The 72,089-nt window shown below is 22.5% G+C and overlaps 1 protein-coding gene and 1 pseudogene across 2 annotated transcripts; both read right to left on the bottom strand.

Annotated features, from left to right (window-relative positions):
• Positions 1–25,828: 25,828 nt before the first annotated feature.
• Positions 25,829–37,143, bottom strand: LOC111284112 (1,4-alpha-glucan-branching enzyme 2-2, chloroplastic/amyloplastic-like; annotated as a pseudogene). The gene is made up of 16 exons (XR_016346349.1): positions 36,959–37,143; positions 36,446–36,562; positions 35,876–35,958; positions 34,846–34,967; positions 34,553–34,672; positions 33,699–33,817; positions 33,472–33,582; positions 33,070–33,198; positions 31,606–31,686; positions 30,950–31,066; positions 30,346–30,428; positions 29,303–29,424; positions 29,010–29,129; positions 28,152–28,270; positions 27,925–28,035; positions 25,829–26,119 (listed from the first exon to the last, which is right to left on the bottom strand). The product of XR_016346349.1 is annotated as a 1,4-alpha-glucan-branching enzyme 2-2, chloroplastic/amyloplastic-like (transcript).
• LOC149516131 (1,4-alpha-glucan-branching enzyme 2, chloroplastic/amyloplastic-like) lies at positions 27,910–33,495 on the bottom strand. The gene is made up of 9 exons (XM_089768719.1): positions 33,472–33,495; positions 33,088–33,198; positions 32,938–33,000; positions 31,606–31,686; positions 30,950–31,018; positions 29,303–29,424; positions 29,010–29,129; positions 28,141–28,270; positions 27,910–28,035 (listed from the first exon to the last, which is right to left on the bottom strand). Exons 1-9 carry the CDS (start codon positions 33,493–33,495, stop codon positions 27,910–27,912), a joined length of 846 nt encoding a protein of 281 aa, XP_089624845.1.
• Positions 37,144–72,089: the final 34,946 nt, after the last annotated feature.

Genomic DNA, 72,089 nt, shown 5'->3' with positions numbered 1-72,089 from the left:
TCGGAAACAAGTTTTGATATTTTAGGCTCCAAAATCTTTTACAGCTTGCACTTAACACCGTGGAAAATTAAAACTAACACAAGTTTTATCATCTTTCATTGCTTGAGCAAGTTTAAAGGATTGGATTAAGGATATTCAAATTCATTTCCATTCAAAAACTTGCGAAAATACGGTTTCATATTTTAAAGCTTGACTCCAGCTGAAGCCATTTTCAAAAAAGGAAAACAGAAAATTTTCAAAGCTTTGAGTGCTCCCCCCCTAAGTTTAAGTTTTTGCTTAAATATAAAAACAATTTAGGACACAATTAATCACATCAAGCACTGATAATAGTTTCACAACTAATGTAAAAATATGAAGATCATTGACACCATCACAATATCAATAGCATTCACAAGTAACAATCCCACATTTATTCTCCTGAAAATGTATCTAAAGCAAATAAGCACTAAGCACTAAACAGAATGGTTTTTTTTCATGCCCAAATTTGTTCAGAAGCAAATTTTGATATTTTAAGCTCCAAAATGCTTTACAGCTTGTACTTAACACCATGGAAAATTAAAACCAACGCAAGTTATATTGTGTTTCTTTGCTTGAGCAAGTTTAAGGCATTGGATTCAGGATATTCAAATTCATTTTTATTCAAAAACTTGCGAAAACAGGGTTTCATATTTTAAAGCTTGACTACAACCAAAGTCATTTTCAAGAGCAAAACAGCAAAATTTCAAAGCTTTGAGTGCTCTCTAATAAGTTTTGGCATAAAATGTAAAAACAAGTTAGCACACAATTAATCACATCAAGCACCGATAACAGTTTCACAAATAATGTCCAAATATCAAGATCATTCACGCAATCCCAATATCAAGAGCATTCCCCTGTAACAATCCCACATGAATTCTCCTAACAATGTATCTAAAGAAAATAAGCATGAAACACAATTAAAAATTAAAACGGCACAAATGGTTTCCATATCACGGTTTGAAATTGTGCAAAATGGATTTTTTTCATGCCTGAAGATGTTCGGAAATAAACTTTGGTATTTTAAGCTCCAAAATCCTTTACAGCTTGCACTCAACACCGTTGAAAATTAAAACCAATTTTGTGCTGCAACCCTAAGTTTGTGCATAAATATAAAAACAAGTGAGCACACAATTAATCACATCAAGCACCAATAACAGTTTCACAAATAATGTCCAAATATCAAAATCGTTAACACAATCCCAATATCAAGAGCCTTTGCATGTAACAATCACACATGAATTCTCCTGAAAATGTATCTACAGAAAATAAGCATGAAACACAACGAAATATTAGAACGGCACAAATGGTTTCCTTATCACAGTTTGAAATTGTGCAGAATGGATTTTTTTCATGCCCAAAGCTGTTCGAAAGGAAATTTTAATATTTTAAGCTACAAAATCCTTTGCAGCTTGCCCTCAACACCATGAAAAATTAAAACCAACGCAAGTTATATCGTGTTTCTTTGCTTGAGCAAGTTTAAAGCATTGGATTCAGGATATTAAATTCATTTCCACACAAAAAATTGCGAAAATAGGGCTTCATATTTTAAAGCTTGACTCCACCAAAGGTCATTTTCAACAGCAAAACAACAAAATTTCAAACCTTTGAATGCTCCCCCCCTAAGTTTGTTCATAAATATAAAAATAAGTTAGCACACAATTAATCACATCAAGCACCAACAACAGTTTCAAAAATAACGTCCAAATATCAAGACCATTCACGTAATCCTTATATCAAGAGCATTCACATGTAACAATCCCACATGAATTCTCTTGAAATTGTATCTAAAGCAAATAAGCACAAAACACAAAAAAAAAAAAAAAAAATTAAAACTGCGCGAATGGTTTCCTTGTCACAGTTTGAAATTGTGCAAAATGGTTTGGAAACAAATTTTGATATTTTAAGCTCCAAAATCCTTTACAGCTTGCACTCAACACGATGGAAAATTAAAACCAACGCAAGTTATATCATGTTTCTTTGCTATTGCAAATTTAAAGCAATGGAATCTGGATGTTGAAATTCATTTCCATTCGAAAACTTATGAAAAGAGGGTTTCATATTTTAAAGCTTGACTCCAACAATGTCATTTTCGAAAGCAAAACAACAAAATTTCAAAGCTTTGAGCGCTCACCCCCAAACTTTGTGCATAGATATAAAACAAGTTAGCACACAATTAATCACATCAACCACTGATAACAGTTTCGCAAATAATGTCCAATTTCAAACCATTCATGCAGTTTTAATTTTTTGTTGTATTTCGTGCTTATTTGCTTTAGAGACATTTTAAGGAAAGTGCGATTGTTACATGTGAATCTCTTGATATTGGGATTCCGTGAACGATCTTGATAATTAGACCTTATTTGTAAAACTGTTATCCATGCTTGATGTGATTAATTGTGTGCTAACTTGTTTTTATATTTATGCACAAAATTAGGGGGGGGGGGAGCGCTCAAAGCTTTGAAATTTTACGGTTTTGCTTTTGAAAATAACTTTTGTTGGAGTTAAGCTTTAAAATATGAAACCCTATTTTGGCAAGTTTTTGAATGGAAATGAATTTGAATATCCTGAATCCAATGCCTTAAACTTGCTAAAGCGAAGAAACACGATATAACTTGCGTTGGTTTTAATTTTCCATGTTGTTGAGTGCAAGCTATAAAGGCTTTTAGAGCTTAAAATATCAAAATTTGTTTCCGAACAGCTTTGGGCTTGAAAAGAACCATTCTTCACAATTTCAAACCGTGGTATTGAAACCATTCACGCAGTTTTAGTTTTGTTGTGTTTTGTGTTTATTTCCTTTGCATACATTTTCAGGAGAATTCATGTGGGATTGTTACATGCGAATGCTCTTGATATTTCGATTACATGAATGATCTTGATATTTGGACATTATTTGTGAAACTGTTATCCATGCTTGATGTGATAAATTGTGTGCTAACTTGCTTTTTTATTTATGCACAAAATTAGGGGGGGAACACTCAAAGCTTTCAAATTTTGAGGTTTTGCTTTTGAAAATAACTTTTGTTGTAGTCAAGCTTTAAAATATGAAACCCTATTTTCAAAAGTTTTTGAATGGAAATGAATTTTAATATCCTGAATCAATGCTTTAAACTTGCTGAAGCAAAGAAACACGATATAACTTACGTTGGTTTTAATTTTCCACGGTGTTAAGTGCAAGCTATAAAGGCTTTTGGAGCTTAAAGTATCAAAATTTGTTTCCAAATAGCTTTCGGCTTGAAAAAAGCCATTCTGCACAATTTTCAAACTGTGATATGGAAACCATTCGAGCAGTTTTAGTTTTTCTTGTGTTTCGTGTTTATTTGCTTTGCAGACATTTTCAGGAGAATTACGTGAATGATCTTGATATTTGGACATTATTTGTGAAACTGTTATCCGTGCTTGATGTGATTAATTGTGTGCTAACTTGTTTTTATATTTATGCACAAATTTGGTGGGGAGAACTCAAAGCTTTGAAATTCTGCGGTTTTGCTTTTGAAAATAACTTTTGTTGTGGTCAAGCTTTAAGATATAAAACCCTATTTTCGAAAGTTTTTGAATGGAAATGAATTTGAATATCCTCAATCCAATGCTTTAAACTTGCTGAAGCGAAGAAACATGATATAACTTGCATTGGTTTTAATTTTTCACGGTGTTAAGTGCAAGCTGTAAAGGATTTTATGCTTAAATTATTATAATTTGTTTTCGAACACCTTTGGGCGTGAAAAAAATCCATTCTGCACAATTTCAAACTGTGACAAGGAAACCATTCGCACCGTTTTAATTTTTCATTGTGTTTCATGCTTATTTGCTTTAGATACATTTTTAGGAGAATTCATGTGAGATTGGGATTCTGTGAATGATCTTGATATTTGGATATTATTTGTGATTATTCATGCTTGATGTGATTAATTCTGTGCGAACTTGTTTTTATATTCTGCACAAACTTGTTTTGAAATTTTGCTGTTTTGATTTTGAAATAGACTTTTGCCGGAGTAAAGCTTTAAAATATGAAACCCCATTTTCGCAAGTTTTTGAATGGAAATGAATTTAAAAATCCTAAATCCATTGCTTTAAACTTGCTCAAGCAAAGAAACATGATATAACTTTTGTTGTGCCGAAGTTGTAAAGGATTTTGGTGCTCCAAATATCAAAATTTGTTTTCGAGCTGCTTTGGCCATGAAAATAACCATTCTACAAAATTTCAAACTTTGATATGGAAACCATTCCCGCAGTTTTAATTTTTTGTTTTGTTTCTTGCATATTTGCTTTTGAAGCATTTTCAGGAGATTTCATGTGGGATTGTTACATTTGAATGCTCTTGATATTGGGATTATGTGATTGATCTTGATATTTGGACATTATTTGTGAAAACTGTTATGGGTGTTTGATGTGATTAATTTTGTGCTAACTTGTTTTTATAATTTATGCACAAACTAAAGTGGGAAGCCGTCAAAGCTTTGAAAATTTTCTGTTTTGGTTTTGAAAATGACTTTGGCTGGAGTCAAGCTTTAAAATATGAAACCCTATTTTCGCAAGTTTTTGAATGGAAAAGAATTTAAATATCCTGAATCCAACGCTTTAAACTTGCTCAAGCAAATAAACATGATATAACTTGGGTTGGTTCTAATTTTCCTTGGTGTTGAGTGCAAGCCGTAAAGGATTTTGTAGCCTAAAATATCAAAATTTGTTTACGAACAGCTTTGGGTGTGAAAAAAGCATTCTGCACATTTTTCAAACTGTGATATGGAAACCATTCGTGCAGTTTTACTTTTTCAATGTGTTTCGTGTTTACTTGCTTTGCATACATTTTCAAGAGAATTCATGTGGGATTGTTACATGTGAATGCTCTTGATATTGGGATTGCGTGAATGATCTTGATATTTTGGCACTATTTGTTAAACTGTTATCACTGCTTCATTTGATTAATTGTGTGCTAACTTGTTATAATTCTGCACAAACATAGGTTGGGAGGACTCAAAGCCTTAAAATTTTTCTGTTTTGCTTATGAAATTGACTTTTGCTTGAGTCAAGCTTTCAAATATGAAACCCTGTTTTTGCAAGTTTTTGAATGGAAATGAATTTGACTATCCTGAATCCAATGCTTTAAACTTCCTCAAGCAAAGAAACACAATATAAATTGCATTGGTTTTAATTTTCCACGGTGTTGAGTGCAAGCTGTAAAAGATTTTGTAGCTTAAAATATCAAAATTTGTTCCCGAAGAGCTTTGGACGTGAAAAAAAAACCATTTTCAAATGTGATATCGAAACCATTCGTGCAGTTTTACCTTTTCATTGTGTTTCGTGTTAATTTGCTTTGCATACATTTTCAGGAGAACTCATGTGGGATTGTTACATGTGAATGCTCTTGATATTTGGATTGCATGAATGATCTTGATATTTGAACATTATTTGTAAAACCGGTATCCGTGCTTGATGTTATTAATTTTGTGCCAACTTGCTTTTTATAATTCAGCACAAACTTAGGGGGGAGCACTCAAGCTTTCAAATATGAAACCCTATTTTTGCAAGTTTTTGAATGAAAATGAATTTAAATATCCTAAATCCATTGCTTTAAACTTGCTCAAGGAAAGAAACAAGATATAAGTTGCGTTGGTTTTAATTTTCCACGGTGTTAAGTGCAAGTTGTACAGGATTTCGTAGCATAAAATATCAAAATTTGTTTCCCAACAGCTTTGGGCATGAAAAAAAAATAATTCTACACAATTTCAAACTGTGATATGGAAACCATTCGTGCAGTTTTAATTTTTTGTTGTGTTTCGTGCTTATTTGCTTTAGATACATTTTCAGGAGAAGTCATGTGGGATTGTTACATGTGAATGATCTTGATATTTGGACATTATTTGTCAAACTGTTATCGGTGCTTGATGTGATTAATTGTGTGCTAACTTGTTTTTATATTTATGCACAAACTTAGGGGGGGGGGGGGAGCAGTCAAAGCCTTGAAATTTTATGGTTTTGCTTTTGAAAACGAGTTTTGGTGGAGTTAAGCTTTAAAATATGAAACCCTGTTTTCACAAGATTTTTGAATGGAAATGAATTTCAATATCCAAAATCCAATTCTTTAAACTTGCTAAAGCAGAGAAACACTATATAACTTGCGTTGGTTTTAACTTTCCACGGTGTTGAGTGCAAGATGTAAAGGATTTTGGAGCTTAAAATATCAAAATTTGTTTCTGAACAGATTTGGGAACGAAAAAAACCATTCTGCACAATTTCAAACTGTGATATTGAAACCATTTGTGCAGTTTTAATTTTTCATTGTGTTTCGTGCTTCATATGAGATTGTTACATGCGAAAGCTCTTGATATTGGGATTGCGTTAATGATCTTGATTTTTGGACATTATTTTGTGAAACTGTTATCTGTGTTTGATGTGATTAATTGTTTGCTAACTTATTTTTATATTTATGCACAAACTTAGAGGGGGAGCACTCAGAGCTTTGAAATTTTGCTATTTTGCTTTTGAAAATGAGTTTTGCTAGAGTTAAGCTTTAAAATATGAAACGCTGTTTTTGCAAGTTTTCGAATGGAAATCAATTACAATATCCTAAATCCAATGCTTTGAACTTGCTCAAGCAAAAAAGCATGATATAACTTGCATTGGATTTAATTCTCCATGGTGTTGAGTGTAAGCTGTAAAGGATTTTGGAGCCTCAAATATCAAAATTTGTTTCCAAACAGCTTTGGGCATAAAAAAAAAAACCATTCTGCACAATTTCAAACTATGATATGGGAACCATTCATGCAGTTTTAATTTTCGTTGTGTTTCGTTCTTATTTGCTTTAGATACATTTTCAGAAGAATTCGTGTGTGATTGTTGCATGTGAATGCTTTTGATAATGGGATTGTATGAATGATCTTGATATTTGGACATTATTTGTGAAACTGTTATCCGTGCTTGAAGTAATTAATTGTGTGCTAACTTATTTTTATAATTCTACACAAACTTAGGGGGGGAGCACTCAAAGTTTTTGAAAGTTCGCTGTTTTGCTTTTGAAAATGACTTTTGCTAGAGTCAGGGTTTATAATATGAAACCCTATTTTCACAAGTTTTTGAATGGAAATGAAATTTATAATCCTGAATCCAATCCTTTAAACTTGCTCAGGCAAAGAAACATGATATAACTTGTGCTGCTTTTAATTTTTCACCGTGTTGAGTGCAAGTTGTAAAAGACTTAGGGGGGGAGCAGTCAAAGCATTGAAATTTTGCAGTTTTGCTTTTGAAAATGACTTTTGCTGGAGTTTAGCTTTAAAATATGAAACCTGTTTTCACAAGGTTTTGAATGGAAATGAATTTCAATATCCTGAATCCAATGCCTTAAACTTGCTCAAGGAAAGAAACATGATATAACTTGCATTGGTTTTAATTTTCCACAGCGTTGAGTGCATGCTGTAAAGGATTTTGTAGCTTAAATTACCAAAAATTCTTTCCGAACAGCTTAGGGCGTGAAAAAAACCATTCGCACAATTTTAATTTTTTTTGTTGTGTTTCATGTTTATTTGCTTTAGATACATTTTCAGGAGAATTCGTGTGGGATTGTTACATGTGAATGCTCTTGATATTGGGATTGCATCAATGATCTTGATATTTGGACATTATTTGTGAAAATGTTATCTGTGTTTGATGTGATTAATTGTGTGCTAACTTGTTTTTATATTTACGCACAAAATTAGGGGGGGGGGGGGGGGAGCACTCAAAGCTTTGAAATTTTGCTGTTTTGCTTTTGAAAATGAGTTTTGCTGGAGTCAAGCTTTTAAAATATCAAACCTGTTTCGCAAGCTTTTTAAATGGAAATGAATTCGAATATCTTGGATCCAATGCTTTAAACTTACTCAAGCAAAGAAGCACAATATAACTTGCATTGGTTTTAATTTTCCCCATTGTTGAGTGCAAGCTATAAAGGATTTTGGATCTTAAAATATCAAAATTTGTTTTCGAACAGCTTTGGGCATGAAAAAAAAAATCATTCTGCCTAATTTCGAGCTGTGATATGGAAACCATTCGTATAGTTGTAATTTTTTGTTGTGTTTCATGCTTAGTTACTTTAGATACATTTTCAGGAGAATTCATGTGGGATTGTTACATCTGAATGCTCTTGACATTGCGATTGCGTGAATGATCTTAATATTTAGACATTATTTATCAAACTGTTATCAGTACTTGATGTGATTAATTGTGTGCTACCTTATTTTTATCTTTATGCACAAACTTAGGAGGGGAGCACTCAAAGCTTTGAAATTTTGCGGTTTTGCTTTTGAAAATGAGTTTTGGTGGAGTCAAGCTTTAAAATATGAAACCCTATTTTCACAAGTTTTTTAAATGGAAATGGATTTGAATATCCTAAATCCAATGCTTTAAACTTGCTTAAGCAAGGAAACATGATATAACTTGCGTTGGCTTCAATTTTCCACGATGTTGAATGCACACTATAAAGGATTTTGGAGCTTAAAGTATCAAAAAAATTTTCTGAACAGCTTTGGGCATGAAAAGAAACCATTCTGCACAATTTCAAACTGTGATATGGAAACCATTTGCTCAATTTTAACTTTTCATTGTGTTTTGTGCTTATTTGGTTTAGATACATTTTCGGGAATGATCTTGATATTTGGACATTATTTGTGAAACTATTATCGGTGCTTGATGTGATTAATTATGTGCTAACTTTTTTTGTTTATTTATGTGCAAACTTAGGAGGGCAGCACTCAAAGCTTTCAAAATTTTCAGTTTTGCTTTTGAAAATGAGTTTTGGTGGAGTTAAGTTTTAAAATACGAAACCCTGTTTTCGTAAGTTTTTGAATCGAAATGAATTTCAATATCCTGAATCCAATGCTTTAAACTTGCTAAAGCAAATAAACATGATATAACTTGCATTGGTTTTAATTTTTCGCGGTGATGAGTGCAAGCTATAAAGGATTTTGGAGCTTAAAATATCAAAATTTATTTCTTAATAGATTTGGGCAAGAAAAAAACCTATTCTGCATAATTTCAAACTGTGATATGGAAACCATTCTCGCAGTTTTCATTTTTCATTGTGTTTTGTGCTTGTTTGCTTTAGATACGTTTTCAGGAGAATTCATGTGGGATTGTTATATGTAATGCTCTTGATATTGAGATTACGTAAATGATCTTGAAATTTGGACATTATTTGTGAAGCTGTTATTAGTGCTTGATTTGATTAATTGTGTGATAGCTTGTTTTTATATTTATGCACAAAATTAGTTGGGGAGCACTCAAAGCATTGAAAATTTGCGGTTTTGCTTTCGAAAATGAGTTATGAAACCCTGTTTTTGAAACTTTATTCAAATGGTATTGAATTTGAATATCCTAAATCCAAAGCTTTAGAGTTGCTCAAGCAAGGAAACATAATATAACTTGCGTTCGTTTCAATTTTCCACGGTGTTGAATGCACGCTGTAAAGGATTTTGGAGCTTAAAACATAAAAATTTGTTTCTGAACAGCTTTGGGCATGAAAAAAAAAACCATTCTGCACAATTTTAAACTGTGATATCGAAACCATTCACTCAGTTTTAATTTTTCATTGTGTTTCGTGCTTATTTTTTTTAGATATATTTTCGGGAGAATTCATGTGGGATTGTTACATGTGAATGCTCTTGGTATTGCGTGAATGATCTTGATATTTGGATATTATTTGTGAAACTGTTATCCGTGCTTGATTTAATTAATTGTGTGCTAACTTGATATTATAATTCTGCACAAACTTAGGGGGGGAGCACTCAAAGCCTTGAAATTTTGCTGTTTTGCATTTGAAAATGACTTTTTCTGCAGTCAAGCTTTCAAATATGAAACCCTGCTTTTCCAAGTTTTTGAATGGAAATGAATTTGAATATCCTGAATCCAATGCTTTAAACTTGCTCAAGCAATGAAACACGATCTAACTTGCGTTGCTTTTAATTTTCCATGGTGTTAAGTGCAATTTGTAAAAGATTTTGGACCTTCAAATTTCAAAATTTGTTTTCGAACAATTTTGGGCATGAAAAAAAAAACCATTCAGCACAATTTCAAACTGTGATATGGAAATTATTTGTGCAGTTTTAATTTTTTGTTGTGTTTCTGCTTATTTTCTTTAGTTACATTTTCAGGAGAATTCATGTGGGATTGTTACATGTGAATGCTCTTGATATTTGGACATTATTTGTGAAACTGTTATCCGTGCTTGATGTGATTAATTGTGTGCTATCTTGTTTTTATATTTTTGCACAAACTTGGGGGGGAGCACTCAAAGCTTTGAAATTTTGGGTTTTGCTTTCGAAAATGAGTTTTGGTGTAGTAAAAAGCCTTAAAACATGAAACCCCGCTTTCACAAGTTTTTGAATGGAAATGAATTTGAATATCCTAAATCCAATGCTTTAAACCTGCTGAAGGAAAGAAACAGGATCCAACTTGCGATGTTTTCAATTTTCCGCGGTGTTGAGTGCAAGCAGTAATGGAATTTGGAGCTTAAAATATCAAAATTTGTTTCTGAACAGCTTTGGACATGAAAAAAAAAAACTATTCTCCACTATTTGAAACTGTGATATGGAAACCATTCGCTCAGTTTTAATTTTTTGTTGTGTTTCGTGCTTATTTGCTTTAGATACATTTTCAGGAGAATTTATGTAGGATTGTTACATGTGAATGCTCTTGATATTGGGATTGCATGAATGATCTTGATATTTGAAAATTATTTGTGAAACTGTTATGCGTGCTTGATTTGATTAATTGTGTGCTAACTTCTTATTATAATTCTGCAAAAACTTAGGGGGGGAGCACTCAAAGCTTTGAAATTTTGTTGTTTTTCTTTTAAAATAAATTTAGCTGGAGTCAACCTTTCAACTATGAAACCCTGTTTTTGCAAGTTTTTGCATGGAAATGAATTTGAATATCCTTAATCCAATGCTTTAAACTTGTTCAATGAAAGAAAAATGATAAAACTTGCATTGGTTTTAATTTTCCACGGCGTTAAATGCAAACTGTAAAGGATTTCGGAGCCTAAAATATAAAAATTTGTTTTCGAACAGCTTTTGCATGAAAAAAAAAAACCATTCTGCACAATTACAAACTGTGATATGGAAACCGTTTGTGCAGTTTTAATTTTTTGATTTGTTTCGTGCTTATTTGCTTTAGATACATTTTCAAGAGAATTCATGTGGGATTGTTACATGTGAATGCTCTTGATTGGGATTGCGTGAATTATCTTGATATGACATTATTTGCGAAACTGTTATTAGTGCTTGATGTGATTAATTGTGTGCTAACTTGTTTTTATATTTATGCACAAACTTAGGGGGGGAGCACTCAAAGCTTTGAAATTTTTCTGTTTTAATTTTGAAAATGACTTTGGTTGGAGTCAAGCTTTAAAATATGAAACCCTATTTTTGCAAGATTTTGAATCGAAATGAATTTGAATATCCTGAATCCACAGCTTTAAACTTGCTAAAGCAATGAAAGACGATATAAGTTGTGTTGGTTTTAATTTTCCACTGTGTTGAGTGCAAGCTGTAAAGGATTTTGGAGCTTAAAATATCAAAATTTGTTTCTGAACAGATTTGGGCAAGAAAAAAAAAACCATTCTGCACAATTTCAAACTGTGATATGGAAACCATTTGTGCAGTTTTAATTTTTCGTTGTGTTTCATGCTTCTTTGCTTTAGATACATTTTCAGGAGAATTCATATGGGATTGTTACATTTTCATGCTTCATATTGGGATTGCGTAAACGATCATGATATTTGGACATTGTTTGTGAAACTGTGCTTGATGTGATTAATTGTGTGCTAACTTGTTTTTATATTTATGCAGAAATTTGGAGGTGGAGCACTCAAGCTTTGAAAGTTTGCTATTTTGCTTTTGAAAATGAGTTTTGCTGGAGTTAAGCTTTAAAATATCCTAAATCCTAAATCCAATGCTTTGAACTTGCTCAAGCAAAAAAGCATGATAGAACTTGCATTGGTTTTAATTCTCCACGGTGTTGAGTGTAAGCTGTGAAGGATTTTGGAGCTTCAAATATCAAAATTTGTTTCCAAACAGCTTTGGGCATTGAGAAAAAAAACCATTCTGCACAATTTCAAACTATGATATGGGAACCATCCACGCATTTAATTTTTCGTTGTGTTTCATGCTTATTTGCTTTAGATACATTTTCAGGAGAATTCATGTGTGATTGTTACATGTGAATGCTTTTGATATTTAGATTGCACGAATGATCTTGATATTTAAACATTATTTGTCAAACCGTTATCCGTGCTTGATGTGATTAATTGTGTGCTAACTTATTTTCATAATTCTACACAAACTTGCGTTGGTTTTAATTTTCCATAGTGTGAGTGCAAGTTGTAAAGGATTTTGGAGATATCAAAATTTGTTTCCAAACAGCTTTGCACATGAAAGAAACCATTTTGCACAATTTGAAACTGTGATATGGAAACCATTCGTGCAGTTTTGATTTTTCATTGTGTTTCGTACTTATTTGCTTTAGATACATTTTCAGGAGAATTCATGTGGGATTGTTACATGTGAATGCTCTTGATATTGGGATTGCGTGAATGATCTTGATATTTGGACATTATTTGTGAAACTGTTATCGGCGCTTGATGTGATTAATTGTGTTTTACCTTGTTTTTATATTTATGCACAAACTTAGTGGGGGAGCACTCAAAGCTTTGAACTTTTGCGGTTTTGCTTTTGAAATTGAGTTTTGGTGGAGTGAAACTTTAAATATGAAACCCTGTTTTCACAAGTTTTTGAATGAAAATGAATTTGAAAATCGTAAATCCAATGCTTTATACTTGCTCAAGCAAAGAAAAATGATATAGCTTGCATTGGTTTCAATTTGCCACTGTGTTGAGTACACGCTGTAAAGGATTTTAGGGCTTAAAATATCAAAATTTGTTTCCGAATAGCTTTGGGCGTGAAAAAAAAAAAAAAAAAGCATTCTGCACAATTTCAAACTATGATATGGAAACCATTCGCCCAGTTTTTATTTTTCATTGTGTTTCATTCTTTTTTGGTTTAGATACAATTTCAGGAGAATTCATGTGGGATTGTTACATGTGAATGCTCTTAATATTGGGATTGCGTGAATGATCTTGATATTTGGACATTATTTGTGAAACTGTTATCCGTGCTTGATTTATTTAATTGTGTGCTAACTTGTTACTATAATTCTGCACAAACTTAGGGGGGCAACACCCAAAGCTTTGAGATTTTGCTGTTTTGCTTTTGAAAATGACTTTCGTTGGAGTCAAGCTTGCAAATATGAAACCCTGTTTTTGCAAGGCTTTGAATGGAAATGAATTTGAATATCCTTAATCCAATGCTTTAAATTTGCTCAAGCAAAGAAATATGGTAAAACTTGCATCGGTTTTAATTTTCCATGGTGTTCAGTGCAAGCCGTAAAAGATTTCGAAGCCTAAAATATGAAAAATTGTTTTTAAACAGCTTTTGGCGTGATATGGAAACCATTTATGCAGTTTTAATTTTTTGATCTGTTTCGTGCTTATTTGCTTTAGATACATTTTCAGGAGAATTCATGTGGGATTGTTACATGTGAATGCTCTTGATATTGGGATTGCATGAATGATCTTGATATGACATTATTTGTGAAACTGTTATCGGTGCTTGATGTGATTAATTGTGTGTTAACTGGTTTTTATATTTACGCCCAAACTTAGGAAAGAGCACTCAAAGCTTTGAAATTTTGCTGTTTTGCTTTTGAAAATGACTTTGGTTGTAGTCAAGCTTTAAAATATGAAACCATGTTTTCACAAGTTTTTGAATAAAAATGAATTTGAATATCCTGAATCCAATGCCTTAAACTTGCTCAAGCAAAGAAACACGATATAACTTGTGTTGGTTTTAATTTTCCATGGTGTTAAGTGCAAGCTGTAAAGCATTTTCGAGCTTAAAATATCAAAATTTGCTTCTGAACAGATTTGGGCATGAAAAAAAAAACCATTATCAGTGCTTGACGTGATTAATTGTGATCTTGTTTTTATATTTATGCACAAACTTAGGGGAGGAGCACTCAAAGCTTTGAAATTTTAAAATATGAAACCCTATTTTCGCAAGTTTTTGAATGGAAATGAATTTGAATATCATGAATCCAATGCTTTAAACTTGCTCAAGCAAAGAAACATGATATAACTTACATTGGTTTTAATTTTCCACGATGTTGAGTACAAGCTGTAATGAATTTTTGAGTTTAAAATATCAAAATTTGTTTTCGAACAGCCTTGGGCATGAAAAAAAACCATTCTACACAATTTCAAACTGTGATATGGAAACCATTCATGCAGTTTTAATTTTTCATTGTGTTTCGTGTTTATTTGCTTTAGATACATTTTCAGAAGAATTCATTTGGGATTGTTACATGTGAATGCTCTTGATATTGGGATTGCGTGAATGATCTTCATATTTGGACATTATTTGTGAAACTATTGTCGGTGCTTTATGTGATTAATTGCGTACCAACTTGTTTTTATATTTATGCACAAAGTTAGGGGGGGAGCACTCAAAGCTTTGAAATTTTGTGCTTTTGCTTTTGAAAATGACTTTTGCTAGAGTTAAGTTTTAAAATATGAAACCGTGTTTTCGCAAGTTTTTGAATGGAACTGAATTTGAATATCCCGTATCCAATGCTTTAAACTTGCTCAAGCAAAGAGACACGATATGACTTGCATTGGTTTTAATTTTCCACGATGGAGCTTAAAATATAAAGATTTGTTTCCGAACAGCTTTGTGCATGAAAAAAAACCATTCAGCACAATGTCAAACTGTAATATGGAAACCATTTGTCCAGTTTTAATTTTTCGTTGTGTTTCGTGCTTATTTACTCCAGATATATTTTCACCAGAATTCATGTGGGATTGTTACATGTGAATGCTCTTCATATTGGGACTGCATGATGATCTTGATATTTGGACATTATTTGTGAAACTGGTATCGGAGCCTGATGTGATTAATTGTGTGCTAACTTATTTTATATTTATGGACAAACTTAGGGGGGGGGGGAACACTCAAATCTTTGAAATTTTGCTGTTTTGCTTTGAAAATGACTTTGGCTGCAATTAAGCTTTCAAATATTAAACCCTTTTTTCGCAAGTTTTTGAATGAAATTAATTTGAATATCCTGAATCCAATGCTTTAAACTTTCTCAAGCAAAGAAACAAGATATAACTTCCATTGGTTTTTATTTTTCACAGTTTTCAGTGCAAGTTGTAAAAGAATTTGGAGCGTTAAATATCAAAATTTGTTTCCAAACAGCTTTTTGCATGAAAAAAACCATTCCGCACAATTTCAAATAGTGATATGGAAACTATTCGCGCAGTTTTAATTTTTTGTTGTGTTTCGTACTTATTTGCTTTAGATATATTTTCAGGAAAATTCATGTCGGATTGTTACATGTGAATGCTCTTGATATTGTGATTGCGTAAATGATCTTGATATTTGGACACTATTTGTGAAACTGTTATCGGTGTTTGATGTGATTAATTGTGTTTTGCTTTGAAAATGACTTTTGGCTGGAGCCAAACCCTAAGATATGAAACCCTGTTTTCACAAGTTTTTGAATGGAAATGAATTTGAATATCCTGAATCCAATCCTTTAAACTTGCTCAGGCAAAGAAATAAGCTAGAACTTGAGTTGTTTTAATTTTTCACAATGTTGACTGCAAGTTGTAAAAGTTTTTGGAGCTTAAAATATCAAAATTTGCTTCCGAACAGCTTTGTGCATGAAAAAAAACATTCTGCACAATTTCAACACTGTGATATGGAAACCATTTGCACAGTTGTAATTTTTCGTTGTGTTTCATTCTTATTTGCTTTTGATACATTTTCAGGAGAATCCATGTGTGCTAACTTGTTTTTATATTTATGCACAAACTTAGGAGGGAGATAAAAAAAAAAGCTTTGAAATTTTGCTGTTTGGCTTTGAAAATGACTTTGGCTGGAGTGAAGCTTTAAAATATGACACCCTGTTTTCGCAAGTTTTTGATTTGAAATGAATTTGAATATCCTGAGTTCAATGCTTTAAAGTTGCTTAAGCAACGAAACATGATTTAACCTGAATTTGTTTTAATTTTTCACTGTGTTGAGTCCAAGTTGTAAAATATTTTAGAGTTTAAAATATCAAAATTTGTTTCCAAACAGCTTTGCGCATGAAAAAAACCATTCTGCACAATTTCAAACAATGATATGGAAACCTTTCGCTTAGTTTTAATATTTTGTTGTGTTTCCTGCACAATTTCAAACTATTATTGGTGCTTGATGTGATTAATTGTGTGCTAACTTGTTTTTATATTTATGCACAAACTTAGGCGGGCAGCACTCAAAGCTTTGAGATTTTGCTGTTTTGCTTTTGAAAATGACTTTTGCTAGAGTCAAACTTTAAAATATTGAACCCTGTTTTCGCAACTTTTTGAATGGAAATGAATTTGAATATCCTGAATCCAATGCTTTAAACTTTCTCAAGCAAAGAAACATGATATAACTTGATTTGGTTTTAAGTTTTCACAGTATTGAGTACAAGTTTTAAAGGATTGTGGAGCTTAAAATATCAAAATTTGTTTCCGAACAGCTTTATGCATGAAAAAAATCATTATGAATAATTTCAGACTGTGATATGGAAACCATTCGTGCAATTTTAATTTTTCATTGTGTTTCTTGCTTATTTCCTTTAGATAAATTTTTAGGAGTATTCATGTGGGATTGTTACCTATGAATGCTCTTCATATTGGGAGTGCGTGAATGATCTTGATATTTTGACATTATTTGTGAAACTGTTATCGGTGCTTGATTTAATTAGTTGTGCGTTAACTTTTTTTTTATATTACGCACAAACTTGGGGGGGAGCACTCAAAGCTTTTAAATTTTGCTGTTTTTCTTTGAAAATGACTTTGGCTGGAGTCAAGCTTTAAAATATGAAACCCTATTTTTGCAAGTTTTTTGAAAGGAAATGAATTTGAATATCCTAAGTTCAATGCTTTTAAACTTGCTTAAGCAAAGAAACATGATTTTTAACTTGCATTTGTTTTAGTTTTTCACAATGTTGAGTGCAAGTTGCAAAGGATTTTGGAGTTTAAAATATGAAAATTTGTTTCCAAACAGCTTTGCACAAGAAAAAAAAAAAACCATCATGCACAATTTCAAACTCTGATATGGAAACCATTCGCGTAGTTTTAATATTTCGTTGTGTTTCAAACTTTGATGTGATTAATTGTGTGCTAAGTTGTTTTTATATTTATGCACAAACTTAGGGGGGCAGCACTCAAAGCTTTGAAATTTTGCTGTTTTGCTTTGAAAATGACTTTTGCTGGAGCAAGGCTTTAAAATATGAAACCCTGTTTTCGCAAGTTTTTGAGTGGAAATGAGTTTTAATATCCTGAATCCAATGCTTTAAACTTGCTCAAGCACAGAAACATGATATAACTTGCGTTGGTTTTAATTTTTCACTGTGTTGAGTGCAAGTTGTAAAGGATTTTGGAGTTTAAAATATCAAAATTTGTTTCCGAACAGCTTTGTGCGTGAAAAAAACCATTACGCATTATTTCAGACTGTGGTAGAAAACCATTCACACCATTTTAATTTTTCGTTGTGTTTCTTATTTATTTGCTATAGATACATTTTCAGGAGAATTCATGTGAGATTGTTACATATGAATGCTCTTCATATTAGAGTACGTGAATGATCTTGATATTTGGACATTATTTGTGAAACTGTTATCGGTCTTTGATCTGATTAGTTGTGTGTTAACTTTTTTTTATATTTAGGCACAAACTTGGGGGGCAGCACTCAAAGCTTTGAAATTTTTCTGTTTTGCTTTGAAAATGACTTTGGCTTGAGTCAAGCTTTAAAATATGAAACCCTATTTTTGCAAGTTTTTGAAAGGAAATGAATTTGAATATCCTGAGTTCCATGCCTTAAACTTGCTTAAGCAAAAAAAGATGATTTTAACTTGTGTTTGTTTTAATTTTTCACAGTGTTGAGTGCAAGTTGTAAAGGATTTTGGACTTTAAAATATCAAAATTTGTTTCCAAACAGCTTTGTGCATGAAAAAAACCATTATGCACAATTGCAAACTGTGATATAGAAACCATTCGCCTAGTTTTAATATTTCATTATGTTTCATGCTTATTTGCTTTAAATACATTTTTAGGAGAATTCATGTGGGATTGTTACATGCGAATGCTCTTTATATTAGGATTACGTGAATGATATTGATATTATGTGATTAATTGTGTGCTAACTTGTTTTTATATTTATGCACAACTTAGGGGGGCGGCACTCAAAGCTTTGAAATTTTTCTGTTTTGCTTTGAAAATGACTTTTTCTGGAGAAACGCTTTAAAATATGAAACCCTGTTTTCGCAAGTTTTTTTTATTGGAAATGAATTTAAATATCCTGAATGCAATGCTTTAAACTTGCTCAAGCAAAGAAACATGATATAACTTGGCGTTTGTTTTAATTTGTCACAGTGTTGAGTGCAAGTTGTAAAGGATTTTGGAGTCTAAAATATCAAAATTTGTTTCCAAACAGCTTTGTTCGTGAAAAAAACCATTATGCATAATTTCAGACTGTGATATGGAAACCATTTGCACAGTTTTAATTTTTTGTTGTGTTTCTTGCTTAATTGCTTTAGATACATTTTCAAGAGACTTCATGTGGGATTGTTACATATGAATGCTCTTCATATTGGGATTGCATTAATGATCTTGATATTTGGACATTATTTGTGAAACTGTTATCAGTGCTTGATTTGATTAGTTGCGTGTTAATTTGTTTTTATATTTATGCACAAACTTGGGGGGAGCACTGTTTTGATTTGAAATTTTGCTGTTTTGCTTTGAAAATGACTTTGGCAGGAGTCAAGCTTTAAAATATGATACCCTGTTTTTGCAAGTTTTTAAAATTTGAATATCCTGAGTTCAATGCTTTAAACTTGCTTAAGCAAAGAAATATGATTTTAACTTGCGTTTGTTTTAATTTTTCACAGTGTTAAGTGTGAGTTGTAAAGGATTTTGGAGTTTAAAATACCAAAATTTGTTTCCAAACAGCTTTGCACATGAAAAAAAACCATTATGCACAATTTCAAACTGTGATATGGAAACTATTCGCGTAGTTTTAATATTTCTTTGTGTTTCGTGTTTATTTGCTTTAGATACATTTTCAAGAGAATTCATGTGGGATTGTTACGTGTGAATGTTCTTGATATTAGGATTGTGTGAATGATCTTGATATTTGGGCATTATTTGTGAAACTGTTATCGCTACTTGATGTGATTAATTGTGTGCTAACTTGTTTTTATATTTATGCACAAACTTAGGGGGGCAGCACTTAAAGCTTTGAAATTTTGCTGTTTTGCTTTGAAAAATGACTTCTGCTGGAGCAAGGCTGTAAAATATGAAACCCTATTTTCGCAAGTTTTTGAATGGAAATGAGTTTGAATATCCTGAATCCAATGCTTTAAACTTGCTCAAGCAAAGAAACATGATATAACTTGTATTGGTTTTAATTTTTCACAGTGTTGAGTGCAAGTTGTAAATCATTTTGGAGTTTAAAACATCAAATTTTGTTTTTGAACAGCTTTGCGCATGAAGAAAACCATTCTACACAATTTCAAACTGTGATATGGAAACCATTCGCACAGTTTTGATTTTTCGTTGTGTTTTGTGCTTATTTGCTTTAGATACATTCTCAGGAGAATTCATGTGTGATTGTTACATGTGAATGCTTTTGATATTGGGATTGCATGAATGATCTTGATAATTGGACATTATTTGTGAAACTGTTATCACTGCTTGATGTAACTAATTGTGTGCTAACTTGTTTTCATATTTATGCACAAACTTGGGGGGAGCACTCAAAGCTTTGAAATTTTGCTGTTTTGCTTTCAAAATGACTTTTTCTAGAGCCAAGCTTTAAGATATGAAACCCTGTTTTTCGCAAGTTTTTTAATGGAAATGAATTTGAATATCCTTAATCCAATTCTTTAAACTTGCTCACACAAATAAACATGATGTAACTTGCATTGGTTTTAATTTTTCAGTGTTGAGTGCAAGTTGTAAAGGATTTTGGAGTTTAAAATATCAAAATTTGTTTCCAAACAGCTTTGCGCATGAAAAAAACCATTCTGCACAATTTCAAACTATGATATGGAAACCATTCGCATAGTTTTAATATTTTGTTGTGTTTCTGCTTATTCACTTTAGATACATTTTCAGGAGAATTCATGTGGGAATGTTACATGTGAATGCTCTTGATATTAGGATTGCGTGAACGATCTTGATATTTGGGCATTATTTGCAAAACTATTATCGGTGCTTGATGTGATTTGTATGCTAACTTCTTTTTATATTTATGTACAAACTCAGGCGGGCAGGACTCAAAGCTTTGAAATTTTGCTGTTTTGATTTGAAAATGACTTTTGTTGGAGCAAAGCTTTAAAATATGAAACCCTATTTTCACAAGTTTTTGAATGGAAATGAATTTGAATATCCTGAATCCAATGCTTGAAACTTGCTCAAGCAAACAAACATGATATAACTTGCGTTGGTTTTAATTTTTCATAGTGTTGAATGCAAGTTGTAAGGATTTTGGAGTTTAAAATATCAAAATTTGTTTCTGAACAGCTTTGTGCATGAAAAAAACCATTATGCATAATTTCAGACTGTGATATGGAAACCATTCGCACAGTTTTAATTTTTCGTTGTGTTTCTTGCTTAATTGCTTTAGATACATTTTCAGGAGAATTCATGTGGGATTGTTACATATGAATGCTCTTCATATTGGGATTGCGTGAATCATCTTAATATTTGGACGTTATTTGTGAAACTGTTATCGATGCTTGATGTGATTAATTGTCCTAACTTGTTTTTATATTTATGCAAAAACTTGGGGGGGAGTACTCAAAGCTTTGAAATTTTGCTGTTTTGCTTTGAAAATTACTTTTGCTGGAGAGAAGCTTTAAAATATGAAACCCTGTTTTTGCAAGTTTTTGAATGGAAATTGTTTTGAATATCCTGAGTTCAATGCTTTAAACTTGATTAAGCAAAGAAACATGATATAACATGCATTTTTTTTAATTTATCATAGTGTTGAGTGCAAGCTGTAAAGGATTTTGGAGCTTAAAATATCAAAACTTATTTCCAAATAGCTTTGCGTACAAAAAAACCATTCTACACAATTTCAAACTGTGATATGGAAACCATTCACGTAGTTTTAATATTTTGTTCTTTTTCTTGCTTATTCGCTTTAGATACATTTTCAGGAGAATTCATATCGGAATGTTACATGTGAATGCTCTTGATATTAGGATTGCGTCAATGATCTTGATATTTGGGCATTATTTGTGAAATTGTTATCGGTGCTTGATGTGATTAATTGTGTGCTAACTTGTTTTTATATTTATGCACAAACTTAAGGGGGCAGCACTCAAAGCTTTGACATTTTGCTGTTTTTATTTGAAAATGACTTTTGTTATAGCAACGCTTTAAAATATGAAACCTTGTTTTTGCAAGTTTTTGAATGGAAATGAATTTGAATATCCTAAATCCAATGCTTGAAACCTGCTCAAGCAAAGAAACATGATATAACTTGCATTGGTTTTAATTTTTCAGTGTTGAGTGCAAGTTGTAAAGGATTTTGGAGCTTAAAATGTCAAAATTTGTTTCCGAATAGCTTTGGGCATGAAAAAAACCATTCTGCACAATTTCAAACAGTGATAAGGAAACCATTCATGCAATTTTCATTTTTTTTTTGTTTTTCGCGCTTATTTGCTTTAGATACATTTTCAGGAGAATCCATATGTGATTGTTACATGTGAATGCTCTTGATATTGGGATTGCGTGAATGATCTTCATAATTGGAGATTATTTTTGAAATTGTTATCAGTGCTTGATGTGAATAATTTGTGTGCTAACTTGGTTTTTTATTTATGCACAAATTTGGGGGGAGCACTCAAAACTTTGAACTTTTGTTGTTTTGCTTTGAAAATGACTTTGGCTGGAGTCAAGCTTTAAAATATGAAACCCTGTTTTCACAAGTTTTTGAATTGAAATGAATTTGAATATCCTGAGTTCAATGCTTTAAAGTTGCTTAAGCAACGAAACATGATTTAACTTGCATTTGTTTTAATTTTTCACAGTGTCGAGTGTAAGTTGTAAAAGATTTTGGAGTTTAAAATATCAAAATTTGTTTCCAAACAGCTTTGCGCATGAAAAAAACCATTCTGCACAATTTCAAACTATGATATGGAAACCATTCGCATAGTTTTAATATTTTGTTGTGTTTCTTGCTTACTCGCTTTAGATACATTTTCAAGAGAATTCATGTGGGAATGTTACATGTGAATGCTCTTGATATTAGGATTGCATGAACGATCTTGATATTTGGGCATTATTTACGAAACTGTTATCAGTGCTTGATGTGATTAACTGTGTGCTAACCTGTTTTTATATTTATGCACAAACTTAAGCGGGCAGCACTCAAAGCTTTGAAATTTTGCTGTTTTGCTTTTGAAATGACTTTTGTTGGAGCAAAGCTTTAAAATATGAAACCCTATTTTCGCAAGTTTTTGAATGGAAATGAATTTAAATATCCTAAATCCAATGCTTGAAACTTGCTCAAGCAAAGAAACATGATATAAGTTGCATTGGTTTTAATTTTTCACAGTATTGAATGCAAGTTGTAAAGGATTTTGGGGTTTAAAATATCAAAATTTGTTTTCGAACAGCTTTGTGCATGAAAAAAAACGATTCTACACAATATCAAACTGTGATATGGAATCCATTCGCACAGTTTTAATTTTTCACTGTGTTTTGTGCTTATTTGCTTTAGATACATTCTCAGGAGAATTGATGTGGGATTGTTACATGTGAATGCTCTTGATATTGGGATTGCATGAATGATCCTGATAATTGGACATTATTTGTGAAACTGTTATCGATACTTGACGTGATTAATTGTGTGCTAACTTGTTTTTATGTTTATGCACAAACTTGAAGGGAGCACTCGAAGCTTTGAAATTTTGCTTTTTTGCTTTGAAAATGACTTTTGCTAGAGCCAAGCTTTAAAATATGAAACCCTGTTTTTGCAAGTTTTGGAATGGAAATGAATTTGAATATCCTGAATCCAATGCTTTAAACTTGCTCACGCAAAGAAACATGATATAACTTGCATTGATTTTAATTTTTTACAGTGTTGAGTGCAAGTTGTAAAGGATTTTGGAGGTTAAAATATCAAATTTTGTTTTCAAACAGCTTTCTGCAAGAAAAAAACCATTATGCATAATGTCAACTTGTGATATGGAAACCATTCATGCAATTTTACTTTTTTGTTGTGTTTCGTAATTATTTGATTTAGATATGTTTTCAGCAGAATTCATGTGGGATTGTTACATGTGAATGTTCTTGATATTAGGATTGCGTGAATGATCTTGATAATTGGACATTATTTGTGAAACTGTTATCGGTGCTTGATGTGATTAATTGTGTGCTAACTTGTCTTTATATTTATGCACAAACTTGGGGGAAGCACTCAAAGCTTTGAAATTTTGCTGTTTTGCTTTGAAAATGACTTTTGCTGGAGCCAAGCTTTAAAATATGAAACCTTGTTTTTGCAAGTTTTTGAAAGGAAATGAATTTCAATATGCTAAATCCAATGCTTTTAAACTTGCTTCAGCAAAGAAACATGATATAATTTGCATTGATTTTAATTTTTCACAGTGTTGAGTGCTTGTAGTAAAGGATTTTGGAGCTTAAAATATCAAAATTTGTTTCTGAACAGCTTTGGGCATGAAAAAAACCATTCTGCACAATTTCAAACTGTGATATCGAAACCATTCACGCAGTTTTAATTTTTTGTTGTGTTTCGTGCTTATTTGCTTTAGATACATTTTCAAGAGAATTCCTGTGGGATTGTTACATGTGAATGCTCTTGATATTGGGAATGCGTGAATGATCTTAATAATTGGAATTTATTTGTGAAACTGTTATCGGTGCTTGATTTGATTAATTGTGTGCTAACTTCTTTTTATACTTATGCACAAACTTAGGGGGAGCACACAAAGCTTTGAAATTTTGCTGTTTTGCTTTGAGAATGACTTTTGCTGGAGCCATGCTTTAAAATATGAAACCCTATTTTCGCAAGTTTTTGAATGGAAATGAATTTGAATATCCTAAATCCAATGCTTTCAACTTACTCAAGCAAAGAAACATGATATAACTTGCATTGATTTTATTTTTTCACAGTGTTGAGTGCATGTTGTAAATGATTTTAGAGCTTAAAATATTAAAATTTGTTTCCGAACAGCTTTGGGCATGAAGAAAACCATTCTGCACAATTTCAAACTATGATATGGAAACCATTCGTGCAGTTTTAATTTTTCATTATATTTCATATTTATTTGCTTTAGATACATTTTCAAGAGAATCCATGTGGGATTGTTATATGTGAGTGCTCCTGATATTGGGATTGCGTGAATGATCTTGATATTTGGATTTTTTTGTGAAACTGTTATCGGTACTTGATGTTATTAGTTGTGTGCTAACTTTTTTTATATTTATGCACAAACTTAGGGGGAAGCACTCAAAGCTTTGAAATTTTTTATTTTGCTTTAACAATGATTTTTGCTAAAGTCAAGCTTTAAAATATGAAACCCTATTTTAGCAAGTTTTTGAATGGAAATGAATTTGAGTATCCTGAATCCAGTGTTTTCAACATGCTCAAACAAAGAAACATGATAACTTACATTGGTTTTAATTTTTCACAGTGTTGAGTGCAAGTTATGAAGGATTTTGGAGCTTAAAATATCAAAATTTGTTTCTGAATAGTTTTGGGCATAAAAAAACCATTTTGCACAATTTTAATTTTTCGTTATGTTTCATACTTATTTACTTTAGATACATTTTCAAGAGAATTCATGATGCTCTAAAGAATTTGTGAGATTGTTACATATGAATGCTTTTGATATTGAGATTGTATAAATACTCTTGATATTGAGATTGCGTGAATGATCTTGATATTTGAACATTATTTGTAAAGCCGTTATTAGTGCTTGATGTGATTAATTGTGTGCTAACTTGTTTTCATATTTATCCCCAAACTTAGAGGGAGCACTCAAAGCTTTGAAATTTTATGTTTTGCTTTGAAAATGATTTTTGCTAGAGTCAAGCTTTAAATTATTAAACCCTATTTTGTGAGATTGTTACATATAGATGCTTTTGTGAGATTGTTACATATAGATGCTTTTGATATTGGGATTGCATGAATTACTTTATATTTGAACATTATTTGAGAAACTGTTATTGGTGCTTGATGTGATTAATTGTGCGCTAACTTATTTTTATATTTATGCATAAACATAAGGAGAGCACTTAAAGCTTAACGTTTTTTAAATTTTTTGTTTTGCTTTAAAAATAATTTTTGCTAGAGTTAAGTTTTAAAATATGTAGCTAATTTTTTAATGAAAATGAATTTGAATATCTTGAATCCAATATTTTAAACTTGCTTAAACAAAAAAATATAATAACTTATGTTGATTTTAATTTTTTATAATGTTGAGTGCATATTATAAAAGATTTTAGAGCTTAAAATATTAAAATTTGTTTTTGAATAATTATGAACAAAAAAAAAAAAACTATTTACAATGGCAATTGGATTAATATTATTAGCGGTAAATTCTGTTGCTTTATGTTATTAGCTGTGAAAATGTGGTTTAGTGAAATATACTCAACTTGCAATGTGCTACTAGAATGTGCTACTAGAAAGTAGTTTAAGACAACCTGATACTAGAGACAATCTTATAACAAAGCAATTTGATCAATAGATAGTGTTCAAACACAACATTCAGCCAACAAAAGGTTGAATAGAAAGCGTTCTTACAACATTAATAAGAAAAAGATACAATTAACATCAGCAGCTAGCAACAACTGTCAACAGAACTGAATATCAATTTTTTTGGTTTTCTGTTTACCTTTATTGCTTTTAGAAGTAAGAACTTGACTTTTTTGAGTATCAATTGCATCTTCAACAACCTTCTTCTTGCCTCTGCTTGTCCAAACTACTATCACTTTCTCACTTTCCAATCCAGGCTATCAAATAACATTTATCAAGTTATAATAGGTAATACTTAAAGGAATTAAAATAAAAAATATATATATATGTTTGGTAAAGAATTACTCATATTTAAGATTTGTCTTCCTATTTCTATGTTTGTATATAATCCATAACCTCATTAGACTTTTGTCTTGGTTCTTTCTGGTGGTAGCTCTAACAATGTGTTTATCGTTGTGACTTCCAATGCTGTTTGTTGAAATTGCTCTCTTCCCAATGGTTGTTGTCAAAGAGTTAGACTTTGAAGAGAGAAAATAATTTTTTGAGGTTGAAATTGAAAGAAAACAATGAAATTGTTGGTGGTGGACATGGTAAAGATGGCAATTGAAAAATAATTTGGCTTATCCCATTCTTTCTTATCCTTGTGTTTTTTGTAATCTTTTTCAACACCACAAAAACGCTAAAAACTTAACTTATATGCTCGATAATGGGTCAAGATTGTGATAAGGGCTTGTAAAACTCTTATTATATCAAAGGCTATCAGATCAATGTTATTAGCTATGAATTCTATTGCTTTATGTTATTAGCTATGAAAATGTAGTTTAGTGTAATATTTTCAACTTGCAATGTGCTATTAGAAAGTAATCTACGGCAATCTGATACTAAAGGCAATCTTATAACAAAGTAATCTGATGAATGTCGACAAAAAGTTTTCTTACCCAACATTCAGTATAGAAAACATTCAACCAACAGAAGGTTGAATAGAAAACGTTTTTACAACATTAACAAGAAAAAAACATAGTTAACATCAACAGCCGGCAACAATTGTCAATAGAATAAAATTTCAACTTCTTTGGTTTTTTGTTTCCCTTTATTTTTTTTTAAAGCAAAGACTTAGACTTTCTTGAATACTAATTACATCCTCCACAACCTACCTCTTGTCTCTACTTGTCCAAATTACTATTACTTTCTCACTTTTCAATCAAGGCTGTCGAATAACATTTATCAAGTTATAATAGGTAATACTTAAAGGAACTTAACATAAAATATATATATATATATGTTTGGTAAAGAATTACTGACGTTTAAGATTTATCTCCTTGTTTCTAAGTTTGTACATAATCCATAACCTCATAAGACTTTTCTCTTACTTCTAGTGGCAGCTCCAACAGTGTGCTTATCTTTATTACTTCCAATGCTATTTGCTAAAATTGCACATTTTCCAATGGTTGTTGTAGAGCAGTTGGACTTTGAGGAGAAAAGTTTGTTTTTTGAGGTGGGCATTGAATGAAAGCAATAAAATTGCTAGTGGTGGACAGGGTAGAGATGGCAATTGAAAAATAATTTGGCTATCTCATTCTTTCTTATCCTTGTGTTTTGTGTAATCTTTTTCAATGCCAAAAAATTTTTGAAAACATAACTTATAAGCTTGATAGTGGGTTAGAATGCTTATGAGAGCCTATAAAACTCTTATTATATCAATGGCAATTGAAGCAATGTTATTATCTGAGAATTCTATTGCTTTATGTTTTTAGCTGTGAAAATGCAATTTACTACAATCTAGTCAACTTTCAATGTGCAACTAGAAAGTAATCTAAGGTATTCTTATAACAAAGTAATATGATGAATGTCAGTAACAACTTTTAGTCCTCAAGAGGATTTAGTTAAGAAACAAACATAGAGAAATGATGCTTCTCCACTTACAAGAACCAAATGTTACATCAGTTCTACTTCTCTATATAACATAAAGTCAAAACTTTGATAATTAACATCTGAACATGCAAGTAACTTATTATATAACACCAAGCAAAATAGAAAATTTGCAAACTCACTCAGATATTACCTGCAACCCATGATGGGTGTACATCATTGAAGTCACACCATCAAATCTGAACCCATCAAACTTGTATTCGTCCAGCCACCATCTTGCATTTGAAAGAAGAAACCTTAGTACCTAAAGCAACAAGTAAAAATTAATATTTACACACAATAGGATGGAAGGAAGCCAAAATCTTTCAACAAGCTATTGTTTAAGAGAAGTTTCAGTAGAAGTACATACTTCCCACCTACCATAATTAAAAAGGAAAGAATCCCACATCCAATGGTGACCCTTTGACCTCGAGTGGAAGTAATGAGCATCGGTTCCATCAAACATGTTCAATCCATCTAACATATTATTAGATGCATGGCTGTATTAGTCAAACATTAGTAAGATACAAAGATGGATGAGAAAATTAATTAATAACTTAATTTAACTAAAGAATAAAAAATTAATTGAGACTTATAGCAAAAGATTACTCACTCAAAGCAACAGAGCAAATACTTGAATAAAAATTTGCTACAACTTAGAAAAGAATTTAACATTAACGACATGCAAAAGATAAAAACTTTCATTGTAAACAATACAGTAAGATTCCATTTGGTAGTTGTTTTTGCTACTAGCTTTTTGCTTCCAAAAGCAGAAAGTATGTATGGGTAGAAAAGACAATAATACTTTAAAAGAATTAAAAATAAAAAATATAATCTCTTGTAGAACAAAATTCTATGATTTCTCTTTTAATAGAACAATTATACTACAAATTATATTGCATTTAATCATATATATTTTCAAACAATTATTACTTTGCTTTCTCCCTTTTAGGTTTGTTCTTTAGAAACCATTTAGGAAGCCAAAAGCAACTAGAAAAAACATAGGAAGAGTAAGGACCAATAACAGCCTAAATTCTCATAGCCATATTTGCATCAAGTCTACCGGAAGAATGACCATACAGTCTAAGCAGGAAAAAAAAAAAGAAGAAAAAGAGTTTATGTTTTTATTTTTGGTAAGAAAAAGCTGGGAAAAACCGTATTGCACAAAAACTGTAACAGCAAATAAAGCTGAAGGGTGTGTTTCTAGAAATTATATTCTCCTGCAAATCCAATTATTACCTGTGCACAATATCCATAAGAACAAGTAGACCCAACTTGTGAACCCTATCTATCAGTGACTTAAGATCATCACAGGTTCCAAAATGGCTGCTTGGTGCAAACAAGTTTGTCACATGATACCTGCAACATATTAAATGCAACTTGTTAAAAGTAGAAGAGGTTAGTTTCCATAACCAAAACTAAATTCTGAAGAAATATTTCTGTTTACGTCCAAAACATAACATTTTAGTACAAGTTAACAAACATAAACAGCAACAAATAAAGATGAGCTGATATTTTGATGGAGATAATACCCAAATCTAGCATAATACAAGTGCTCTTGAATAGCCATGATTTGAACAGCATTATATCCAAGTCTTTTAATGCGGGGAAGCACATCATCTCTAAAGTTGGTATATGTGTTAATTATTGGCTCCTGCATCTCAGAGTTGATAATATTAAGAAAACTAGGAAATGGATTAACCATACCAAAGTTTACCATGGAAGATAAAGACTAAAGGTTTTGTGGGACAAATTTTCTTTGAATGACAGTATGACGAAAACTAGAGATAAATTTTGGTTTAATTGCAAATTTAAGCCTCTTAATGGGTTTTAGAAATGGGTGAAGAATCATAATGAAATGCAATCAAACCAACTTCTATGTTATTAATTTGAAATTGCTATTTAAGATATTTCTATGCACAAAGCAGTTACCAGAGATCCAAGTCATTAGCTGTTTGGCATTTGCATTATCATTAACTAAAGTAATACTCATTATTTAGTATAATCCAAATGGAAAAACTTCCTTTAACCAAATACGAAAAGTAGGCCGTATACACCTACGTGGCTATTTGCTAGCTTAATTTGACAGATTTTCTCTTTTAAGAGAGGCCACCCTGCCTACGGGATGCAGTAAAGTTCTATTTCAAAATTTACTGGCCTTTCCAGATAGCTATATTGTTTGATGCTCTTAAAGGTGTTCAATGCAAGTCAAAATGTCTCTATATCTTCCTTTTTTTTTTTTTTTTGGGGGGGGGGGGGGGGGGGGTGGGGGAGGGGTTAAATTTCATAGTTTAAATACTAGTACAAAGATAAGTTTTCCTATAAAATGTATTGTCTTATAAAACCTCCTGTTTTACTTTTCGATCTCAAAACCTTGCAAGAACACTTCACAGGAAGGGTCGAAAGAAATAGCATAAAAAATATGATCCCACACGTGATAGCATTAAATGAAGCTTTTTATCAAACTTAAGGTTTCCTCTTTTAAGATTAAATAAACCAAGGAAGTGCAATTCAGCACAGAGACAAAAGAGTTGAATAACAATTTGCTACATGCAAGGAATAGGAATATGCATACCATGCTACTCATTCCAACATGTGATTCATAGACTTAAATGATTTTGGTCTCTTTGGCTGGGGGTGTTTGAATACATACTTTTCCTGTTACAGTATAAAAATCATTAGTCAGGTTGGAGAGTACAAAAATTTGAGATAAGACACATAGTACAGACTAAACTAAGTTGACTGTGCTGTGCAATGATTAAACTTGAACAAGCGAGAACACAATTTAGAAACTGACTTCATATATGAAAAAGAACCAATCAAAATTGGTTTTTTAAAAACCTTTAAGGGCATTGATCTTAATATTAACGTTATAAAGGAAGACATTCATCAAAACAACCTACTCTAAGATGAATAAGAAATTCATTATTTGTTTATATAATCAATTAATATTTGTGCGTAGGCATGCATGCATGCTATTGTCTATGTATCTTCACACACATACAGTCATTTTAAAATTATCATAAACATTAGTTGGTATTTCTGATTTTCCCCAAGCTCCAAATATTTCAGATGCTTATAGTTTTTAAAAGAATAAGCTATCTACTTATAGTTTTTAAAAGAATAAGTTATCTAATCTTTCCAACAAAACCAAAATATCAAACAGCCACTAACTATACCTCTTCTGGCATACCATAGTACATTCTGTTGCATGGGATTTCACTTGGTGCTTGAACAGAGGACTTGATCTAAGCAGGAATGGAGTCCTTAATCCCAGATGGAGTTTCCATACAAATCTACAATTATATGGTCAAAAAGTTAAAATGGACACATGGAAAAAGAGGTTTGGATGAATGATAATTGACATGATCATAACAGTCCAACAAAAAAATGTTTTTTTGCTCATCTTCATCTTTTCTTTCTTTCTCCCTTCTTTTTGGGGTAGGAGTTAGTTGGATTTGAACTCAGCCACCTTGAATAATTTTGATTGCCTTGGAGACCACCCCATTAAATACTTCAATGCCTTTATGTCATGAATTCTAGTAATTAATTATTGTAAAGGTTGTAGTACAAACCACTGATTTATTCAAACCATATACACATGCAATAGGATCAATGTAAAAAAAAAAAGCATCATACTAAGGTTCCTGGTCCACAGATCATGATCAAAAGGTTAAATACATTGTTGATCTACAGGGAAAGAGTTGCAAGTTTTTATACTTTCTTTTTACTCTGACTTAAAAAGTGGAAAAAGGAAATAATAAACAAGTAGCATTTGAATGTAAGCACAATAACTTTTAAGAGCCAAACTTATGTTCATCTACAGGTAATTTACCTTCACTTGAGAACCATGGGGAATTGGTGGTGAATAATCAGCATTATTAGGCCAAAAGATCTCCCAGACACCAAACTCATTCTGTTAAAAAACAATTAATATTTGTAGAATTGACCATTAGATGTTATTTAAATATAGAAATAGACAATAAATCACTGCCAATGTAAATCAACATAGCTTTCTAAGCACTTAAAACACATTCACCTTCCCTTTTATACTTGAAACTGCATGGCATTAAATATATGAATTAGCTAATACAATTATTTGTTACATAAGCAAGGTGACTTTTGCACTTAATTATAGAAACTTTGACAGGGTTTATCTTCTTAACTTTTTCTATTTGGAGCTTTTAAGAATACCAACTGCACCAGACTATACACCTAATCTTTAGTCCATTAAGACATTAAGAAGAACATTCATGCTCACATACATATATATGTATATATATAAAGATCCATGTTTACATTCAGATTTAACATTAAGCTAAATGTTTTGACAAACCAAACTTAGATAACTTTTAACTTCTTTCAACAGTTGCATTTAGAGAAGATATAAGCATCGCTTATGAACAGTTGGTATAGAAAATACTACAGTTTCTTGAGGCATACATCTTAGAGCACATGGGTCAGAGTCAAAGAGAAAAGCAGGGGAGAATTGATTATTATGATAGATGACAATTTAAGATGGTGGAAGTCTACCTTCAACTATTGTTTCTTTTCCTCTTCAACATTCACAGAACATAAAGAATGTTATTTTTGTAAATAATATATGAAAATCTGCAACTAAATCACTCCAATATAAACATTTTATCAATTAAATGTTCCTTACTATGCTAATATTTCTAAAGGGTAAAACATAAATTACCTTTTATTGTGCTAGTAGCTCTTTAGGTGAATTATTTGTACAAAAGATGAAATATGTGAAAAGCAAGGATATTTTAAGATTTCTGGAGATTCTTGTTTGTTCCTTTCAAGTGTTTTTGGAATTTTCATTTTTGGCATCTTTAGTTGCTATGTTTCCATAACTCTTGGTTTACAATAAAAATTAGTTCAATTTACAACAAGCATTTTTTTCAATTCTTTAGTTCATTCTACAATATCAAAACACTTAACAACTAGCAGGGTAACCTACTTATTCATGGCATATGAATTCAATTGATGCATGAAGAGAAGTGATGAAGCAGTAGAGAATTAGAAAAACATGTACAATACACAAATGTTTGGTAGGCTTTCGCACAGACAAGTACATGTGTGCAAACTTTTTCAAAACCATTTCTACACTTAGCATCCTCATGGATCACGTAAAAAAGTATTGAAACCCCATTCCATTTACGCAACCCAGTGCAACAAATGTTGCTGTAAAGGAGACAGGAGACTTAAAGCGGACATCATAATTCTGGAACAGATAAATAATTATAAGTCGAAGGATGCTCAATGTGACTCAAAGAAGAGTTATAGAACATACATCCTAACCAATGGTGACAGCCTCAGGATGTAGCCCATGAATCATATGATTAACCAGCATCAGATAAACAACAGCATCTACATCAGTTGCATATCCGAAATACTCATTGTAGTTTCCAGTAAATGCTACCTACAGCAAGTTCAAGAAAACAAAGGTTAAGCCGGGATAATACATTATAATGATGCAATGACACTAACAACCTTTAGTCCTCAAGAGAATTTAGTTAAGAAACAAACATAGAGAAATGATGCTTCACCACTTACAAGAACCAAATGTTACATCAGTTCTACTTCTCTATATAACATAAAGTCAAAACTTTGATAATTAACATCTGAACATGCAAGTAACTTATTATATAACACCAAGCAAAATAGAAAATTTGCAAACTCACTCAGATATTACCTGCAACCCATGATGGGTGTACATCATTGAAGTCACACCATCAAATCTGAACCCATCAAACTTGTATTCGTCCAGCCACCATCTTGCATTTGAAAGAAGAAACCTTAGTACCTAAAGCAACAAGTAAAAATTAATATTTACACACAATAGGATGGAAGGAAGCCAAAATCTTTCAACAAGCTATTGTTTAAGAGAAGTTTCAGTAGAAGTACATACTTCCCACCTACCATAATTAAAAAGGAAAGAATCCCACATCCAATGGTGACCCTTTGACCTTGAGTGGAAGTAATGAGCATCGGTTCCATCAAACATGTTCAATCCATCTAACACATTATTAGATGCATGGCTGTATTAGTCAAACATTAGTAAGATACAAAGATGGATGGGAAAATTAAGTAATAACTTAATTTAACTAAAGAATAAAAAATTAATTGAGACTTATAGCAAAGATTACTCACTCAAAGCAACAGAGCAAATACTTGAATAAAAATTTGCTACAGCTTAGAAAAGAATTTAACATTAACGACATGCAAAAGATAAAAACTTTCATTGTAAACAATACAGTAAGATTCCATTTGGTAGTTGTTTTTGCTACTAGCTTTTTGCTTCCAGAAGCAGAAAGTACGTATGGGTAGAAAAGACAATAATACTTTAAAAGAATTAAAAATAAAAAATATAATCTCTTATAGAACAAAATACTATGATTTCTCTTTTAATAGAATAATTATACTACAAATTAAATTGCATTTAATCATATATATTTTCAAACAATTATTACTTTGCTTTCTCCCTTTTAGGTTTGTTCTTTAGAAACCATTTAGGAAGCCAAAAGCAACTAGAGAAAACATAGGAAGAATAAGGACCAATAACAGCCTAAATTCTCATAGCCATATTTGCATCAAGTCTACCAGAAGAATGACCATACAGTCTATGCAGGAAAAAAAAGAAGAAAAAGAGTTTATTTTTTTATTTTTGGTATGAAAAAAGCTGGGAAAAACCGTTTGCACAAAAACTGTAACAGCAAATAAAGCTAAAGGGTGTGTTTCTAGAAATGATATTCTCCTGCAAGTCCAATTATTACCTATGCACAATATCCATAAGAACAAGTAGACCCAACTTGTGAGCCCTATCTATCAGTGACTTAAGATCATCAGGGGTTCCAAAATGGCTGCTTGGTGCAAAGAAGTTTGTCACATGATACCTACAACATATTAAATGCAACTTGTTAAAAGTAGAAGAGGTTAGTTTCCATAACCAAAACTAAATTCTGAAGAAATATTTATGTTTACATCCAAAACATAACATTTTAGTACAAGTTAACAAACATAAACAGCAACAAGTAAAGATGAGCTGATATTTTGATGGAGAGAATACCCAAATCTAGCATAATACAAGTGCTCTTGAATAACCATGATTTGAACAGCATTATATCCAAGTCTTTTAATGCGGGGAAGCACATCATCTCTAAAGTTGGCATATGTGTTAATTATTGGCTCCTGCATCTTAGAGTTGATAATATTAAGAAAACTAGGAAATGGATTAACCGTACCAAAGTGTACCATGGAAGATAAAGACTAAAGGTGTTTGTGGGACAAATTTTCTTTGAATGACAGTATGACGAAAACTAGAGATAAATTTTGGTTTAATTGCAAATTTAGGCTTTTTAATGGGCTTTAGAAATGGGTGAAGAATCATAATGAAATGCAATCAAACCAACTTCTATGTTATTGATTTGAAACTGTTATTTAAGATATTTTTATACACAAAGTAATTACTACAGATCCAAGTCGCTAGCTGTTTGGCATTTGCATTATCATTAACTAAAGTAATACTCATTATTTAGTATAATCCAAATGGAAGGACTTCCTTTAACCAAAGAACACAAAAAGTAGGCCGTATACACCTACGTGGCTTTTTGCTAGCTTAATTTGACAGATTTTCTCTTTAAGAGAGGCCACCCTGCCTATGGGATGCAGGAAAGTTCCGTTTCAAAATTTACAGGCCTTTCCAGACAGCTATACTGTTTGATGCTCTTAAGATGTTCAATGCAAGTCAAAATGTCTCTCTATCTTCCTTCTTTTTTTTTTTTTGGGGGGGGGGGGAGGGGGGGTGGGGTTAAAATTGATAGTTTAAATACAAATACTAAGATTAAGTTTTCCTGTAAAATATATTGTCTTATAAAACCTCATGCTTTTTCGGTCTCAAAACCTTGCAAGAACACTTCATAGGAAGGGTTGAAACATCCCACACGTGATAGCATTTAATGAAGCTTTTTATCAAACTTAAGGTTTCCTCTTTTAAGATTAAATAAATCAATTAAATAAACCAAGGAAATGCAATTCAGCACAGAGACAGAAGAGTTGAATAACAATTTGCTACATGCAAGGGAAAGGAAGATCCATACCATGCTACTCATTCCAACATGTGATTCATAGACTTAAGTGATTTTGGTCTTCTTGGCTGGGGGTGTTTGAATACATACTTTTCCTGTTACAATATAAAAATCATTAGTCAGATTAGAGAGTACAAAAATTTGAGATAAGACACATATTACAGACTAAATTAAGTTGACTGTGCTGTGCACTGATTAAACTTGAGCAAGCGAGAACACAATTTAGAAACTGACTTCATATATGAAAAAGAACCAATCAAAATTATTTTCTTAAAAACCTTTAAGGGCATTGATCTTAATATTAACGTTATAAAGAAAGACATTCATCAAAACAACCTACACTAAGATGAATAAGAAATTCATTATTTGTTTATATAATCAATTAATCATATTTGTGTGCATGCATGCTTTTATCTATATATCTTCACATACATGCAGCCATTTTAAAATTATCATATAAACATTAGTTTGTATTTCTGATTTTCCCCAAGCTCCAAATATTTTAACTGCTTATAGTTTAAAAAGAATAAGTTATCTAATCTTTCCAACAAAACCAAAAGATCAAACAGCCACTAACTATACCTCTTCTGGCAGATCATACTGTATTCTGTTGTATGGGATTTCACCTGGTGCTTGAACAGAGAACTTGATCCAAGCAGGAATGGAGTCCTTAATCCCAGATGGAGTTTCCATACGAATCTATAATTATATGGTCAAAAAGTTAAAATGGACACATGGAAAATTAGGTTTGGATGAATGATAATTGACATAATCATAACTGTCCACCAAAAAACTGTTTTTTTTTTCATGTTCATCTTTTCTTTCTTTCTCCCTTCTTTTTGGGATAGAAGTTAGTTCATAACTGTAACTCACCAATAAAAGCAAAAAATCTAACTCTAATTGCAATATAAAACAGCCTGAGTATAAACTGTAGAATAAATTTTACAGTGGAAGAGTTAACAAAATAACTATCACAAACTAAAGATATGAACTAATCTTATCTATGCAAATAGCTTGAATTGGCTGCAGACCATAACAAAGATCTATTATACAAATGCTATCGATTAAAATAATAAAAATGTAAGAGGCACATACCTTATCTACAACATCATCAGAGAAATGTGCTATTAGGATTTCCATATTCATTGATCACTTTGCTAAATACAAACATTGTAAGAGGTTCGGGTCAGGAGCATCAAACCTGTGTTTTTCATTTTTTGCTATACTATAAAATGCAAAACCTTTTTTTTTATATCATTTCATTCTTCTTCTCTTTCAAAGAGCAACATTTTCTCTCCACAAAAAGACACACCCGGCCACTATCCCCTAACCCAGATCCCGGCGACGGTAGCCGACCCGGCGCCGTTCACTGCCGCTGTTTGGCGTCAGTTGGCTCCAAAATTTCAGCCGTGGACTCCTCTCTTCCTTCTCGTCTCAGATTCAGCCTCTGTTTTGCTCAAATCACCTCATAATAGCTTAGATCTGAAACTTTAATCCGAAATTTTAAACCGCCGTTCACCCTCTTCTTGCCATCCGGTCGTCCTGAAACCAAAGTATGTTGTTTCTCCCCTTCCATCCTTCCTTTCTACCGGTTCAGATCATCCAAAAGTCTCCTGGCCACTGCTGACCTCCATACACCGCCGTCGCTCCCACCGCCCAAAAAAATAGCTCTTTTCTCTCCTTTTCCAAAATCTTAAAAATACTCTCCCAAATCACTCATAAAAACAAAAAAAAATCCCATGACCGAAAGCCCTTTTCGTCCTCAACGGGCCCTTTTCTCTTTCTTTTTTTTTTTTCCTGATGGATTCCTCAATAGAGGACTGTCGTTGTTTGCATTTTTTTTTTTGGCTTTGCTGGCTTGGTTTTTTTATTTTCTGTCCTTTTCGTCCTCAACGGGCCCTTTTCTCTTTCTTTTTTTTTTTTTTTCCTGATGGATTATAGAGGACTGTGGTTGTTTGCATTTTTTTTTTTTTTTGGCTTTGCTGGCTTGGTTTTTTTATTTTCTGTTTTTGGCTGTGACAGTTGCTATTTATTTTTTGGCAGTTTCGATGGCTATCTCGGTAGGGATGTGGGTGGAGGGTAGGTGGGAGATGGGAGCTGTTCCTAGTGGGGTAGTTCGGAATCAGTGGGGTTGGGTTGGTGATCGGCTGGCAAAGGAAAGGGGATGGGATGGTGGTGGCGGTTTATTTTGAATAATTTTGAATGAGTAAAAATAATTATTTTATGATAAGATAAAATGTCTTAACGATTTGAAATAGATAATGATTTAAATTGATATGATTATTTAAATTTATTCGGTAAATATATTTATTATTTAAATTTTTAACTTATTAATTTTTAGAATATTAATAAATTAATATTATCTTGTTTTGAATAAACTTGTATCAATAGAAACTATTGTTTTATGAAAAATCAAAATATCACAATAACTTGAAATAAAATAATTATATAAGTAGTCATAACTATTTGAATTTACTCGATAAATAAATTTATGTTTTAAATCTTTAAGTTATTAATTTTTTGAAATTTAATAAATTAATATTATTTTATTCTGAATAAGCCTTTATGAATAGAAACAATTAGTGTATGACAAAAAAAAGTCATAACGATTTGAAATAGATAATTGTTCAAATAGTCATAACTATTAGAACGTGTTTAGAAAATAGATTTATTTTTAAAATTTTTACTTATTAATTCTTAAAATATTAGTAAATTTATATTATTTTATTCAAAATACGTTTATATGAACATAAACAATTATTTTATGACAAAATAAAAAGTCTTAATGATATAAAATAGATAATTGTTCAAATAGTCAAACTATTTGAACTTATTCGGTAAATAGATTTATTTTTTAAATCTCTTACTCATTAATTGTTTGAATATTAATAAGTTAGTATTGTTTTATTTCAAATAAGCCTATATAAATTGATATAATTTTTTATAACGAAACAAAAGACTAAAACAATTTGAAATAGATAATTATTTAAATAGTTATTACTATTTGAATTTATTTGATAAACATATTTATTTTTTAAATCTTTTACTTATTAATTATGAAAATATTAATAAATTAATATTATTTTAATATGAATAAACTTTTATGAACAAAAATAATTGTTTTATGACAAAACAAAAAGTCATAATGATTTGAAATAAATAATTGTTCAAATAGTCATAACTATTTAAACTTATTCGGTAAATAGATTTGAAATAAGTTTGTATAAATAGAAAAAATTGTTTTATAACAAAACATAAGGTCATAGCTATTTGAAATAGATAATTGTTCAAATAGCCATAATTATTTGAATTTGTTCAGTAAATAAATTCATTTTTTAAATCTCTTACTTGTAAATTTTTGAAATATTAATAAATTAGAAATTTGTTATTTCAAATAAACTTGTACGAACAAAAACAATTGTTTTGTGACAAAGCAAAATGTTATAATGATTTGAAATTGATATTTGTTCAAGCGGTCATGACTATTTACACTAATCAGGCAAATAGATACATTTTCTAAATCCGTTACTTATTAAGTTTGAATTAGCATTACTTTATTTTGAATAAGACTCTATGAATAGAAACAAATGTTTTATGATAAAATAAATGGTCATAACAATTTAAAATAAATAATTGTTCAAATAATTATAACTAATTGAACTAATTTGACAAACAGATTTATCTTTTAAATCTCTTACTTAATAATTTTCAAGATATTAATAAATTAATATTATTTTGTTCTAAACAAATTTATATGAACAAAAACACTTGTTTTATTACAAAAGGTAATAATGATTTAAAATAGATAAATTGTTCAAATATTCATAATTATTTAAACTACTTTGGCTAACAAAATTATATTTTTAATCTCTTACTTATTAATTTTTGAAATATTAATACAGTTAATTTATTTTATTCTAAATAAGTTAGTAAGAGCTAAAAAAATTGCTTTACAATAAAATAAAATCTCATAAGTATTTGAAATAGATAATTTTTTATGTAGCCTTAACCATTTGAAGTGGTTTGGCAAACAAATTTAATTTTTAATTCTCTTAGTTATTAATTGTCAAAATATTATTTGATTAGTATTATTTTATGACAAAATAAAAGGTTATAACAAATTGAAATATATAATTGTTCAAATAGTTATAATTATTTGAACTAATTCAATAAATAAAATTATTTTTTAAATCTCTTACGTATAAATTTTTCAAATATTAATAAATTAGTTTTATTTTATTACGAATAAGCTTGTATAAGCTGAAATAATTGTTTTATAACAAAACAAAAGGTCATAACAATTTAAAATAGATAATTATTCATATAGTCTTAACTATTTAAACTGATTCAACAAACAAATTTACTTTCTAAATCTCTTAATTATGAATTTCTAGAATATTATTAATTTAGTATTATTTTTTTGAATAAATTTATACGAACAAAAATAATTATTTTATGACAAAACAAAGTATTATAACAATTTGAAATATATAATTGTTCAAATAATCATAATTATTTGAACTTATTCGGTAAATAGATTTATTTTTTGAATCTCGTACTAATTCTTCAAATATTAATAAATTAGTATTATTTTATTTCAGGTAAACTTATACATTCAAAAATAATTGTTTTATGACAAAACAAAAAGTACTAATAATTTTATTTCATATAAGCTTGTATGTTGAAAAACAATTGTTTTATGACAAAATGAAAGGTAATAACGATTTGAAATAGATAATTGTTCAAATGACCATAATTATTTAAACTAAGTTAGTAAACTGATTTATTTTTTAAATCTCTTAATTTTCAAAATATTAGGAAAAGTAGTATTATTTTATTTTGGATAAACTTTTGTGAACTAAAACAAATGTTTTATGACAAAACAAAAATTCACAATGATTTTAAATAGATAATTGTTCAAATAGTCATAACTATTTAACTTGTTTGGTAAACAAATTTAGTTTTTCAAATATCCTGCTTATTAATCTTTCAAAAGTTAATAAATTAGTATTATTTTCTTTTGAATAAGCTTGTATGAACTGAAACAATTATTTTATGATTAAACAAAAGGTCAAAACGATTTGAAATAGATAATTATTCTAATAATCTTAACTATTTGAATTGATTAGCAAACACATTTTATTTTTTAAATCTCTTACTTACTAATTTTCAAAATATTATTAAATTAGTATTATTTTTATGTGAATCAGCTTATATGATAAAAAACAATTGTTTTATAACAAAACAAAGATCATAACGATTTGAGATTAATATTTATTCAAACAGTCATAACTATTAGAACTGCTTTGAAAAACAGCTTTAGTTTTTAAATCTCTTGCTTAATAATTTTTGAAATATTAATAAAGTAGTATTATTTTATTTCAAATAAATTTTTATTAACTGAAATAATTGTTTTATGACAAAATAAAATGTCAAAATAATTTTAAACAGATAATTGTTTAAATAGTCATATCTATTTGAAATTATTCAGTAAACAGATTTATTTTTTAAATCTCTTGTTTTAATTTTTTGAATGTTAATAAATTAGTATTATTTTATTTTAAATAAGCTTGTATGAACTGAAATAATTGTTTTATGACTGAACAAAAGAATAGAATGATTTGAAATAGATAATTATTCTCATAATCTTAACTATTTGAACTAATTCGGCTAATATATTTATTTTTTAAATCTTATTAATTTTTGAAATAGTTCACATTTAAATAGTTCAAATATCTTATTAATTAAATATAAAACTAATTTATCCTTAATATATGTATTAATATAAAAATTTAATGTTATAATAGCTTGTATTAATATTTATTAATACGATATATATTAATATTTAAACTAATTTATTTAATATATAATTAAAAATATTAATAATTATTTAAATATTTAAATATTTAAATAATAAATAATAAATAATAATATTATAATATTATAATTATAATATATATAAATTGAATAATAGTATTATAATATAAATATAATACTAATAATCATTATTAAAATCTTAATAATTTATAGTATTATAGTTAAATATAATATTATTAGTATAATAAATATATTTTAATAATTATATTAATATAAGTTATGACTATTTGAACAATTATCTATCTCAAATCATAATGATCTTTATTTTGTCATACAACAATTGTTTCCTTTCATACAAGCTTATTTGGATTAAAATGATACTAATTTAATAATATTTCAAAAATTAATAAGAGATTTACAAAATAAATATGTTAGTTGAACTAGTTCAAATAGTTAAGGCTATCAGAATAATTATCTATTTCAAATCATTCTATCCTTTTGTTTAGTCATAAGGAATTATTTTTGTTCATACAAGCTTATTTGGAATAAAATAATACTAATTTATTAACATTCGAAAAATTAAAGTAAGAGATTTAAAAAAATAAATCTGTTTACTAAGCAATTTCAAATAGATATGACTATTTAAACAATTATCTATTTAAAATTATTTTGACATTTTGTTTTGTCATAAAACAATTGTTTTAGTTAATAAAAAATTATCTAAAACAAAATAATACTACTTTATTAATATTTCAAAAATTATTAAGCAAGAGATTTAAAAACTAAAGCTATTTTTCAAAGCAATTATAATAGTAATGACTATTTGAACAAATATTAATATCAAATTGTTATGATCTTTGTTTTATCATAAAACAATTGTTTTTTTATCACATAAGCTAATTCAGATAAAAATAATACTAATTTTAATAATATTTTAAAAATTAATAAGAGATTTAAAAAATAAATGTGTTTGTCGATCAGTTCAAATAGTTAAGATTATTGAATAATTATCTATTTCAAATCGCTCTAACCTTTTGTTTAATCATAAAATAATTGTTTTAGTTCATACAAGCTTATTCGAAAGAAAATAATACTAATTTATTAACTTTTGAAAGATTAATAAGCAGGATATTGGAAAAACTAAATCTGTTTATCAAAAAAGTTCAAATAGTTATGACTATTTGAATAATTATCTATTTAAAATCATTGTGAATTTTTGTTTTATCATAAAACAATTGTTTTAGTTCACAAAAGTTTATCCAAAATAAAATAATACTACTTTTCTTAATATTTTAAAAATTAAGAGATTTAAAAAATAAATCAGTTTACTGACTTAGTTTATTTTTTAGTAATCTATTATATAAAATTATTATTATATATAATAATTAATAAATTGATATGAAGTATAGAATTATATATTTATACTATATATAAAAATCTCTTATATTATATTTAGTTATAACTAATTATTAAAATATTCTATTTGATATAATCTATACAAAAAGGTCTATTTAAATTAACTATTGAATTGGTTAGTAAATAGTACAACCTTACAGTTATAGTATATTTAATTTTATTATATATAATTCTTTAAATTATTTTAAAATAATTAAAATAATTTATATAATTAAAATTAACTAAATTGAATTAATTATTTTGGATAATTATTTAATATTATATATAAATCTATTAACCTTTTAATTAATTTTAATAATCAATTTATTTAATAGTTATTTTAATTGTTATGATTAAAAGATTTAATCTAATCCTTTGTTAAATTAAATTAGTACCTCTTTTATATTTAAAATTATAAATATATAAGCATTCTTTATTAATAGTATTTATATTATTAAATACCAGTTATTTAAACTAATCTAACATTAATAAAAATGTTATTAATAAACATTTAATTATTAATAATTAATAATATAAATAGTTTGTTAAAAACTAAGTAATAATTAAATGTAATATTTAATTACTAATTTAATTATAAATTAATAATTATTATTGTTTTATAATTATTTGAATTATCATACAAATTAAGAAATATTAAAAAATGAATATTTTTATCGATAAAGTTTAAATAATTATGACTATTTGAACATTTAAATATTAGTTATTTAAATGTATAAATTATTATTTAATAAAAATTAAAATATTAATTATAATTATTAAATAAATTATAATAGATTAAAATTAGTATATGATAATAATTAAAATTATCCTAATAATATTATTATATAATTACTATATAATAAATTTAAATAATTACAATTAAATACTAATTAATACTTTATTAATAATTAAGATAATAATATATTTATAATAATATAATTATTTAGTTTTATATTTAATTAATTAATGACTTAATTCTTTATTTTTAATTTAAATAATTGCAATAGTTTTGACTTATTTAAATCATCCAAAATAAATTAATAGAAATAGCTTGTATTATATTTAATTATCTATTAATATATTTTAAATTGATTATAAAATTAAATAAAATAATATTTAAAATAAATAATTTATTAATCATGAATTATTATTTAAATAAATTATTATTTTATTTATATTATATAATATTAATAATTCGAATAACTATTTGAACTTGTTTGATAAACAGATTATATATTAATTAATAATTAATAATAATTATATAATTATTTTGTAAAAACAATTAATTATATTATTATAGATTAAATAATTAATCTTTTGTAATACTTATATATTATTTATATATAATAAATCAATATATTAATTTTAAATTGATAATATTTATCAATTTTATTTTAATTATAATTAATTGAATTATATTTATATAATTAATTTAATTTATAATTATTTATTTTAATTTAGTTTGTATATATAAATTTATTTAAAGATTAAATTTTAAAAAAAATTTGTTTACCAAACAAGTTCAAATAGTTATTACTATTTTAACAATTGTCTATTTAAAATCTTTATAACCTTTTGATTTATCATAAAACAATTGTTTCAATTAATACAAGCTTAGACGAAAAAAATAATACTAAATATTAATATTACCTAAATTAATACGTAAGAAATTTAAAAAATAAATCTGTTTACTGAATTAGTTAAAATAATTATGTAATAATTATTATTATTCAAAATAATAATAAAATAATACTATATCCAGTTACAAAATGTGAAGAGTTTATTATGATATTAATATAAAATAATTTCAATATTTTCCAATGTTAACTATTAATAATTATTATTAATTTTTATGTTATTATTACTAATAAATTAATATTTATACTATAATATCTATATAATAATTTTAATGTTATTATATTTAATTAATCAACTATATAAGTAAAAACTTATCATTAATTTATAGTTGGTTTATTTTAGGTTATTTACAATATTATTTATAAATAATAAATTGTTATTTAAACTTATAATGATAAGTTTAATGATATGAGGATAAGAATGGATATAATTTTAAATTTTTATTAGATACGAAAATGGAGACGGATAATAATGTACCCACCTCGTATCCGTACTCATACCCTACGTATATTTTTATATATATTTAATATATAGATTTTTTATTAAATAATATAAATTATTATTTTAAATTAATTAGAATTAATATATTGTTATTGAAAAATATATATTTATTAAGTTATCTAACTATACAAGATAAAAATAAAAAAAATAAATTTTATTTATTATTTCTTTTAAAAATTATGGGTATGAAAATTACTCACACCGATTAAATACCTTCAAAGATAAGATAAATTTAAAATATCCTTTTAGTATAGGTATGGGGATGGATATAATATAAAAATCTGAAAATGATAATGAAAACAATTAAAATAACTCGGCTTATAAATTACAATATTATTTTTAATCTTTATTTAGTAATTATATAGTATAATTGTCAATTTGGCTATTATAATTTAATATATTAATATAATTTCAATTTTAAACTAATAGTCATATATTAGTTAATATTTATAATATTATTACTATTTATTATAATAATTAATTTATATAGTATCATGTAATAATTTAATACATTATTATAATTAAATATTATTAATAATATTTTATGAATCATATTAATTATTATAATATGTAATTATAATTTTATATTATATATTATAAAATAATTATTTATTATATAATTTAATTTGACATATATATTAATAATTAAATAACATAACAATAATTGTTTGACAATAATAATTAATAAAATATTAATAATAACTATTAACTATTAATATTATAATTAATTATAGGTTATAATTAAAATTATTTGATATAATTATATTTTAATTTTAATTTAATTATTAACAGTAATTAAGTTATTTTATTATAAGTTATAATAATAATTTAATATTATTATAATTATAAAATTATGAATTTATTAATATTTCATAATTGAATTTTTTATTATAATTCAATTCAATATATAAAATTATTCATAATAAATATATTGTATCTAATATATTATGATATTAAATTACTAAATAATAATTAAGTATATAATTTATTAATATACTGAATAATATATTTATAATAATAATAATTAATAATTGTTATTAATTAATAATTTAATTACTTTTTATGATAAAATGTTATAATATTGTTAATTAATATAATGGTAATTGTTAAATTTGTTAACAAATATTTATTATACAATAAATCATTTTAAATATTATCTAATATTTGTTAACAAATTATTTTCTTGAGCAAACAGTAGGTATTTAAAACAATAATTGACTTTTAGGTATTTGTTAATTATTAATTTATATTATAAATTACAAATAATAATTAATTTAAACAATTGTTTAAATTATTTGAAAATAAATAGTCATAACTATTTGATATAGTTTAGTAAACATATTTATTTTTAAAATTTTTTACATATTAATTGTCAAAATATTAATAAATTAGTATTATGTTAATCTGAATAAGCTTGTATGAATAGAAACTATTGTTTATAATAGAACAAAAAGTAATAACCATTTGAAATAAATAATTACTCAAATAGTCATAACTATTTGAATTGGTTTGATAAAAAGATTTATTTTTTAAATCTCTTAGTAATTTTTGAAATATTAATAGATTAGTATTATTTTATTCCAAACAAACTTATATGAACTAAAACATTTGTTTTATGACAAAACAAAAGGTCATAATGATTTGAAATTGATAATTCTTCAAATAGTCATAATTATTAGAATTGGTATGAATATAAACAATTTATGGTTTTTAATATTTAATTTTAAAAATAATCAATATTATTAAATAGTTATATAGTATTTAATACTATAATATATATTAATTTTAATATAATTATTTATTGAATAGATTATAATTTTTATATTATTTTGTTATCTAATTTATTATAAATTAGAAATAATTTGACTTTTTGTTTAATTAAATTAGTATTATTATATTAATAATTTTAGTTACATTAAATAATTAGTATAATTTAATTAATTAATTATAAATTATAAATTATAAATTTATAAGATTAATTTAATAATTATAATTAAGTATTAACAATTGATTAATAAGTAAAACTCTTAAATTGTTAATTATGTATATTAAATTAATAATTAATTCATATATTAATACATATTATTAATAAATATTTATTTTATAATTTTAATAATAATTAATTATTAATTATGACTATTTAATTAAATTATAATTAAATAAGATATTATAAATATTAAAATTATAAATATATATAATTTTTTAAGTTAATAAGTAATTATAATATATTTAATTAAATTATTAAATACATATAAATTAATTATATAATTTATTAATTTATATTATAAATATAAGTTATATTTATAAATATTAAAATTATTATAAAGTTAAATATAAATAATAATAATATTATTATTATTATTGTATTAATTTAAATTTAAAATTTATAATATAATTATTATATATTATATATAAAATAATATTTATAGTAATATAAAACAATTTTTTTATGACAAAATGAAAAGTAATAATGATTTAAAATAGATAATTGTGCAAATAGTATAATTATTTGAATGGTTTCCTAAGTAGAATTATTTTCTAAATCTCTTATAAATTTTTGAAATATTAATAAATTAATTTTATTCTATTCTAAATAATAATAATCTTATGTTGTTAATTGAATTAAAATGAACATATCATTTGCAATAAATATTGTATATTTATATAATATATTGATTTAAATACCTAATTAAATCATTGATATTTTAATTATCAATAATTATTAAATTACTGAAATTAATTTAAATAATAATAATCATTATTAACAAAAGTCAATAGTTTTTTTTAATTTTTTAATATTAATCGAACTTATTAATTAATTAATATATAGAAATTACAATTACAAATAATAAATTATAAAATTTATGTAATAATTGATAAAAAATAGTTATTCTTTTCTAATTTTTTTATTAAATTAATCTTATATATTAACTAATTAATATTATTATTTATTTAATAATAATTGATATAAATCAAATAATTGTTATAATTTAATAAAAAAATATTTGATTATTTATTTGTTAATAGTTATTATTAATATTTTATTAACTATTATTACCAAATAAAGATTACAAATATAGTAATTAATTAATTACTATTAATTAGTATAAATATTTATACTAAATATTGATATATTATTATTAAATTAATATATCAATATATTAAATTGAACATATTTATAATTAATAATGATTATTAATTATTCATTATTTAAAAATAATATGTATATTAATACAAATATTAATAAGTAAATAGTTAAATATTTACTAATATAACATATATTCATATTATATACTAACAAAATAATTAATATTTTAAAGCAATTAAATTATTATAAATTTCCTAAATTTATAATATTTAGTATTATTAATATTTAAATAATATTAACATTATTTATAAAAATTCTTATGAATAAAATAATTAATAATTATTGAATAATTATTGTGCAAATAAATATAATTGAATTAATTTGTAACAAAATAGACTATTTATTATCAATAAATAGAATTTATTTCAAATAATTTAAACATATAATATTTTAAATATTTATAAAATATTATAGGAACAAATTCAAATAGATAAACTTAAACATTCAAAAATAGTTGTTTTATGACAAATGAAAGGTAATAACGACTTGAAATAGATAATTGTTCAAATGGTCATAATTATTTAAACTAAGTCAGTAAACTGATTTATTTTTTAAATCTCTTAATTTTTAAAATATTAAGAAAAGTAGTATTATTTTATTTTCGATAAACTTTTGTGAACTAAAACAATTGTTTTATGACAAAACAAAAATTCACAACGATTTTAAATAGATAATTGTTCAAATATTCATAACTATTTGAACTTGTTCAGTAAACAAATTTAGTTTTTCAAATATCCTGCTTATTGATCTTTCAAAAGTTAATAAATTAGTATTATTTTCTTTCAAATAAGCTTGTATGAACTGAAACAATTATTTTATGATTAAACAAAATGTCAGAACGATTTGAAATAGATAATTATTCTAATAATCTTAACTATTTGAATTGATCAACAAACAAATTTATTTTTTAAATCTCTTACTTATTAATTTTTAAAAATTATTAAATTAGATTTATTTTTATCTGAATTAGCTTATATGATAAAAAACAATTGTTTTATGACAAAACAAATTGTACGTAACTATATTGCTTTATGTTATACCTAATTATTTATTTAATTATTTAATTATTAATATTTCAAAAATTAATAAGTAATTTAAAAGATAAATCTATGTATCAAACTAGTTTAAAAAGTTATGACTATTTGAGTAATTATTTATTTCAAATCGTTATGACTTTTTGTTCTGTTATAAAACAATTGTTTCTATTTATACAAGCTTATTTGGATTAAAATAATACTAATTTGTTAATATTTTGACAATTAATAAGTAAAAAGTTTTTAAAATAAATATGTTTACCACACTAGATCAAATAATCACAACAATTTGAATAATTATATATTTCAATGACCTTTTGCTTTGTCATAAAAGAATTGTTTCAATTCATATAAACTTATTCAAAATAAAATAATACTAATTTATTAATAATCCAAAATTTTATAATAAAGAGATTTAAAAAATGACTATTTTCTAAACAAATTTAAATAATTAGGACTATTTAAATAATTATCTATTTGAAATAGCTATAACCTTTTGTTTTGTCATAAAAGAATTTTTTTTTCTGTTCATCTAAGCTTATTTCGAATAAAATAATACATATTTATTAATATTAAGATAATTAATAAGTAAAAGATTTAAAAAATAAATCTGTTTACCAAACAAGTTCAAATCATTATGGCTATTTAAGCAATTATTTATTTCAACTTTTTATGACTTTTTGTTTTGTCATAAAATAATTATTTCTGTTTATACAAGTTTATTCGGATTAAAATAATATTAATTTATAAATATTTTGACAATTAATAACTAAAAGATTTAAAAAATAAATATATTTACTAAACAAGTTCAAATAGTCATGAATATTTGAATAATTATCTATTTCAAATCATTATGAACTTTTCTTTTGTAATAAAACACTTGTTTCAATTCATATAAGCTTATTTGAAGTAAGATAGTACTAATTCATTAATATTCTAAAAACTAATGAGTAAGAGAATTAAAAAAAAGAATATGTTTACCGAATAAGTTCAAATAGTTATGACTACATGAACAATTAACTATTTCAAAACATTATGATATTTTGTTTTATCATTAAACAATTGGTTCTGTTCATGCAAGCTTATTTCAGATAAAGTAATTTAAATTTATTAATAAGTAAAACTTTAAAAAAGTAAATATATTTTTTGAACAATTTCAAATAGTTATGACTATTTGAAGAATTATCTATTTCAAATCTTATATTTATATATAATAATAATAATTATATTATAATTATCATATAATAATATATTATCTAATTTTTATAAAATATTATATTATAATTAATACATTAAATTGTAATAAGTATACTATTATACTTATATTATCATTAATTAAATAAATAATATATTGATACTATATAAATATAAACAATAATTATATATTAACTTACTTTTATACTATATAATGACATTTATTATTTAATTTATTATTATATTATATAAAAATAATCCTTAGGATTATAAACTTTATAATATAATTAATTAAATTAATAAATTTAATTTTTGGATAATAATATTTCAAATATTTTTAATATAATTTATAAATTATAAAATGTTTTATAACTATTATATTAATAGTAAATCAACAATTATTTAAACAATATTTCTATTAATAAATTATATTAAGATATTAATATATTAATATATAATATCTTAATAATATAAATTAAAATATATATTAATAATTTATAATAATTAATAGTTATTTAATTTTTAAATAGTATTATATATTAGTTATATAAATTATAAAATGTTAATAATTTATAAATTTATACTTTAATAAATATATTCAGACAATTAGTTATATAATTGTTTAATTATTATAAGAAAAATAATTTACTATAATTGTTATTATAATATTTTAATAATATTAGTTATTATTGGATAATTATAGGAAGAATAGTTTATTTAAATAAATATTAATTATAAATTATTTATAAATAATAATATTATTATAACAATTTGAATAGTATAATGTATTAATTATTTATAATTATAATACATATAATTTGGTAAATTTATATATACCAAAAATATATATAGTATTTAATTAAAATTAAAATTGTTTATATTTGATTATTATATTAAATTATAAATTATAATATATATAATATAATATATATATAGCTAGTTAATAATATCCATTATTATTATATTTTAATTATCTATAATTAAATCTATAATCATAACTATTTTTTTAATTATTATAAATTTAATTAATAATGAAAATATAACATAACTTATTATATAGTTTTTCTATAATTATAATTAGTATAATAAATAATTTATTATATATAATTATATATTATATAATAAATGTGTTATTAAGATATAGTTAATGGAATATAATAATAATGTTATTTTATAATAACTTAATTTTAGTAAAAATTGAATAATTAATAAGTAAGAGATTTAAAAAATAAAATTATTTTTTGAATCAGTAATAAAAATCTAGTTATAATTATATTTATAATATTAACTATTATATAATATAAGTTATTAAATAGGCATATTTGAAATTAAATTAATAAATTATAATTTATTTAATATAGAAAATTAATTTAATTATTTGTATTAAAATTATGAATATTAATTTTTATTCATAATTAATATACTATTAATAAACCTATATATTAATATTATTATATCATATATATCTTAGTTATTAATTATTTATTAATTAAATAATAATACTAATTTAATAATTTATATATCATATTATAAATTTATTATAAGTATGGTAAAAATATGAAATATAGTTAGTTATTATAAATATATATTAAATTAATTATATATATGATTAATATTAATAATTGAATAATTATTTTACTATTTAAGGATTATAAAGCTTATTAATCTATAAACTAATAATATAGTAAATTATATTAATTTAAATTATTTTTTTAAATCTTTTACTTATTAATTATTGGAATATTATTAAACTAATATTATTTTATTTTGAATAAGCTTATATAGACAGAACCAATTGGTTCATCACAAAACAAAATGTCATAACTATTTGAAATAAATAATTGTTCAAATAATCAAATCTATTTGAACATGTTCAAAAAATAAATTTATTTTTAAAATTTTTACTTATTAAATTTTGAAATATTAATAAATTTAATTATTTTATTCGAAATAAGTTTGTATGGACAGAAACAATTGGTTTATCACAAAACAAAAGGTCAAAATGATTTGAAATAGATAATTGTTCAAATAGTCATCACTATTTAAACTTGTTCAGTAAACAAATTTATTTTTTAAAATCTCTTACTCATTAATTTTTAGAATATTAACAAATTAGTAATATTTTATTTCGAATAAGCCTATATGAATTGATACAATTGTTTTATGACAAAATAATTAAATATAATAATTTATATTTAAAATTTATGATATAACAAATTCATAATTAATTAATTATATTAATAATAATTTTTAATTCAATATAATATGAAATTATATGTAATATTAATATTATATGTTAATATTATCATAAGTCATTTAACAATTATAAAATGATATTTTATGATGTTACAAATTAATTTATAAATTAATAAATTATTATTATAACATTATCAATAATAAATAATAAGATATTATTATTTATTAAATTAACATTAATTTATAAATTTTTTATAAAAGCAACTATTTAATATATCAATATGAGTAAAATAATTCTAATTATAATTATAAATCTATTTATACAATTTTAATAAATTTAATGTTATATTAATATTAATTAATATTAAGATTAATTTAGTACAATAAAAATATAGAATGATAAATTATATGAACTATTTTGGTAAATAGATTTAGTAATTAGTAAATTAATAATGTTATAATAATAATCTTTATTTAGTATAATTAACTAAATATTAATTTAGTATTATAGTAAATAAAATAAATGAATTGTAAACTTTTCAATTATTAAAATAACTGATTTTAAAATAAGCTATTAAGAAGTTTTGTTATTATAGTCATTTAATTAGATAATTATACTATGTTTATATTCTATTATAAATTATAATAATATATAAATTATTATTTATATTTTTATTAATAAATTTAGATTACTATAAGTATAGAGTATCATTAACTATTAACTTATAAACTTAATATTATAACTAATTTACTAATCTAATTAACATTATTACTTTTAATTAAAGTATTATCAATAATATAATCAAAATAGATTTAATATTAAATTAATCAATTAATAACTAATTTTATAATTAATTAATTTAATAATAAATTATTAAATTATAATTATATTGTTTAATATTAAATTGATAAATTATAATAATTTAAATACATAAACTAAAATAATTTATATTAATATATTAAATTGATAAATTATAATAATTTAAGAGGTTATTAATATTTTAGATAAATAATATTTTTATTATTTATCAATTTAATATTATAATTATAATTTAATAATATTTAATAATTATAAATTATTAATAAATGTATCTATTAATAATTAATAATTGAACCATAATACTATTAGTATTATTAATTAATTAATAATATTTATATGAAATATAAATTTATTCAAAAATGGATTATAGAATATAATTTTTATAACTATATTATAATAAATATAATATATAATATAATAATTATAATGGTTTAATAATCCATAACCAATTATTAATAATAATATATTATATTAATTACTCATTAATAAAATAATTTATTAGCGGCCCCATCGAAATACATCCTTCATATCTCTTCATCATCTTTCTCTAACTCTGAGATGGCCATTAGTTCCTCATCTAAAAAATCAAGCTTATTATTAACAATTGTCATAAGTTTATAATACTAATTAAAAACTAAATAGATTATAATAATTTTTTTACTTATTAATTTAGAAAATATTAACTATAATATAACTAATTATAGTCAAATAATTAACTATTAATATTATAATTTAATAAATACTTATTATAATTTAATGTGTCAATTATTAGTAAATTGATATAATTATTTGTTATTAATAATAAAAAGTAAGAGAATTAAAAAAATAAATTTGTTTATCGAACAAGTTCAAATAGTTATGACTATCTTAATAATTATCTATTTCAAAACATTACAACCTTTTGTTTTGTCATAAAACAATTGGTTTTATTCATTCAAGCTTATTTCAAATAAAATAATATAAATTTATTAATGTTCCAAAAATTAATAAGTAAAAATTTTAAAAATAAATTTATTTAAAAATTAATGTTCCAAAACCAATTGTTTCTATTCATACAAAATTATTCAACATAAAATAATACTATTTTATTACTATTTTAAAAATTAATAAGAGATTTACAAACTAAATCCCTTTACCAAACCAATTCAAATAGTTATGACTATTTAAAGAATTATCTATCTTCAATTGTTATGATTTTTGTTTTGTCCTAAAACATTTAATTTCTGTTCAACAAGCTTATTCAGAGTAAAATATTGCTAAATTAATAATATTCTAAACATTAATAAGTAAGGATTTAAAAAATAAATGTGTTTACTAAATCAGTTCAAATAGTTAAGACTATTAGAACAATTATCTATTTCAAATCATTTTGACCTTTTGTTTAGTCATAAAATAATCGCTTCAACTCATACATGCTTATTTGTAATAAAATAATACTAATTTATTAACATTCAAAAAATTGTTAATAATATTTAATTATAATAATTTATTAAATTATTACATGATAGTATATAAATTAATTATTATAATAAATAGTAATAATATTATAAATATTAATTAATATATGACTATTAGTTTAAAATTGAAATTATATTAATATATTAAATTATAATAGCCAAATTGATAATTATACTATATAATTACTAAATAAAGATTAAAAATAATATTGTAATTTATAAGCCAAGTTATTTTAATTGTTTTCATTATCATTTTTGGATTTTTATATTATATTTATCTCGTACCTATACCAAAAAGGATATTTTATGTAAGTATTTAATCGGTGTGAGTAATTTTCATGCCCATAATTTTTAAAATAAATAATAAATAAAATTTATTTTTTAATTTTTTTAATTTTTATCTTGTATAGTTAGATAATTTTTTATAAATATATATTTTTCAATAAAAATATATTAATTCTAATTAATTTAAAATAATAATTTATATTATTTAATAAAAAATATATATACTAAATATATATAAATATATACGTAAGGTATGAGTATGGATATGAGGTGGGTACATTATTATCCGTCTCCATTTTCGTATCTAATAAAAATTTAAAATCATATCCATTCTTATCATTATAAGTTTAAATAACAATTTATTAGTTATAAATAATATTGTAAATAACATAAAATAAACCAACTATTTGTATATTTAATTATAGATATTTATAATTAAATGAATATATTTAATTTATATTAAATTTATAAATATTTTAATATTATAAAATTTTAATATGTCTAATTAATTATTTTTTATAATGTTATTAAGTAATTATTTATATAATCTCTTATATTTAATATTATCATAGTATTATATAATATCATTAAGTTATATATAAATAATTAAGTTTCAAATCATTACATAACTTAATTAATAATATTATAATTTATTTATATATATAAATACTATTAGTTTATTAATTAATTTAAAGCTTATAATAGTTTAAAAGCATGTTGAAATAATTATTCATTATATATGTATAATAATTATTTTTAATTTCTAATTATACTAATTGATTATAAAGTTATATATTTATAATCAAACATATAAGTTAATTAGTTAATTAATATATTTAATAATATTTAATTAATTTATTAAATTTGTAATACAATAAACAATTATGATTTGTCATTATTATTTTTTAATGTTTTAACGTATAATTAATATTATAATTATAATTATAATTTTATATATATACTTAATAAATAAATTATTAAATTAACTAATAAGTTTATTAAATAATCATTAAAATAATATTTTAATTAATAATAATTAATATTATATATTAATAAAATTTTGTTAACTATTTAATAATATTTATGATAATTAATAAATAAATTTAATTATTTAATTATATTAGATTACTAACTATTAATTATTTCTATTTTGTTATATAAAATATAATTAAATATTTTAATAATAAATTGATATAATTATTAAATTAAATAAAATTAATTATAATATAATTAATTATTAATTAATAATTAGATTTATTATATTAATTATAATACAATTAATTATATTAATTAAATGTCTTATTAAATTACTTAATAATAAATTTTAAGTATATTGATTAATTATTAAATTATTAAATTATTTCATTTTTATTGTTTAATATATAATTTTAAAATTAAAATTATATTAATAATTAGTATAAAATTATTTAAATAAAATTATATTTAAAATTAACTATAATTTTTATTAATATTTTATACTATATTAATTATTTAATTATATTAAATTAAAATACAAAATATTTTATGAATATTAAATAAATGAATTAACTTAAATTAATTATATATTATAACCTAACTAATTATAATATTAATTATTGTAACTATAATTAATTGTAAAATAATTAATCTATATTTTTAATATTTATAAATAATAATTATTCATATTATAATTATTAATATGAATAATAAGGGATTAAATTAAACATTGTTATAGTTACATTAATTTAATTCATATTTATTAATTAAAGATAATGAATAGAATTAATTTAAGTAAAATTAATTAAATTAAATGTATTGAATACCAAATATTAATAATTAATATAATTATTATTAATTTAATTGTATTATAATTAAATTAAAGTTAAACTAATCATGTTAATATTATTATAATTTAATATATATTTATAATAATTAACTATATTTATTAAATCTTATAATATATTAAATTATATATTCATTAATTATAATATATTTATATTATTAATTTTTTATTAAATACTAATTATTAATAAATAAATATTAATTATTAATAAATAGTATATATTTAGTATATAATATAATTATTACTTATAAGTAAAATATTTACTTTAATTTATAATAGTTATAACAATTAATGAATTTTTTATATATATAATAATTAAATAAATTGTTTAACTATAATTATCTATTTAGTATTATAAAAGCTTATAATATTTATAACAATATATGCATTAAATAAATTAGGGTTTATATTTATACATTTATAATAATATATTTTAATTATATTTATTAAATTATATAAATATATATTATATTTATACAATTTATTAGTACTATTTATATAAAAAATATATTTTAATTATAATATATTTAATATAATTAATTTCATTAATCTTATAAATAATTTAATATTTTATATAATTTTCAAGATTAAATTATATAAATATTATTAATATTACTAGTTATATAAATAATTTATAAATAATTTATTAATTGCTTAATTAATATTAAGTTATAATTATTATTAATTATATGACTAATATAAAAAATTTGTTTATTAAACTAGTTTGAATAGTTATGACTATTTGAACAATTATCAATCTCAAATCATTATTATCTTTGTTTTGTCAAAAACAATCGTTTCTTATCATAAAAGCTTATTCAATTAAAACTAAAACTAATTTAATAATATTAAAATTATTAATAAGTAAGAGATTTAAAAAATAAATATATTTTTATTATTAATCATGAAATTATTATAATTTATAATAATAAATTATTATTTAATTTAATCAAAAGCATATAATAATATAAAATAATTATATTTATAATATAACTAATTGAATATTAAATTATTAATAATTTTTTATTAAATTAATTATTAAACAAAAGGCTTATTACTTTTTATTAATATTTTTAAGTTATAATATTATTGAGTAAGAGAATCAATTATATATTTAATTAAATAAATATAGTTTTATAATAAATATTTGTAAGTTAATATATTATACAATAATATTATTATAATTTAAGTTATAATTAGTTATAATCTTTTACTTATAATATGTATAATTATAAGTATATTATATATATAAATATAAACTACACAATTATATTTAAATGTTAATTATATTATTTAACTTAGTTATAAAATAATAATAAGAAACAATTAATTAATATATTAATCAAATTATTAATTAAGCTTCAATTACATAAATAAATAAATATTATATTATAAATTGTTATATTAGTATTGTGATCGTATATATATTATAATAATTATTAATTATATCTATTTAAATTTACTTTTATATATAATTATTTAATATTATTTTATTAACTAAAAAGAATTAGTTATTAATTATTTATATTAATATTTTAATATTATTATATTTTAATAATAATATTGAATTCTTAATATTAACAATAATGGCCGAATAGAAAGTGATCTTGCAACCTTAACAAGAAAAACACACAGTTATATTATAATTAAAAGATTAATTAATTTAGTCTTTATTTAATATTAATATTAATATTGATTAATTATTAATATTAAAATAAATATTGACAATATAGTTCCTTATTTTAATTAAATATAAATAATTGTTATTAATTTAAAATGAATTAGATTAATATTTAAGGATTAATCGTGAAATTTAATCTATTAACAATTATTTGAATTAATTAAAATATAAATATTTAATTAAATTATTATTAATTATTGGAATATTGATTTTTATTAATTAATAGATATCTAAAAATATTTATTTTTTAGATCTATTATTAACTTTTATTTATTAATTGTAATATTATATAATTATAATTATAATAATAAATTTATAATTTATAATTAACAAAATATTTATCATTTAATTATTTATACAAATTAATTTTAAATAATATATAAATTATTAATTATTATTATAAATTATAGTTATTTTATAATAATTGTGATTTAATTATATAATAAATAATTATTAATAATATATTAACATAACTATATTATATTATATTTAATATATATAACTATTATTGATGAACCGTTTAATCTATTTACAATATAATTATAAATAATATATAATTAATAATTTAATTATAAATTCTTAGTTAGTTTAAATAATAATATTAATTATAATACTAAATAATAGTCAAAATATAACTAATAGTAATAATTTTAATTATTATTAATATTACCAATATAATCATATTTAATTAATTATAACTTAATTATTATAATAATTAATAAACACTAATACATCAATAAAATAATATTGAATAATATTATGATTAACTTATTATTAATAATATGTATGTTCTATTATATTTATAAATATTTTAATTAATTAATTAAAGTTTATAAAATATAATTATTTAAACTTGTCCGGTAAATAAATTCATTTTTTTAAATCTCTTAATTATTAATTTTCAAAAAGATTGATAAATTGGTATTAAAATAATTAAAATCAATTAAAGTTTAAATTAAACAAATTTAAACTTAAATTAGAATATTATTCAAATAGTTATGAATATTTGAATTTTAAGATTTGAATTATTGATTTTAATAATTATTTAAAATTGATAATTAAAACTATAAATTAGATTTATTAAATAGATAATATTGATATAATTATTAAAATAATAATAATATTTAATAATATTAATTTCATTTTATAATATATTATAAATTAATATTTAATATATTTTTATATATTATAATTTATATTATTACATAATAATAAATATAATTATATTATAATTAATTATAATATATTTAATATAAATATAAATAATATTAATATTTAATTATTTATTAATTAAATAATATAATATAATATAAATATTATTAGATAATATATTTTAATATTACTTAATTATATATAATGTAAATTAGATTTATAATATATAATATATTTATATATATTAATAATTATTATTTAAACTAACTATTTGATAATTTAATAATTATAAATAACTATAATTAATTATTAAAATATTTATATAATTAAATACATATTTAATTTAATAATAATTATTACTAATATTTATAACAATTTGTATTAAGGAAATTATTTATTTTAATTATAATATATTTATATTATAAATAAGTATTAATTATAATTAAATTAAATAACAATTGGTTCAAATAAATTATCTATTTATATAAGTATTAATATATTAATATTATTTACTTATAAATTTATAACTATAATATTAATAATTTGTAATACTATTAATAATATATTATAAAAAATAATATTATAATATAATAAATATATTAAAATAATTTAAAACTTATAATGTTTAGTTAATATTTATGAACTAATTATTAAATAATATAATTATTATTAATTTATAGTATTAAATTACATTATAATTTATTTATTGAATATAAATATTAATATATTATAAATATTATTAAATTAATTAAAAATATTAAATTATTTTTAATAATTTACTCAATTATTAGTATATAAAGGTAATATTATGTTTTATAGCAATGAATATTATAGTAATTTAATATCATAATATTTTAAAAAATTGATTATAATTAAATTAATAAAATAGTTATTATATAATAATAATTATAATTGTTACCTTTATATATTTTATTATTATTAATTTAATTATAAAATATTATTCAATTAATATAATACTATATTTAACAATTTTTTAATTAATATTAAATAATATTATTTAATTAATTATTTAAAAATAATTATAATCTTAATAAATAATTAAGATTGGTTAATTATAATAAACAGTAATAATAGATATTTATAAGTAATATAATATTACTTATAATTATAATTATTCATATTTAAATAATGTATTAATAATTATATTTTATTATATAATTATATTATTAATAATTATAATTAAAACATTTAATATTTTAAACAATTAATTATTAATACATAATTAATATTATCATAATTTTTATTTAATTATATTATATTATTATATATTAGATAAAATAATATTATAATAATTATAATATAATTAAGTATTTAATAATACTTATTATAATTTAATGTATTAATAATCTGATATAACAAAAGGTCATATAGATTTGAAATAAGTTTGTATGAATAGAAAAAATTGTTTTATGACAAAACATAAGGTCATAGCAATTTGAAATAGATAATTGTTCAAATAGCCATAACTATTTGAACTTGTTCAGTAAATAGATTCATTTTTCAAATCTCTTACTTGTAAATTTTTGGAATATTAATAAATTAAAATTATGTTATTTCGAATAAGCTTGTACGAACAGAAACTATTTTGTGACAAAACAAAAGGTCATAATAATTTAAAATATATATTTGTTCAAGCAATCATAACTATTTACACTGATCAGGCCAATAGATACATTTTCTAAATTCGTTACTTATTAATTTTGAATTAGCATTACTTTATTCTGAATAAGATACATGAATAGAAACAATTGTTTTATGATAAAACAAATGGTCGTAACAATTTGAAATAAACAATATATTATATATTGTATTAGTTAAATATTAAATTAATTATAAATAATTTTAATATTACTTAATTATATACTATTAAATAATTAATAAATCTTACCAAATAAGTTATTAATTTTTGAAATTGTTAATTGTTTAATATTTTATTATACAAAATAATAATTTAGGAAATAATAATTAATAATATTATTATTTAGAATAAAATAGTAATTAAACAATATAAAATTAGTTAATCAGATGGTTAAATTATATATATAAGATAGTAATAACTATTGATTATAAAATATATTCATATACTAATAATAACTATTATAAATTATATTATATTAATATAATTAATTAATGAAAGTTAAGTATTATAATAAATAATCGATAATTAAACTATATGAATAGAAAAATAATAATAAAATAGTTTAATCTTAATAAAATAATATATAAGATTAATATTAGTAATAATAATTTTATGACAAAACAAAATGTCATAATGATTTTAAATAGACAATTGTTCAAATAATTGTAACTATCTGAATTTGTTTGATAAACAAATTTATTTTTTAAACTCCTACTTATTAATTTTTTTGTTTTGGATAAGCTTTTATGAATTGAAATAATTATTTTATGTCAAAACAAAAGGTCATAATGATTTTATAAAAATAATTGATCAAATAGTCATAACTATTTAAACTTGTTTGGTAAACAAATTTATTTTTTCAAATCTTTTGCTTATTAATTTTCCAAATGTTCATAAATTTGGATTATTTTATTCCGAATAAGCTTGTAAGACATGAAACAAATATTTTGTGACTTAACAAAAGTTTTGAACGATTTGAAATAGATAATTATTTTAATTGTTTTAACTATTTGAATTGGTTTAGAAAACATATTTATTTTTTAAATCTCTTATTAATTTTTAGAATATTATTAAATTAGTATTATTTCAAATCTTAATTTTTATATAGTATATTATATTATTATTTAAATTATATTTTTGATAAATTAAATAATTGAGATAAATAATTATATTCTTATAATTTATAACTATCAATAACTATTATTACTAATACTATATAAAAACCTAATCATTCATTAATATATTAATAAATCATTGTAACATTTTGTTTTGTAATAAAACAATTATTTCAATTCATGTTAGCTTATTTGAAATAAAATAATACTAATTTATTAATATTCCAAAAATTAAAAAGTAAGAGAATTAAAAAAATAAATCTGTTTGTTGAACAAGTTCAAATAGTTATGAGTATCTTAATAATTATCTATTTCAAAACATTACAACCTTTTGTTTTGTCATAAAACAATTGGTTCTATTCATTCAAGCTTATTTCAAACAAAATAATATAAATTTATTAATGTTCCAAAAATTGAAAAGTAAAAATTTTAAAAATAAATTTATTTAAAAATTAATGTTCCAAAACCAATTGTTTCTATTCATACAAAATTATTTAGAACAAAATAATATTATTTTATTACTATTTTGAAAATTAATAAGAGATTTAAAAACTAAATCTTTTTACCAAATCAATTCAAATAGTTATGACTATTTGAACAATTATCTATCTCCAATTGTTAATACAAATTGTTAAACTAATAGTAATAATTGTATAAATATTAATTTATTTATACAACTTAATTAATTAATACTATTTAATTTATAAAATCAGATAAGTAATTATTTATAACTAATTATTTTCTCAATAGGTAAGCTTTATTGGAATTATTAATGTACTTATATAAGTTAATAAACTAATTATAACTAATTATTTATACTATTAGAATAATTATTAAACCCAATTTATATTAATAAAATTTATATTTAGAATAATTATAATTAATATTATTATCTATTACAATATTAAGCTTGTATGAACTTATTAATATCTGATAATGTTATCAGATAACAAAAATAAATTATATTTAATTTATAATTCAAACTATTTAACATTAAATTTTTGTCTTAATTATTTATCAATAAATTTAATTTGAAATAAATATAATTTAATATTACATAATTATATAAATTTATTGAATTATAAAAAATTAATATTGTTAATAATTAATTTAAATTAATGTATTATATTATTCTATTTTGATTTAATATTATTGATATAACTTAATATATTATTGAATTATTGAATTAATTATTATTAAATAATTATTGATTTAAAATTAAATCAAACAATATATAAATATTATTAAATTTATATAAATTTAAGTTAAAATTTAATAATATTTAATATTAATAATAACAAATAGTTATACAAACTTATAAATAATTAATTTGAATTATTTAATATTATAATTTATTGCTTATAACTAATAATAAATTTAATTAATAAATTATAATATTTAATAATAATAATAATAATAATATCATTATTAATGATAAAAATGATTATTAAATTTTGAAGATTTATTAGTATATTATAATCATACTAAATTGATATTATCTATCAATTTTATGAACAAAAATATTTATTTAAAACATAATTCAAATATTAACTTATATAATCTTATATAATTATCGATTAGTTGATAATTTAACTTATTATATTAGTTTAATAATCTCTATTAACTTATTTAATATTTTAAATATTAAAATAATTTTTAATAATAATTAAATTTAAATGGGTTATACATTTAATAATAATCATTAATATATTCTAATACATATATATCCTAATTAACAATTAATTATAAATATTTAACATAATTAATATTTTATATTATAGTATAAATATTAATTAAAATTATTATCAGATAGTATATAATTAATTAATTACATTTACTAATTAATAAATGTTAATTAATAAATTAACTAATATTAATTAATAACAATAATTAAAATATTTACAATTGTTTCTAATAATATTAATTATTATATAAGATAATACAATATATAATATATTGTTTAATATTACTAATATTTAATATTAGTTAAATATTGTAAAATATTTGAATATTAATTTCATAATAATTTATAAATATTAATTCATTGATGATTTTTATAGTCAATTATTTTGACTATTTATTTATTAAAATTAATATTTTAACTTGATCTATTGAATGATATATATTATTTATAATTAAATAAATATAATATTTAATTAACAATTAATTAAATAAAACCTAAAATATAATTAATATTAATATTAATAATAAGTTAATATATTCAATATATTATCAAGAATTTGTTTGCTAATATAAATAATTGTTTTACTATTTAAATTATTATTTAAATATGAATAGATTAGTATTAGTTTTTAAATCTCTTATTAATAAATTACTTAAAAATAGTTATATCTAATTATAATAACATATTAATTAAATTAATTATAAAATTTTTATTATATTTAGTTTAAAGTAAATTAAATATTAAAATTATTTTTGTTATATCTAATTAAATATTAAATTATTCATAATTTAATTTTTATTAAATAAGAATAATACTATTATAACTTGATAATTAGAATTAAGTTAATAATTAGAGTATTAATAGTTATATAATATTATAAATAATTTATAATTAATATAGCTATCCCTTACAATATAAATTAATTATAATTATATTAATGATTTAAATAATACAATAATAAACATATAATATAATTAATACTATAAATATTATTCTAATAATCTAATATAATAATAATTCATATTTATAATATAATTTAATATTATTAATAAATTATTAGTTATTATTGGAGATTATTTGATTAAATAAATATAATTATTTATTCTTATAAGCAATAAATTATAATATTAATTTATAATAAAATAATAACTAATAATCTTAATTTATAATATTTAGTAAATAGTATAATTATAAATTTTTAACTCTAATAATTTACAATTATAATATTAAGCTTGTTTGATAATCTATTAATTATCAATTATTAATAGTATATTAGACTATTAGTTATTATTAATATTTTATTAATTATAATTATATATAATTGATTAAATAAATATAAATTATTATTTTACTAATTACTAAATCTATTTACTTTATACATAATTGTTTAATAAATCATTATGATTTCAATTATAATTAATCTATTAATTGTTAAATTTAGTAAATTAGTTACTAAATTAATAAATAGAATAAATATTCATTTAATATTAAATATATTAATTATTTATAATATATATCTATTAACTAGATAGTAATATTAGTTATATTATCTTTAATAATTAATAACGCTATGATAATTTATTATTTGTAAATTATTAGTATATATATAAATAATAATTTAATATTATACTATTATATTAAATATAAATAAAAAATTAAAAAATAAATATGTTTTTTTGAACTCATTCAATAGTTATGACTATTTGTTTTGTCATAAACCAATTATTTCTATTCATATAAACTTACTCGAAATAAAATAATATTAATTTATTAATATTTCTAAAATTAATAAGTAAAAGATTTAAATAACAAATTTGTTTACCGATCAACTTCAAATAGTTATTACTATTTGAATAATTATATATTTCAAATCTTAATATATAATATATACTATAACTAATTAATAATTTTTTATTAATTAATAATAACAAATATATAACTTATATAGAATATAAGTTAATATAATTTAAATAAGATTAATAGTAATAAGGATTATAATAAATATAGTCTTAATATATTATATAAACCTTATTAACATATGGTAATTAATTTAAATAAGTATTATTAAAAATAATTATATAAAAAGTAATAATATTATTTAATATTTATTAAATTATTAATAATATTATTAGTATTATATTATAAATAAATAATTATAATTATTATAATAATATATAATATAAATTTATATAATTAATTAATTATTTATATTATAATTAAATAAGGAAATATAATAATAATAATTATTATTATATTATTAATTTATTTATAAATAAATTTACTATTTATTTAAAGTTATATATAATTTATAAATATATTAAATTATATATTTAATAAAAAATAATAGTTATTTCCTAGGTTGCCAAAAAAAAGAAAGAATGATGAGCTTCTCAAAATGGTTGAAGTTGTACATTGAAAAAGGTTCAATCTTTTCCAGCAAATCCAAATTCGTTTTGGCATCATCAAAATAATTTCCTAGGTACGACACTAACCAAATCTTATTTTAAATCAATAATTTTTATTATCATATATTTAATTATATAATAATATTATATAATATTAATTTAATATATTGTTTACAACAAAATAATTAATTATATTATATTATATTAATAGTAAACTATTTACTATTATGACTATTAATTACAATATATTTATATTAATTTAGTAATTAATTGTTAAAAATAATTATATTTGATTTAAATTTATATTAACAAGGTAATTATTATTATATTTATAATTAATTGTAATTATTAATTTGAAATTAAATTTGTTATAACAAGTATATTTATAGATACCAATAAATATTATATAATTAATTTATATAACTTATACAAGTCTAAATTGATATATTAGATACTATTTATAATATTACCAATTCTAAATATAATTATATATTAATAATTATTATAAATTATATTAAATTAAATATTCAAATAATATATTTACTATAATTATTAATAATATAAATATAATTATAATATTATTAATTAATAACAAATATTATTTAAATATTTTAATAATAATATCATATATAATAATTGTAATTGATATTATAATATATATTTATAAATTACAATATATTAATAAATTATTTTTACTTACTATTAATAAATAATATTATATTATAAAATATATTTATATTAAAAATTAAACTATTTTATATACATAACAAATAAAACTATTTATATATTATAAGATTATTAATATTTATTAATTAATTAATATTTACTTAATTAATTTAATTAATATATTATAAATTTATATAATATTTGTTAATATTATAAGATGAGCAATAATATAATAGAAAACAGTTTCTATTAAATTTATAGTAATTTAATATCATAATATTTTTAAAAATTGTATTATAATTAAATTAATAAATTAGATTTAATATTTGAAATTAATATATATTATAGTATTAAATATAACTAGTAATTTTAATAATTATTTATAAATTAATTAAAAATTTAATTATTATTTAATTTAGTACAATCTATACAGTTATAATATCTATTTGAATTTATTATTTGATTTTAATAATATCAAATAACCATATTTATTGATTGTACTATTTACACAATTATATCATAATTATATTGTAATTATATTAGATACCTAATATTTATCATTAATGATAAATAATTATATAATTTAAAATTAATATTTATAGCAATAATTTATAATATTATATATTTGTAATAATAGATAATATATATAATATTTAAATTTTAAATATTAAAACTAATATATATTGTTTTAATATATTAATTTGTTTAAATTAAAAATAAATATTAAAATTTATTTTAAGTAATAAATATTGCACTAGCTTAATAATTAACACAAATAAATCTAATATACTATATATTAATCATAATTTATATAATAATTTTAATATTACTTAATTATACACTATTAAATAATTAATATTAATTATAATATTATAATTAATTAATAATACTTATTTAAATATAAGTTATATTAGTTATAAAAATATATTTATTATTAATATTTGATTATAAATATTTATATTAATTATTAATAAATTATTTATATAAACAAAAATAATTAATATAACTATAACAATATATATGTTAATTATAATTATAATTAAAAGATTATGTCTAATTATATCTATTATATTTATCAAATATAAATAATTAACTAATTAGTAAATAATAATTAATTGATTTTATAATTTGGTAAAATCAAATAGTCATAATTATTTGAACTAGTTATATAATTTAACTATTTTATTAATTACTAATAAATATAAGTTATTTATATTTATTAGATATAACTTATTCTAAAAATAGATTCAAAAATAATATATATTATAACAAAATCCTCACTCGCACAAATTATAACTATTATATAATTTATCTAATTATAAAAACTACAATTTATAATTAATTGTTTCATAAATATTATAAAAATAGCGTCATGAAAAATGAATTTGAAATACTGCATAATTAAAAGTTCTTCTCTATCATTTAATCCTATTGTTTGCTCAAGAAAATAGGGAAAGAAAAGTTTATGGTTAATTAATTATAATGAATAACATGAATACTAATACATTGATATAATGATATTATTTTGATTTATTATTTTAAAAATAAATATAATATAAATTTAATTAAATTACAAGATGAATCCGACAAGAAAGGGAAAGTTATTTATTACCTGAGCAAGAAATTCATAGAGTATGAGTCCAAGTATTCATCACTAGAGAAAATGTGTTGTGCTTTGGCTTGGACAGCTAAAAAACTCAAGCAATACATGCTTTACCAAACAACTTGGCTCATAGTTAAACTGGATCCCATCAAATACATCTTCAAGAAGCCTTCACTATTAGGAAGAATCATAAGATGGCAAGTGATGCTTTTGGAATATGACATAGTATATGTGCGCCAAAAAGTAATCAAAAGAAGTATCATTGTTGAATTCTTGGCAGATAGGGCCGCCGATGATTATAAGCCCATGAAGTTTGATTTTTTAGATGAGAAACTAATGTCCATCTCAGAGTTAGAGGAAGATGATGAAGAGATATGGAGGATGTATTTCGATGGGGCCACTAATAAATTATTTTATTAATGAGTAATTAATATAATATATATATTATTAACAATTGTATATTAATTTATGATATTGAATTAATTAATTCATATGAGATTTATCTAATTAAATTATTTGTATATTAGTAATAATCGATTCTTAGTTATAATTATTAATTGTATAGATTATAACTAAGAATTTAAATGATTCTTAGTTATAAATCTAATTGTATTTATTTTAAATATTATTCTATTTAATTTTAATAATCAATTTAAAATAAATATTATATTTAATATATATTAAATAATATAAAAGAATTTAATTTAATTATATATATAAATTGGTAAATATTAATTATTAATTATTAATTTAATTAACTATTCAAAATATTTATTTTTATATCAAATAGATTTTTATTTTAAATTATTATTTAATAATAATAATTATAATAATATTAAATAAATATTATAATAACTAATAAAATATTAGTTATTTAATATAATACTATTAATAATAAAACAATTTTCAAATATAATAATTATTAAAAAAATATATCCCTATTTTAATAATATATATTATAATCAAATTATATATAATTAATATTAAAAAATAATTAAAAATTATTAATATATAATAATTATTAATAAGTAATTTAAATTATTACTAAATAAAGACAATTGTTTTTTAAATAACTAATAATATTATAATTAATAATCAGATTATTAATTAAACATATTGAATTTATAACAATTATAATATGAATATATGTTAGCTTTTGGATTAAAATATTAATATAATATATATTACATATATTTAAAATATATATAATATGCATTGTATTAATAAGATATTATTTCAAATCGTTATCATCTTTTGTTTGGTCATATAACAATTGTTTTTTAGCAGACATGATTATTTGAAATAAAATAATAATAATTTATTAATCTTAATAAATTATAATCTTAATTTATAATATTTAGTAAATAGTATAATTATAAATTTTTAACTCTAATAATTTACAATTATAATATTAAGCTTGTTTGATAATCTATTAATTATCAATTATTAATAGTATATTAGACTATTAGTTATTATTAACATTTTATTAATTATAATTATATATAATTGATTAAATAAATATAAATTATTATTTTACTAATTACTAAATCTATTTACTTTATACATAATTGTTTAATAAATCATTATGATTTCAATTATAATTAATCTATTAATTGTTAAATTTAGTAAATTAGTTACAAAATTAATAAATAGAATAAATAGTCATTTAATATTAAATATATTAATTATTTATAATATATTTCTGTTAATTAGATAGTAATATTAGTTATATTATCTTTAATAATTAATAACGCTATGATAATTTATTATTTGTAAATTATTAGTATATATATAAATAATAATTTAATATTATACTATTATATTAAATATAAATAAAAATTTAAAAAATAAATATGTTTTTTTGAACACATTCAATAGTTATGACTATTTGTTTTGTCATAAACCAATTATTTCTATTCATACAAGCTTATTCGAAATAAAATAATATTAATTTATTAATATTTCTAAAATTAATAAGTAAAAGATTTAAATAATAAATTTGTTTACCGAGCAACTTCAAATAGTTATTACTATTTGAATAATTATATATTTCAAATCTTAATATATAATATATACTATAACTAATTAATAATTTTTTATTAATTAATAATAACAAATATATAACTTATATAGAATATAAGTTAATATATTTTAAATAAGATTAATATTAATAAGGATTATAATAAATATAGTCTTAATATATTATATAAACCTTATTAACACATTGTATTAATTTTATGGTAATTAATTTAAATAAGTATTATTAAAAATAATTATATAAAAACTAATAATATTATTTAATATTTATTAAATTATTAATAATATTATTAGTATTATATTATAAATAAATAATTATAATTATTATAATAATTTATAATAGAAAATTATATAATTAATTAATTATTTATATTATAATTAAATAAAGAAATATAATAATAATAATTATTATTATATTATTAATTTATTTATAAATAAATTTACTATTTATTTAAAGTTATATATAATTTATAAATATATTAAATTATATTTTTAATAAAAAATTATAGTTATTAAATAGTCATATATAATAATTTATATTATTTAATTTATATGAGATATTGTAATTCATTAACTTATGAATAATATTTATATGTTAAAATAATTTATATTATTAAATTATCTTATAAATCTTATAAATTATTATAATTATAATTTATTATAACAATATAATTATCTCTCTCAATTATTTAATTGATAAAATAATATAATGTAAATAATAATACTATATAAAAATTAAGATTTGAAATAATTCTAATTTAATAATATTCTAAAAATTAATAAGAGATTTAAAAATAAATATATTTTATAAATCAATTCAAATAGTTAAAACAATTAGAACAATTATCTATTTCAAATCGTTCAAAACTTTTTTTTAGTCATAAAATATTTGTTTCTTGTCTTATTAATTTAAATT

Source organism: Durio zibethinus, chromosome 11 (genome assembly GCF_047325235.1).
Source record: "Durio zibethinus cultivar Kanyao isolate XHJ-2024 chromosome 11, ASM4732523v1, whole genome shotgun sequence".
NCBI lineage: Eukaryota > Viridiplantae > Streptophyta > Magnoliopsida > Malvales > Malvaceae > Durio > Durio zibethinus.
Note: the sequence above shows the minus strand (reverse complement) of the source record. Positions and strands in the feature narration are given on the sequence as shown.

Excerpts from the sequence above, each read along its gene's own strand:
- LOC149516131 (XM_089768719.1), bottom strand. The coding sequence starts at position 33,495 with ATGTACACCCATCATGGGTTGCAG. Across the intron at positions 31,019-31,605 it reads CCCATGGTTCTCAAGTGAAG|ATCAAGTCCTCTGTTCAAGC; the intron begins GTAAATTACCTG and ends ATTCCTGCTTAG. Across the intron at positions 28,271-29,009 it reads CTTATGGATATTGTGCACAG|CCATGCATCTAATAATATGT; the intron begins GTAATAATTGGA and ends TGACTAATACAG.